Genomic DNA, 63,408 nt, shown 5'->3' with positions numbered 1-63,408 from the left:
AACTTTGAAGACGGGAACATGTGATTGAGCTCCCTCCCTTCTTCCCTACTACCTCCCTCCTTCCTTCCTTATTTCCTTCCTTCCCTCCATCATTCCTACCTCTCTCCCACCATCACTCCCTCCTTCCTCCCTCTTCATTGTCTCTTCCTGGAGTCTGATTCTGGCTGCTGCAAAACAGCCCCATCGCCGTGGTAACAGAACAATAGGTTTGTAAGTAATACCGTACACGTATGCATTTTGATTGAGAACACAATCAGGAATTTAGGCAATTTTGGGTGCAATATTGTTAAAAAAATTCAAGGATGGCAGATGAGGAGGAGGAGGAGGAGGAAAGAGAGAGAGAGAGAGAGCGAGAGAGAGAGAGACAGAGAGAGACAGACAGAGAGAGCACGGGAGAGAGAGGAAGGATAGAACGTTGGTTGGGTGGTGAGCGAGCTGGAGAGGTTGTGCACATCAAGCCGTTGATTAATCAGTGAGGATGTGAACCGATCCGTAATGGGATGGCGAGGAAACGGAGCGGGCAGGCCGCGGACCCCCTTGCCGTTCAGCGTGAGTGTGTGTGTCGCTCCGGGCACCAACCTGGTTCTTCAGAAGCCTCTGAATCTCCCCCAGGGGCATGGACCTGGGTGCTGGAGCCCACCTGCTGGGTTAGGGGGACCATGTCAGTGACAGTCGTTACAACTTATTCATACACAGTATCCGCGCGACGTAGGAACGTTCTGCGTTAAAGTCGGGCGAACGCCACTTGTTGCACAGGGAAGACAATCACAAACATGACGCGCTGACAAAAGGCATCGCGGATGAGAGGATAGTCAATGAGGTCATACACCCCGGCTTTGAGCGCTCCGCTCAACTACTTCGGCGCCCGGCAGCGCCATCGCTGAGCTTCTGGTTCTGGGGCTGCGACAACACAGACGGGCGCGGCGTACCTGGCCGTGCGGCAGGGGGTGTGGCCAGCCGGGGGGGCGTGGCCACCCTGCGGCCGGAGGAACCGCCTGGAGTCCGCCTCCTCGCCGGCCCGCCCGCACACCTGGAACCAGACGGAACCAGTCACAACCGGTTTCCCCCGTAGACCCAGTCTCTTAAACCGTCCGCTGTTAAATGCTAAATGGACTGTATTTATATTCACACAGCGCTTTTCTAACCAGTGGCCGCTCAGAGCGCTTCACGATGTTGCCTAACGTTCGCCCATTCGCCCACACATTCACACCCCGACGGCGGTGTCAGCCACACAGGGTGACAGCCAGCTCGTCGGGAGCATTCAGGGTGAGGTGTCTTGGGGTGTCTCAGGGACGCCCAGACACCAGCCGGGGATGGAACCAGCAACCCTCCGGTTACCAGCCGACCCGCTCTGCCTCCTGAGCCACGTGACTTCCAGCCCCCGGTGGCTCCTCTTCCTGCCGACAGCCGGTCTGATGGGGGCGGGTCGGCGCTCTCGCAGCGTTCGGTCGACCCTGGGGGCGGCCCCTTCTAGGAATAGATTGTTGTTGTTGATTGTTTGTGTGTTTCCGGTGTCTATCTACAGCCCGAACTCGTAGGGAGGGAATTCGAGGTCTCGTTTTTTTCAATGCAGATCTTCAACGGAGGATCAAGACTCGCACTGCAGGTGAACATTACAGCGTTTGCACCCCATAATACCCTCCCGCCCAATACTTTATTTACGGCAAAAGGTTCCATTTAAAAGTTCACTTTTCACCATTAAAACAATGAGGGGGGGGGGCTTCAGGTGAGGGGACACCCCCACCTTGTTCTGATGGTGTATCCCCCCCCGCCCGCGCAGCAAAAGACCGCAGGGGGTAGAGAACACAAAGAGAGGGACGGTGTGTGTGAGGGAAAAGGTGTGTGTGCGTGTGTGTGTGTCTGTGAGGGTAACGCTGTGTGTATGTGTGTGTGTGTGTGTGTGTGTGTGTGTGTGTGAGGGAAAAGCTGTGTGTGTGTGTGTGTGTGTCTGTGAAAGAAAGAAAGAAAGAAAGAAAGAAAGAAAGAAAGACAGACAGAAAGAAAGAAAGAAAGAAAGAAAGAAAGAAAGAAAGACAGACAGAAAGAAAGAAAGAAAGAAAGACAGAAAGAAAGAAAGAAAGACAGAAAGAAAGAAAGAAAGAAAGAAAGAAAGAAAGAAAGACAGACAGAAAGAAAGAAAGAAAGAAAGAAAGAAAGAAAGAAAGAAAGACAGATCCATTATGCATGCACTGAGACTGGCCCACACACCTTTGATCAAACACGAAAAACACACAAAAACACACACACACGCCTCATCTTAAACTGAAAATGAACAAACTCGCACACACACACCTAACCTGTCAGTCAAACTCGAAATGAACACACGCGCACACACATCCACACACACACACACCTAACCTGTCAGTCAATCAAACCTAAAATTAAAACACGCACGCACTACCATTAACACACACACACACACACACACACACACAGACACACCAACTACCACTACCTATTCCGCGGCGCCATAATCAAAGCAGCGTCCCAGCTGTCCTGCCCTACTTCCTGTTTCCTGGTGTAATCCAGCGCAGCGGGTCCCTGGCGCCGGGCGCATCTTATTATAGACACCAGCCCTGCCAATTATCACCGCTGAGAAGGGCCCGCGCCCGGGGGGCCCCTGGCCCACATACCTGGGCCTCACAACACCTGCACGGGGGAGCGGCCCCAGCTGAGGAGAGCTGCCCACCTGGGGCCCGAGAGGTGACACACCCGGCCACCTGGGGCCCTTACATGGGACCAACTGGGGCCCCTACATGGTACCAACTGGGGCCCCTAGAGGGGACACACCCGGACCTGAGGAGGCTGCCCTCCTGGGGCCCCTACATGGGACACTCCCGGCCACCTAGGGCCCTTACATGGGACCAACTGGGGACCCTAGAGGGGACACACTCGGCCACCTGAGAAGAGCTGCCCTCCTGGGGCCCCTACATGGGACACACCCGGCCACCTAGGGCCCTTACATGGGACCAACTGGGGACCCTAGAGGGGACACACCCGGACCTGAGGAGGCTGCCCTCCTGGGGCCCCTACATGGGACACACCCGGCCACCTAGGGCCCTTACAAGGGACCAACTGGGGCCCCTAGAGGGGACACACCCGGCCAGCTGAGAAGAGCTGCCCACCTGGGGCCCCTAGATGGGACACGCCTGCCCAGCCAGATGAGACCTACCTTCATTTTCAGGTACAGTGGTAGTGGTGCAATTATCAATTTTCCTATTTATTCCTGTTATATTATTTGTTTCATATATATTATATTATTAGTAGCAGTAGTTGTAGTAGTAGTTTAAATATTTTCAGTTGCTTTGTCAATACAGTTAATAGTATTATGTTGTAGTTATCATCATATTCATATCTTCATTACTGTATTGCTATCGTAATGTAAGTAATGTGAACAGCTTCACGACAGCTAATTGAGCTCAAACGTCCTGGTGGATATTTGGACGATTGCTCGTTTGGACTAATGGAGGTTTCATGAACATGTCATCATGAACATGTCGTTACATCGTTACAGCCTTGCTGTTCCTCATCCCTCAGAGTTACACTTCATGCACACATACACCTATCCTCTCTGCGTGTGTGTGTGTGTGTGTGTTTGCATGCGTGCCTGTGAGTTTGTGTGTGTTCCCCTGTGTGTGTGTGTGTGCAAGTGGTTGCCTGTGTGTGTGTGTGTGTGTGTGTGTGCGTGTGTGTGTGCGTGTTTGTGTGTGTGTGTGCGTGTGTGTGTGTGTGTGTGTGTGTACGTGTGCACGTGCACGTGTGTGTGCGTGTGTGTGATGAGGTGACATCTCGATGGTTCCACATCAGAATGTCATCACAACACCAGCTGCTGGCAAGCGGCTTTCAACTCAACTTTATACAAGGCTCCACAACATGCATGCGCACACACAGACACATGGACACAGACACAGACACAGACACAGACACACACACAGAGACAGACAGACGGACAGACAGACAGACGGACAGACGGACAGACGGACAGACGGACAGACAGACAGACAGACAGACAGACAGACAGACAGACAGACAGACAGGCACACAGGCAGACAGGCAGACACACATACACACACACACACACCTGCCTGTATCGTGCACATACACACACTTTGCGAGGGCAGGTGGGGATACAACACTAGTGTGGTTGTGTCTTTTGAGGGTGGGACACAAACACAAATACACACACCCACACAAACACATTCCGGGTATGTGAGATTTGAGATATGTTTGCATGTGAGACTGTGTGTGTGCGTGTGTACGTCTGTCCATTTGTGTGTGTGAGTGTGTGTGTTTGTGTGTGTGTGTGTGTGAGTGCGTGCGCGTGGGAACGACAGCCAGTCAAACTGTCAGCAGTGAGCGTTGAGACGGAACAAAGAGGAACACCGCGGAGACAATTACAGACACGTAGGGGAGGGACAAACACACACACACACACACACACATACACACAAACACACACACACACACACAGGCCTAAATACACACACACACAAACAGAATCACACACCACAGGATAAAAGATAATGACGGGGATTGTGTGCCATTGTGTCCTGCCGAGAGACAGAAACACACGAGACATGCACTCCGCCGCGGATCAATGCTACTGCAAGAGCTAGCTCGCTCAGAGAACACTCTCGCCTCTGCAACGCTGATTCAACACATCGCGGCCACATCCCTGCTCCTCCTCTGCTCTGAGCTCCAGCCGTGTTAGCGTAGCGTTAGCCTACGGCCGCTACGTCACATAGCAAGTAAAAGCATGTAGCATCTTAGCGGCGAGCTATCGTGCCTCGACGACGAGGATGCTAGTCACGTAGCACGCTAGCCTTAGGGGGTTTACAAATTCAATCAGAATTTAGATTCCCCCCCCGTCCCCCCCCGTCTACAGGCAGACCTTCAAGGAGAGAAGGGGAGGACAGAGGCAGGAAGAATGTAAATACAGAACGGCTAGCTAGGAGAACAGATGGGTGCTAGCTGGATGAAGAGAGGCCAATCTATTTCGACTCCCTAGGGGGGGTTGGGGGGATGGCACCCAAGGGCCGTCTCTCGACGCTGCGGGCTCATATCTGAGATATGTGGTATGAAATAAAGCACCTTCACATGCGGTCCATCACACTGCAAGGACATCTTGAGTGTATCGTCAATCAACCTGCATCCTTCACTGGACGAGAACGCACCTGTATCTCGGTATTAAACGGGATAGAGAATCACCCGTTGGCCTGTAAACAACCATCGCGCTGACCTCACTGACTGGTCTCTACATTAATATTTCACATAATCAAAAACTCTGGCTTCATTTGACCTCCCACTGAGTGTAAGCTACAAGCAAACGCTCAAACCTGGAAGGGTGGAAGATATTTGAAGTATTCTACTGCCACCTCCTGGACAGAACTAGTGATGGGTCGTTCGCGACCGAATCGGTTTGAACCGAACGAACCGAACTGATTCTTCTCTCTCGTTCGTCTCGTTCGTTCTCAGACTCGACTCCTCCCAGACCCACTAGTCGCTGACTCGCTGACTCGCTGTTCGTTCACTGACTGTGAGCGGTGAGAGGGAAGAGCCTTAGTGAGCGAGCGTACGATAATACGATTCAATATCAGTGAAATGGTAAATGCATGCTGTCTTTTTATTTTCTGGGTCATGCCAGATGAATCAAAAATTTCAATATCTCGTCAATCCGTCTAGTCTTTCATGGTTCGTTCTCCACCCGGGACCTCCACCATCATTGCTAAATCAAGTTTATTATCTTGCTGATATGTTAAACATCCAATAATCAACTACACCTCCCATCCCACTGCGTTTGGTTAAAGTTGTAATGTTGTGTTGATTGATGACCGACTCCCACGGTCGTTTGAGAATGAGAACGAGGAAGGAGCTGGGTCTGTCTGACTCAGCCGAGAACCATGCATTCCATGATTTGATTCACCGCTACCGGAAACTCGACTGAACACACAAACGAACAAACTGTTCTGAACGATTCCTCTTGGCGAACTGACCGACACAAACTGAATCAAGGAAAAGAATCATGAAATCCATCACTAGACAGAACGGGCCCCACTGAGATCAGAACGGATCACATCTGCTTGTGATGCAGGGAACCCTCACCTGCTCGATGCGGGGTGTGATCTGCCGCGGCCCATGGCCCTGGACCCGGCCCTCCAGGGCCCCCGGGGGCCCCTTATCCCCAGGACCGGGGCTGGCTGAGCGGGCTGGGGGGTGGAAGTCGGGGTGGAGGTGGTGGAGGTGGAGTTGGTGGAGGTTGAGGAGATGGGTATACAGGAAAATTATTAAGAAGATGGATTAAATGACTCTTGGTTAAGCTGTTTATAATGGTGTTATGAATCATTAGCAAATTGTGTATATTAATCAATCTAATACATTTATAAATGTCTCCATATTTTCATAGATATGTGTTCTTTACTTTGTGCTAAATAGTCTAGAGTAAACGTTGATTGGCGGAGAGATTACTGGAGATAATCCTCACACAGAATAAACCCGGCTTCAATCTCCAGGGTGAAACGTGTGCAATGGAGGGGCGCCCTCTAGTGGGAGGGCCAGCCCGGTGCAGCCTAGAAAGCTCTACTGTGTCTTCAGCTCGTATTCAGTTACACAACTTTTCTGTTGTTTAACTGTTGTTTGTTTGTTGGCAACCTATAATAAGACTTGGAGCCACGGGGAAGCCTAGAGTTAGTTAGGCCTTTTGAAGTGCTATACATTTTTAGCACTATGATACATTAGCCAGATGCCCTGCAGATTAACGAAGTCAATCATTTGGACCCAGAAGGCCTAAATCCTCTCTTGGTTACGGGTTGATTAACTTCTTATCTTAAAGCAAAAAACTATGAGGTGAGCCCTACAAGAACGGCTTTAAGGGCCGATAGATAAAGAGGCCAATGGATGAATGAATATTAAACTAATTCCCGTTTTCGGACAACAAAGATCTTAAAAGTGAATTATGAACTTGAACTTGAGTGTGATAATAGTCCCGCCTACCTCTCAGTGGGCGGAAGCGGCCGGCTGCGGGGGCTGAATGCCCTGAGGCTCTGCGGGGTTTGTGTTGGTCGTTGCGGTGTCGAGGAGCAAATACCACCCGCTGATCTCCAGCACCCAGCTTCAGAGCCACCATGTTGGCCATCTCGCATAGAAACGGAGCATTAAAGACGATCTGTAATCATTAAACACATTAACACTGGCGAATACCAGGTGGCAGTGTTTGTATGTGTGTGCGTGTGTGTGTGTGTGTGTGTGTGTGAGTGAGTGGGTGGGTGGCTGAGTGAGTGAGTGACTGCGTGCGTGTGCGTGCGTGTGGCCCAGGTAAGCGAACACGTGAGGTAAGCGAGCCTCCAGTCTCACCTTCAAAGAGGCGCGCTACGCGCTCACGTTTCTGTCATGTTTTAAGAGTCATAATAAAAGGATTCTTCATGTATTCAGAAAAGGCTAGGCCTTCTATATGTTCTCTGCCGCTAGGCCTATATGCTACTTTATCTTGTTAACAATAGTAAGTAGCGCTTCACAGGAAACATGATTAATTAATTGGAAAGTTAAATCAAGGTTAATCGTTTTGAATGAGGTTATTGATACAGCCACGTCTACTTTGAGTCCATAATGTTGTTTTCTGATGCATGCAATTTTGTGACGTTTGTTTAGTAGTATATTGTGAAGTAGACGTCTAAACTTCCAACGAGCCGAATGACATTTGAGACCTCCTATACCCTCGAGTTTGTAAATTCAGATTTAAAAAAAAAAGTCAAAATGAAGATAATGACGACGTCTAGTGGCGATTCTTTGACCTAGTCGTATTAACTGAAATGTAGCTGTGGACCTATAAGAAGCCTACAAGCTCGAAATACACAATGATGAGAACTCCTCTGCTCCTCCTTGTTGTGTCGGTGATAAACGCTCCTACCTTCCCTCGTATCCGCTTCTCAGTGTTGTGTTGCTGCTGAGAAGTTTCCCCGAGTTTATGTTGAGATGCGCACACGCGTAATCTCGTTACCATTTGTTCTCATCTCGCGATTGAACACGTGGAACGGGATGCTGCAAATGAGCGTGTTTGGGCAGTGGGCGGGACTTTTGGTCGAGTGGGATTTAGAGCAAGGCAATAGAGAGGGAGGGATTTCCGATACAGGGATACCAGTTTTCGTTACATGTGGCGGATATTGCTTTGTCAATTCGTTCGTCAAAAGTCCATATTTATTGCGTGTCTTTTTATGTTGTTGTTTTCCTTACCGTGTTCTTGTTCTTCTCGCCACGGGGACTGTTAACCGGCGTACACTGCTCATAGGGAGAAAGAGAGCGGAAATTGCGTTGTGGTAGACAGGGATAACGCTACAATGGAGGATCGTCTCTGACGCTTGGAAAAGCGCAAGAGATTGCAAAGAAAGCGTCGAGGTTGCCATGGCGATAGACTTGGCACGGGCAGCCTCCCCCGGCTATTGTTGAGTTCAATAGTGAATATTTCAGCCTTTTGTTTCCTCATGTTTCACTATCGTGTCGTTACACAAGACAGACCTTTAACTCAATCCTGATATATTAGTTACACTTTCCACACAGGTATCCTTTATGGTATTTTACATTGACACAGAAAAAAAAAAGAATATAGTTTTTACAGTCACTTTCATAAAGTTACAAAAATAGCATGTTTAATACATTTGAAAGTATCCACACTGCATTGCCTGAAGACATAACTTTATTAATAAACCAGCAAGCGAAGCATGTCAAATACATTGCAGAGAATGCCCGAGATTAAAAAATGAAATGGCTGGCGTGAGAACCCAAAACAAAATGTCCTCCGGGACAAAAGTCATACTTATGGGCAGTCGAAGCCTTGCCAACCGATGTAAACAGTGACACAATAAGAGGGAGGGATGGAGGGGAGAGAGAGCGATACAGGAGACAGTGCAATGTAGTAAAACGTGAGCTCTGTGTGGACAGGAGGTGAACACAGCATGAGGTGGGTCTGGTTCTGTTCCAAGCAGTAAACACATTCACAAGAGAAGCCCACCTCACACACTGAGGACTTTATTGGCAACAAAAGTGTGTGTCTGTGTCTGACTGTGTGTGTGTCTGTGTGTCTGTCTGTCTGTCTGACTGTCTGTGTGTGGGTGTCAGACTGAATGTGTGTGGTAGTTTGTGTGTGTGTGTGTGTGTGTGTGTGTGTGTGTGTGTGTGTGTGTCTCAGTCGGTCAGTCTGTGTCTGGTTGTGTGTGTGTATATGTGTGTGTGTGTGTGTCTCTGTCGGTCAGTCTGTGTGTGGTTGTGTGTGTGTGTGTGTGTGTGTGCGTGTGTGTGTGTGCTAGTGTGTCTGACTGACTGGGTGTCTGTCTGCCTGTCTAACTGACTGTGTGTGGTTGTGTTCGCGCCTCTGTCTATCAGCCTGTGTGTGTGTGTGTGTGTGTGTCTGTGTTTGTGTTTGGGTTATGGACCTTGAACCTGTGCAACACTAGAAGCCTCAAAGTACAACTCACTGCCATTAATGCAAGAACGACGTCGGAGCGAAGTCAGAAGCGTAGCTGGGGTTCAGTGGCGTGTGACGGACGATGCACCGCACAGCCGAGCACTGGAACCTCGCCGTGCACACACACACACCGCCGTGCACGTGCATCAACACACAGACACGGAGCCACACCGCGCAACAACAAAGGAGGAAGTCAAACTGAAGCCAACGTCATAACACGAGCGCTTAACATTTGTTAACACTGGTACCGACCCGGTTGGGCCGCACCCTGTCCTGCCATCTATTGCCCCCCTACAGCACCCCAACCTGGGGTCTATTGCCCCCCTACAGCACTCCAACCTGTCCTCTATTGCCCCCCTACAGCATCCCAACCTGCTCTTTATTGCCCCCTACAGCACCCCAACCTGGGGTCTATTGCCCCCCTACAGCACCCCAACTTGCCTTCTATTGCCCCCATACAGCCCCCAAACCTGGGCTCTATTGCTCCCCTACGGCACCCCATCCTGCTCTCTATTGCCCCCCTACAGCACCCAAACCTGCCCCCTATTGCCCCCCTACAACACCCAAACCTGCCCTCTATTACCCTCCTACAGCACCCCAACCTGCCCTCTATTGCCCCCCTACAACACCCAAACCTGCCCTCTATTGCCCCCCTACAGCACCTCTGATGAGCTCATCATTATTCATGTGTGTCTGCTCTGACACACATCTTCACTCTATCATCCTGAGCCACGGCTGCATATGCCGATTAACTCGATGTATATCCAGATAGTCTACAGACAGAGAGTCTCCGTATGCAACTCAAAATAGGCAGGGGCTGGAGAAGAAAGGCTTCAATCGCTGATTTTTAAATTGGCTGCAGATCAGTTAACACGTCGATGCACACATATTGATGCAGATTAATCTAGAAGTGCACAGTAAGAGTGAGCGTGTGTGTCGTTTTCGTGGCCAGCAAGGGGCGCTAGAGAGAGGCAGGGGGAGAGAGAGCGAGGCAGGGGGAGAGAGAGGCAGGGAGAGAGAGACACAGGAGGGAGAGGAAGGTGGGAGAGAGAGGAATGGGGGAGAGAGAGGCAGGGGGGAGAGGCGGGGGGGAGAGAGACAGGGGACAGAGGGGGGGGGAGAGCGAGGCAGGGGGAGAGAGAGGCAGGGGGAGAGAGAGGCAGAGGGAGAGAGAGAGAGAGGTAGAGGGGGAGGCAGGGGGGGAAAGAGAGAGGCAGGGGAGAGAGGGGGAGAGTGAGGCAGAGGGAGAGAGAGGCAGGGGGGAGAGAGAAGAAAGCGATGGGAGAGGTTGAACAGGAGAAAAGTCTGAGTTGTGATTAACGATCAGGGAGGCGGGTCTAGACCGTCTGACTGACAGACTGACCGACCAATCACTGAGGGTTGTTGAAGGTTGACGACCAAAGAGAGAATGACAGTGGAGGTGATGTTTTGTTGTTGTTGTTGTCGTTGTTGTCGGACTTGATATTTCCTTTCCTATGTTTGGCAGGTCGGCCGGTCGGCCACTCAGAGGCCAAAGTCAAAAGTCAGGTCTGACTTGCCCATCTTCTGCCGGTAGATTCCGTCAAACTTTTCGTTCATGGACACCGTGAACACGTCCTTCCAGAGCCCCACCCGACCTGTCGCCACGGAGACAGAGAGGAGCCGTCACTACACCGTGACATCACATCCTGCTCATGACATCACCGTATGCTAAGTAAAAAAAAAATAATAATACATATCTGAAAAAAAAGGTGAAAATAAACAAATACAAAATAAATAAATAATATAAATATTTTGTATTAATAATTGTATTATTCGTTTTCTCTTGCTTCTTTTTTTATTGTGTTTTATAATTCTGTATATCTATGTATCCAGGGTAGCCACGAGGCGTACCAACTGCACTTGGTGTTAAACATGAATACACCGCCCATGATATACTACTGCTAGAGCCTGCTCAGAGTCAGCTCAGAGTCAGCTTGGAACTCACACAACGGGAGACTGTGGTGTGAGCCTGTTTGTGAGCCTGTCTGTGAGCCTCTACAACAGACTCAAGCTAGGTTTCATGTTGGGACTCACCTGAGACGTGTGCTGTGAGCCACTTTGTGAGCCTGTTTGTGAGCATGTTCTGAGCCTGTTCTGAGCCTCTACAACAGGCCAGAATCAAGCTAGGCTTCCATGCACTAAAAAGAACAAGTTGGGACACAAACATGGGAAAACAAAAGCAAACTGAAAGAATAAGTTAAACAATCAACACTGAAATGATCACTTAAAGTCAAAACTCAAAGTCACCCATAAGACAAATAAACATGAAGTATAAACAGAACAAGGTAAACAAAAAAACCGCAAGGTAATACAAATGTTGGTGTACTTTGACTCCCTGCCACACGGTGGTGCCAACATCACAGACTGTGACGACTGAAACTGATTTTTCGTAGCTGTTCTGCGATTATTAAATTAGTGCAATTTAAGTGCAATTACTGCAACGGGATCTTAACTTCAGACATTATGGTCCTAAATAACTCCTACTAGGCACTACTCGTTAAATCTGTATTCATAGGTATTCTGGCACACTTATATATAGACAGAAAGTTAACAATCATATATATATATATATAATATATATAATATATATATATGCTATTTATTCAGACAAACGAGTGTCTGTGTGTGTGTGCGTGTTTGTGTGCATTTGTGTGTGTGTGTGTGGTTGTGTGTTTGTGTGCGTGTTTGTTTTTGTGGCTGTATGTGTACATAATTTTGTACAACTATTTAAAGAAGTGATTATATGTGAGTATATGTGATTCGTGGTGACCTATATCTCCTGACTGCTCTTTCAGAGTTCAGTTACTCATCGTGACGACGTGTTACAATACATGCTGTTAAGATATGCCAGCGTGTCTATCTTCAAGCACCTCCACCCTCTAAAATCAAACTATACAGTAAACGTGCTCCTGTGTTAAGCAGAACTGGAACAAAACGTCTCTGAACTCTGAGACCTGACTGGGGAATCCTCTGTATTATGTGGTTTAATAATGTTATGTAATGCTCCTTGTGTTTGTCCTTGGTAACATAGTCCCTGTCTTTGTTGTATACAGGGAATGGGTTAACCTAGCAACTGTATGTTCTATGAACATCCCGACTGTACCGACAGCGATATATTGTTGTTTCTCTTTCTTCTGACAAATGTACTTACTTTAAGTAATGCTTTACGCTTTACTGAATGCCCTGAATGTAAATGTCCCTCACTCCCTCAAATATGTTAGAAGACTACGCTGGATGATGTTATAGAATCAGGCCTAATCTCTCTCTCTCTCTCTCTCTCTCTCTCTCTCTCTCTCTCTCTGTACATGTAGGTAGATGAAGGAAATTGGTTTAATCTTGGACAGAAACATGGATTTGTTTGTGGATTTCTCAGTTCATTCACTGGATTGTATACAGAAAAAGGCAGGGCCTGAAAATAATTTCTTTGTAGTGATGCAGAGTGTATTAGTTTAGTTTAACGTGCTGCCGTTTGGACACGACTCAATGGGAAAGTTTGTACAGAAATGTAGCAACGATTTGGTTATAAATAACTACTGATAAATCTAGATCCAGGATCTCCTGGGAGTTAACAAAGTGTAATGAATACTGAATGTGAAGATGTTGAAAAAGGGACATTATCGTTTTCAGGCTAAAATTGAGGTCTGAGGTCGACAATGAGTTAATCTGAAGCACAGCCTGCCAGTCAGCCTGTACTCTGATCCCAGACACTTCTGACATGGGGTTGTACATTATGTACATTGTGTACATTGTGTTTATGACTACATGTGTAGCAGCGCACCTGACAAGGCTGAGGACATCATGTCCCCCTCTCAGTTCCATCGACCCCTCTGCTGCTGTTTCTACATATACTGCACATTTCTCTCTCTCTCTCTCTCTCTCTCTCTCTCTCTCTCTCTCTCTCTCTCTCTCTCTCTCTCTCTCTCTCTCTCTCTCTCTCTCTAAAAATGCACATGACACATGTATCTAGATGAGGGGGAAGATGAAGGATATTTGCTTCCACTTGGACAGAAACGTGGATTGCTTAGTGGATTTGGAGCTGTGTTTAGATCATCACAGCGTACTCTGCTCTCAGTACAGAATAAGGCGTGCTTCAAAACAATTAAATAATTCAAAGTATGTTTCTTTGTAGGGATATAGAGAGTATTTTAGATTAACGTGCTGGCGTTGGGACACTACTCAATGGGACGGTTTGTAGAGAAATGTAGCAACGATTTGGTGATAAATAACTACTGATAAATCTAGACCCAAGATCTTCTGGGAGTTAACACAGTGTAATGAATACTGAATGGTAATATGCTAAAAGTTGGGACATTATCGTTTTCAGGCTAAGATGGAGGTCTGAGGTCATAGGAGCAATGTGTTCATCTAAAGCACAGAGTCACCTAGTCAGCCTGTACTCTGATCCAAGTCACTTCTGACTGGGTTCAAACATGGGTTTGTTCTTTACATTATGTACAATATGTACATTGTGTTTATGACTAGATATGTAGCAGCACACCTGATTAGGCTTAGGACATCATGTCCCCCTCTCAGTTCCATCAACCCCTCTGCTGCTGTTCTACATATACTGCACAGTATATGTAGAAACACAGAGAGTGCAGAGATTTATGAATCCTAAAAATGCACAGGAAACATGTACCTAGATCAGGGGTAGATGATCTCTCTCTCTCTCTCTGTCTCTCTCTCCCTCCCTCTCTCTCTCTCTCTCTCTCCCTCCCCAGTCTCTCTCTCTCTCTCTCTCTCTCTCTCTCTCTCTCTCCCTCCCTCTCTCTCTCTCTCTCTCTCCCTCCCCAGTCTTTCTCTCTCTCTCTCTCTCTCTCTCTCTCTCTCCCTTTCCCTCTCTGTCTCTCTCCCCCCTCCCTCCCTCTCTCTCTCCCTCCCTCCCTCTCTCTCCCTCCCTCTCTCTCTCTCTCTCTCTCTCTCTCTCTCCCTCCCCAGTCTCTCTCTCTCTCTCTCTCTCTCCCTTTCCCTCTCTGTCTCTCTCCCCCGTCTCTCTCTCTCTCTCTCTCTCTGTCTCTCTCTCTCTCTCTCTCTCTCTCTCTCTCTCTCTCTCTCCCCCGTCTCTCTCACCCCTGCAGACGGTGAGGGCCTCGGAGGTGGAGCACTGCTCGATCAGCTGGTTGCAGCTCTCCACCAGCCCCTCCAGCTGGGCCTTATCACACGCCACGCCCAGGAAACCAGCCAGCTGCTCCACCAGGGAGCCCGGGTCCTGAAGAGAGGGGGGGGAGAGGATGAGAGACAGAGAGATAGGAGGGGAGAGGAGAGAGGAGGAGAGGAGAGAGGAGGAGAGAGAGGAGGTGATAGGAGGGGAGGAGAGGAGAGAGAGGAGGACAGGGGAGGGGAGGGGAGGAGAGGAGGGGAGAGGAGGGAGGAGAGAGGGGGAAGTGGAGAGGGGATGAAAGGAGGGGAGATGGGAGTAAAGGAGAGGAGAGGGGGGGAGGGAGGAGAGAGCAGAGAAGAGGAGGGAAGGAGGAGTGGAGGTGACAAGGAGAAGGGTGACAGAGTTAATGGGGAGAAAACTTCAGCGGAGGTGAGTGCTGTGTGTGTGTGTGCACATTGTGTTGACTACCTTAGACCTTCACCATTGCAACGCAATTCATCTTGAAGATAAGCAGAGCCCCAGCTCATTCTGTTTCTACAAAATATTGAAAGTAATGGATTCCTCCTCATGAGCCCCGCCAAAGGTCAACACTGCCGTCGAGTCCAACGCAGACATGCCCTTCCTCTGAAGACAGGACCGGCTGATAAAGCACTAACATTATAAACCTTTGGTATAAAGCTAAACAATGTATTGATCCATAACCCCCACGACCCCCATCTCCCCCCCCACAATACACACACGCCCTTATTTTGAAAGAGCTCCGGGAGAACAAGACTCTGATTCATCAGGACACGTTGCATGACATAAAGGATGTGGCATGATATAAAGGGGTGTGGCATGATATAAAGGGGTGTGGCATGACATAAAGGGGTGTGGCATGACATAAAGGGGTGTGGCATGAAATAAAGGGGTGTGGTATGATATAAAGGGGTGTGGCATGATATAAAGGGGTGTGGCATGATATAAAGGGTGTGGCATGATATAAAGGAGTGAAGCGTGACATAAAGTGGTTTGGCGTGACGTAATGGGGTGTGGCATCAGGAGGTCAGTAAACTGCAGGTTGGCATGTAATTAGAGTTTACGATTGCATGATTGCTTCAGTTACTGAAACTCCACCTGGTATCAGAAATATAGAAGGGCCGAAAGGGTGTTGTTCAGGATTTCCTGATGGGCACCGTGAATTATGGATCACGGTAGTTCCCGTCTCCCTTCCTGTGTCGTCGTTTAAAAAGCTGAACGCTGACTAGACACACGAGACAGGAGGTCAGCCTTACCTTGTACATGTCCTCGTACTTTAAAAACAGCACGTTGGAATCCATGCGATGCTCCCAGAACTCCTGTACGTGGTCGAACCAGGAGCCATATCCCACTGTGAGGCAGGGAAACATTGGGTTACTTGGTGTGTCTCTGTGGGTTACTTTGTTCTTACTCCTTTGGGATGTGATTGAGCGACTCCAGGCCTTACGTCTCTCTGTGGAAGAGCGGGGTATCAGAACCATGGGGTGTGTGAGAGTTTGAGGCTTCTTTCTATGCGGTTGTTCTCTATCGTCTATGCTAGATTCTGTCCAAAAATTCAGAATCGGGTATCGGGTATCGGCGAGTACACAAGTCTACGCGCCGATCCGATACCGATACTAGCTCATTTACTACACAGGCAAAGAACATCACAAACACATTCAGTGTTATGCCTTGTTTGTTTACGGTTGGATGTGGAAAGAAAGAACCCTTCAATAATATCAAGTTCTATTAGTATTAATAATGCTTGATGCTGTACCGGTAAATACTCAGTATCGGCCGATACTCAAGTTCAGGAATCGGAATCGGTATCGGGAAGGAAAAAATGGTATCGGAACGTCTCTAGTCTTTGCCAGCATTTATTAAAGGATGGGGACCCAACACGGGAGATGACATACATCCACTGCATACATTCTACTCTACTCTCTTCCATTTCCTCCTATTTTATTCTACAGCTCGTGTTGTGTGTCTCCACTTAAGACACACATTGCCACACCAAATTTTCATTCCTCTAAATAATAACAATCATTAAACCAGCGACAAAAAACACAGAACTCACGCTTGTCGTTCATGAATCGTCTGCAGAACTCCTGGAAGGTTCCACGGTAGCTCATAGTGCGGAGGGAGCGGTGGAACTGGTAGTAGGACACCACCAGGTCCTTGGGGTTTCGGGCCATGTAGATGACCTGCACAGGAAACACACGCCCGTCAGCCGCAGCCTACTTCCTGTCTCCTGAACCGTCTTTCACATTAAGAGCTCTTCGCTAAGGATGTTGTTGGTCAGAATGTCTCTGCTACTGTCTTTCACATTAAGAGCTCTTCGTTAAGGATGTTCTTTGTCAGAATATCTCTGCTACCGTCTTTCACATTAAGAGCTCTTCGTTAAGGATGTTCTTTGTCAGAATATCTCTGCTACCGTCTTTCACATTAAGAGCTCTTCGTTAAGGATGTTCTTTGTCAGAATATCTCTGCTACCGTCTTTCACATTAAGAGCTCTTTGTTAAGGATGTTCTTTGTGAGAATGTCTCTGCTACCGTCTTTCACATTAAGAGCACTTCATTAAGGATGTTGTTGGTCAGAATGTCTCTGCTCAGGATGGTAACACAGAATACAGCATAGGAACATGAAAACACTATGATGACACTATGTATACAGGAAGTTGGTCCAGGACTTCCTGTTTTTTTTGGGGGGGGGGGTTGGTACCTTGGCCTCCCCACTGTGCATGGCCGCCGGCAGGAAGCGATAAGGCAGGTGGCTCTTGATCAGACGAGGGGACGTCAGCTCCTGGACACACACACACAAATTCGCAAGCGCACACACACACACGCACATACACGCACACGCACGCACGCACGCACACACACGCATGCACACGCACACACATATACACACACGCACACACACATAATCTATCAATCAAAAGTCCTTTGACTGTATATCACCATCAGTGGTGTATGAATTCTTTCATACAGCTTGTGACTAGGTTACTGTGCCGCTTCATGTAAGCCAGATTTCACAAGAGTTACTAGCTACTACCGCTAGTTACTTGCCAGTTAGCAATAGTTAGTAGCCTGTTAGACTAATCAATAGCCAGTTAGGCAATAGTTACTAGCCTGTTAGACCAGTCAATAGCCAGTTAGGCTAGAGCTACCAGTCTGTTAGACTAGTTACTAGCCTGTTAGTTTAGAGTGACATACTCAGCCAGGCTAGTAGCTATATACTCAGCCAGGCTAGTAGTAACATACTCAGCTAGGCTAGTAGTAACACACTCAGCTAGGCTAGTAATATCACACTCAGCTAGGCTAGTAGTAACATACTCAGCTAGGCTAGTGGTAACATACTCAGCCATGCTAGTAGTTACAAACTCAGCTAGGCTAGTAGTAACATACACAGCCAGGCTAGTAGTTACATACTCAGCCAGGCTAGTAGTTACATACTCAGCTAGGCTAGTAGTTACATACTCAGCCAGGCTAGTAGTTACAAACTCAGCTAGGCTAGAGGTTCCACTCTAAGCAAAGGTTCACCTCTCAGTCGGCCTTCTGCATGATGTCATCCCTAATCTCACTCCCAGCTGGAATAAGGGTGTAAGGTTCTTTGGTTTAAAGGTTACACACGTGTTGTGGATTTGTGTTTCAGTTTGTGTGGTGGCATATCAGCCACTGGTCTGTTTACGAGAGAGCAACAGCTGAAAGCTGAGTCCAGGACCACGCCCCTAACCTGACTTACCGGAGCCGCCCTATTGGTCGGTGAGTCCAGGATCTCTGGGAACCATGACGACTCAATGGAAGCCATTCTAAATGCAACCTGGACGGGAAAAGGGATTGCATTGAGTTGTCACTGTTTCCAATGAACATTCTACCCGCCCAACTAACCAATCTTGCCGCTGGGTGAACGCAGCCTTTATCCCACACCCAGTCGGGGGGTTGCTGGTTGAATCCCGGTCACTTCTTTCAATGGGAGAACGCTTCATAGAGAGCATTCATGGTGGATTGATTGCCGGTTTCAGTTGGAGGGAAGCGTGATATATATAATTGAATAACACGCCACAGGATTGGCTGACGTTATTAAAAGTCCCTTTGTTCCCTTTGCAAACATAAATTTGCGCCGCCTCATAAAGTCTTCACAACAACAAGCTTTCAGCAGAAACCTTTCTGTACCAAAGTTGAGCCATTGATGGGATAGGTTGCAGAGTACGATGGGAGATAAGAGGTTTCCTAAATACATCGCTATGATGCAGAACTCTTATCTGTTACAGCAGTGTGACGTTCCCCCTTCAAGCTGACCTTTTGGGGAATAATACCGCTTATGACACTTATAAACCAGCCCTGTCTCAGAATCACTGCATGTCCCGCTCTCTCCATTTTTCATAGAGAGTAATCTGTTATTTAGTAGAGAGAACATTAACACATTAAACACTTAGATCCAGTACACATCTCGGCTCTGCAGGCCATAAGCTACCTAAAACAGTCTGTTCTAAAACAGTTTAATCGACCTGAAACCGTTTGTTTAATCGACCTAAAACAGTTTGTTTAATCGACCTAAAAACATTTGTTTAATCTACCTAAAACAGTTTGTTTAATCTACCTAAAACAGTTTGTTTAATTGACCCCTAAAACAGTATGTTTAATCTACCTAAAACAGTTTGTTTAATCTACCTAAAACAGTTTGTTTAATCTACCTAAAACAGTATGTTTAATCTACCTAAAACAGTTTGTTTAATCTACCTAAAACAGTTTGTTTAATCTACCTAAAACAGTATGTTTAATCTACCTAAAACAGTTTGTTTAAACTACCTAAAACAGTTTGTTTAATCTACCTAAAACAGTATGTTTAATCTACCTAAAACAGTTTGTTTAATCTACCAAAAACAGTTTGTTTAAACTACCTAAAACAGTTTGTTTAATCTACCTAAAACAGTTAGTTTAATCTACCTAAAACAGCTTGTTTAAACTACCTAAAACAGTTTGTTTAAACTACCTAAAACAGTTTGTTTAATCTACCTAAAACAGTTTGTTTAATCTACCTAAAACAGCTTGTTTAAACTACCTAAAACAGTTTGTTTAATCTACCTAAAACAGTTTGTTTAATCTACCTAAAACAGTTTGTTTAAACTACCTAAAACAGTTAGTTTAAACTACCTAAAACAGTTAGTTTAAACTACCTAAAACAGTTTGTTTAAACTACCTAAAACAGTGTGTTTAAACTACCCTCACCCATACTGCTCCTGAGGAGCTGGCTGTCACCCTGCGTGGTTGACTCCGTCATCAGTGTGTAAACGTGTGTGTGAACTGTCGCTTTGGATAAAAGTGTCTGCTAAACGCCCTGAATGTAAATGTCAACCACTTAACGTTTCATAACAGGTAATAGTCCCAGGCTAAGCCCCCCCTGGCCCTGTGAGTACCTGTATGTTGTCCAACCCCCCCCCCCCCCCCCCCGGCTTCCTGTATGGTGTCCAACCCCCCCCATAGGTACCTGTATGATGTCCAACCCCCCCCCCATAGGTACCTGTATGATGTCCAGCCCGGGCTGGGGGTACTCCAGAACAGGCAGCTGCTCGTCAATGTTCATGAGGCCGATCTCGTCCGGGTCCGCCCCCTGGCTCACCAGGTACACCACCTCCTGCAGCAGGCTGGTACCTGAGGGGGCAGACAGCCAATCAGAGGGCTCCCAGGGCATCCATCGACCTATCAGCAACATGTTTGGTCTACAAGGCGGGTGTTCAGCGAGAGGGGTCGGGGCTTGTGTAATCGTACAACAGCTGCGGTCGCTGTGGGCTCTTTGAGATGGACATGGGATAATTTAGCTTTGCCCGGCCATGCCAATGTCCTCCCTGTTGATGCCTGGAAGATAAGGCTCCAAGTACGAGAGGGAACTCCCGTCAAGTCACAGGGTACCCTAAGGATGGTTATAACCTTTAAAGAAATTACTGTTACTATCAAGTCATTCGGCAGACCCGTTATTGCAAGGTGATGACAAAAAAGAATACACTTAACATGTTGAGTGTATTATCATCAAGGAGCAAGAAGGTTTTCAAGTGTGTGTGTGTGTGTGTGTGCATGTGTGTGTGTGTGTGTGGGGGGGGGGTGTGTTTGTGTGCGTGTGTGCCTGCGTGCCTATGTGTGTGTGTGTGTGTGTGTGTGTGTGTGAGCACATTGACTTCTTTGTAGGTTTACAAAACAAACGTTCAGTATATAGAGCGAAGAAGTTCATGGAAAAGGATTTCCTCAAAATAGGGGAGCCGTCAGAAGCCACGCTGTGTTTCTTCAGAGGAGCGGGTTTACAAATGGAAGATGAATGTTCTTTCATGGGATAATAAGATCAGATCCATATGTGGATCTGAACTATCATGTGTTACCAAGGCCTCAATGGCTGCTTGTGTTTGGGTTTGTGGTACTCTACGTACTATAAAGATACTTCAAGCTGGGAGGGTTTGTAGTGAAAACTTTCTAATATAACTATGATACTTGCTGTGAAGGTTTGGATCAAAATGTCATTTACATTTTTTTATGTAAATCGTTGGATCTATCGTTCATAATTAGAGAACTAATTCTACTTTGCTCATGCAAAAACTCTTACAATAAAGTTAGGTCACCTTTAAGGTCTGTGGTGACAGGGAGGGAAAATCTCTTCTCAAAACTGGATTTATTCATTCTATTATTTTCAAGGAAGGGTTTATCTGCATATAGAATACTATATACTTATAGTATAATAATTGGCCAAACAATGTAATTAATTCTGTTTTTGTGGGTCGGCCCTGATTAGAAGGCCTTTGTCACTTCCTCTGGTCAACACCAGATGGAGACAATTCTCATTCCTTTAAATGAGTCAACCAAATAAAGTAAAATGGCTCCAACACTATCGATTATATATATATATATATATATGTCTATCTGTTATTGAAATTACATAATTTATCATATGAAATGACAGCTGATTAGGAGATTAAAACAATGTATATGCATGGTGAAATAAAAGGCGTATAGACGGTTATTCTGACACAATATGAGAACCGGGCTAAGTTAGCGAGTGAGTGAGTGAGTTAGTCAGTTAGTCAGTTGGTTAGTTAGTTGGTGTTCATCATGTTGTTCAGTGTCTCCCACGGACCAGGGGCCCAGAGGAGCAGGGACCAGGGGCCATAGTCCCCCTCAGACCAGGAGCCCCCCATAACACCTGGTTCATCTCTTCACTCCTCCAGGGGAGAAGATAAGGCAGGAGACAGAGGGCTCCTCTCCCCCACCCCGTCACCCCACGTCACCGGTCACCCCCACCCAGCACCTTGATCTGCGTGGGACAGCAGCGGTGCTGGGGTGTCGTTGTGTGACGTCCACGGTCTGTCTGGCTGGGCTAACGATGATCATAATAATCTTTGAATCTTTGTGTTGTGCCAGGGCCGAGTGACGGTGGACACATGTCACATGCACTGTTAGATAACTGGAATGCTCCTATATGCTGTTGTTTGGAGGACTGTGGCTGGTGGACTTATATTATATATTATATTAGATGCTTAGCATGTGACCGCTATTATAAGCATCTGATTTGTAGCATCTCAGCGTGCAGGCTGCGTATTTACCGGATTTGGGATAGGTGACGATCCATATGTCGCTACTTCTGAGCGAGAAGTTGGCGATGTCGTCCATCTTGCCCCTGCAGAAGGGTGGCAGCCGCACTCCATCAAACTCGAAGTATTTGCTTTCGAACTCGATCGGCGTGCTCGGCGTCTCCGCCTCGCTCTCGGCCATCATAGCCCAAGACCAGACCAAAACCAAAACAACGCAGGTTTGGGGGAAATCTAATCCGGGAAGTAAAAAAAAAAAGAAAAGGCAGTATTAACGTGCATCCGCCTCTCGCCCAGGGATGTTTGGCACTGTGTGAACGCAGAGGGATCCTGCGAATGACTTGACCTTCAGCCAATCATGCGGGAGAGAAGTGATGTAATGGGGCTCCGCGCGCGCACACGCAGCATCAGCACCACTCTCTCCTTCACCGGAGCAGGATGTGTTCGCAGGTCTCCACACGGAGAATGGGATGTGCAATGGTGTCACTCAAAGGGAATAGCGTCACGGGTCGTTTTAAATTACATGGAAATTATAATTCGTTAGATTTGTGAAATATAATTTCGACAGGCTTCTCAGGTGGGCGTGTATGTTGTGATATGACACTCACGTGTCCTCGTGTTATTGAGGAATCAAGGAAGCCTTCAGTGGGCGTGTTCTTGGTTGTGTGGGCGTGGTTCACTCCGTGTAACCCAGCCCCCGTGTGCTGATTGGCTGTCTTCTGAAAGTGGGCGCGGCCTCCCTGCCTGTGTTTCAGTATTTGTCAGTCGGGAACGTCCTGTTCTCTACATTTAATGGAAGTTACAGAGTGCTGATCTGCACTAGATTCCGCAGGCTGACTTTAAGTTCGCTTTTCTAGTGAAACGAACAAAAAAAAACTCACGGAAACCCTCGGAACCTTCCGCTAACACTGCGAGAGTTGAGTCCGGTACCGGGACGTCCCCGCAGCGCCACCGGCCGGGCCATGCCTCGCAGTCTGATGTTCGACCTGTCCGAGGGATGGAATCTGTCCTTCGCCGGCTGCGGCTTTCTGGGGATCTACCACATCGGCGTGGCCAGCTGTCTGCTAGAGAAGGCCCCTCACCTGGTCCAGGGAGCCTCCAACATCTACGGGGCCTCGGCGGGGGCTCTCACCGCCGCGGTGCTCGCCAGCCAGGCCTCCCTCAGTAAGATCCGCGTCTTGTGTTTCCTCACACTGCCGAGCCGGCTGTTAGTGTGCAACAGATCGCTCTGGTCTTCCGTCAGTTCCGTGTGCACGTTTTATTCATTAGCGTGTCGTTGCGCATTGGGAATTGTGTTCATATCCAAGTTATAAGTCGAGGGAATCTGATGTTGTATCGCATGTCAGCTTTATTTAGATTGGAAACAATCATGAGTTACTAGAATGAAGTCGGGTCAACTAGTTACTATGCGATACAGCTGTCACTCAGCCCCACTTGTTCATGGTCTCTAGTGCCGAGGAGAGATCTTTCACTTTCTGCCTCTGGTGTGTAGTATCGACTTACGGTCCGCCCGCCTACCGGCTGACGGCTGACAAGTCTTGTGATCCCCAGCAGAGAGGCCGACCTATGGACGGCCTCTCTGCGGAGGATCGGACGATCAGAATATATCGATTTAGTAATGAAGTCAATCAGGGTTATCTGTGAGGAGCGTGTAGTTCTTAAAGTTGACATTGTCAAAGCAGCTGAAAAATTAGGCCAAGATATGAAAATGAATTGGGTCAAAATATAAAAAGTTGAATATTGAATACCAAATATATGATAAGTCTAATATGGAATGCTCAGAGTGTGTAAGAAGTCCAGTATAAATATCTCCTTAAAACAGATAAAGTAAAGATACACACATTCCCTCACTCACCCTCACGCTGTCTCTTCCTCTGTGTGTGTGTGTGTGTGTGTGTGTGTCTCTTTCTAGCTATATATTTGTTTTTCTTTTCTTGTCTCACACTTAGCTTCATCCAACAGTCACATTATCACATAAAATCCTGTCACTTACTTTAATCCTTTTATTGAGAAGCATCACATTGGATTTAAGTATTAAAGTCCATCGCTCATAACACAAATAACAGAAAACCCTACTAGAAACGTAACGCATGAAAACAAACGAAATAAGCAGACATAAAAAACGACTGTAAATGGACTGCATTTATGCCACACTTTTCTAACCAGTGGCCACTCAAAGTGCTGTACAACATTGCCTAACATTCACCCATTCATGCACACATTCACACACCGACGGCGGTGTCAGCCACGCAAGGCGACAGCCAGCGCGTCGCGAGCAGTCAGGGTGAGGCGTCTCGCTCAGGGACACCTCGGCACTCAGCTAGGAGGAGCGGGGGATCTAACTAGCAACCCTCCGGTTACCAACGTGCTCTACCTCCTGAACAAAATGCCAGATACCGCCCCTAAGTAGATACTTTATTCATTCCCCTTAGGGAAATTCAGGTCTCCAGTAGCTCACGAAGTCAAAGGACAACAATACATTAAATTAGGCCTATATGTTCTTGTAAACAGTATTCCTTAGTTTTTACCTTGACAAGGGCGGAATGGAATAACGAATACCAGTCTGTTTACAGGAACATTTAAGTGAATATTTCGAGTTAGACTAAATGAACCTTTTCAAGTTAGACAACAATGCAATTGACAAACGACATTTGTATTGGGAGGTCGGACGACCAAAGCTCGACCTCCTGAGCCACATGCCGCCCAACTGTCTATAACCCTGTCGTGATAACACCTCCACTCCCCTTCCTGCAGTCAAATGCTGTGAGGACGTGATCAGCGTGGCCAAGGAGGCCCGCAAGAGGAACCTGGGACCCCTGCACCCCTCCTTCAACCTGGTGAAGGTGCTGAAGGCGGGCCTTGAGCGGGACCTCCCGGACGACGCCCACCTGCGGGTGGCGGGCCGCCTCAGCGTCTCCCTGACCCGCGTGGCCGACGGCGAGAACGTCCTGGTGTCAGACTTCAACTCCAAGGAGGAGCTTATCCAGGTGGGTCACATGGGAGGTTAGAGGTTAACAACGGGTACTGCAGGCATGGGGACCTCTGATTGGCTTTCCCGCCCCCTAGTGTCCTCCCTTAGTGAACTGAATTAGATTAGATTTGTTTACTCAGTATCAATCTGTTCCATTTTGTATAACTATTTAATAAGAGTGAAGATATACTGTATATTTCAAACCTGGGGGGGTAGGCGAGTGTGTGTGTTTGTGTCAGGACGTGTGTCCTTTGGTTTTGTTCTCTGTTTATGTGTATACCTGAAAATAACTGACACTCTACTGGTGAAAAACTTGTTGAGTCCTCTCTGACAGGGTGAAATGGTTGTCTGTCTGTCTTTGTGTCTGTTTGGCTGGCTGCCTGTTCTCCCTGTCTGCCTGCCTTTCTGTGTGTCTGTCTGTGTGTCTGTCTGTCTGTGTGTCTGTCTGTCTGTCTGTCTGTCTGTCTGTCTGTCTGCCTGCCTGCCTGTCCTCTCAGTGTCTGTCTGCCTGTCCTCTCTGACTCTGTCAGGCTGTATGTCTCTGTCTGTCTGTCTGTCTCTCTGTCTGTCTGTCTGTCTCTCTGTCTGTCTGTGTCTTCTTGTCTTACACCGGTTCCTCTGTTCCTTGCAGGCGTTGGTGTGCAGCTGTTTCATCCCCATCTACTGCGGCCTCATCCCCCCCTTCTTCAGAGGAGTGGTACGTCCCTCTTTCTCTTTTCTCATCCCCCCCTTCTTCAGAGGAGTGGTACGTCCCTCTTTCTCTTATCTCATCCCCCCCTTCTTCAGAGAAGTGGTACTTCTCTCTTCTCTTATCTCATCCCCCCTTCTTCAGAGGAGTGGTATGTCCCTCTTTCTCTTATCTCGTCCCCCCTCAACAGAGGAGTGGTATGTCCCTCTTTCTTCTCTCCCTCCCCCCTACTTCAGAGGGGTGGTATATCCCGCTCTGCTGGTCAGGGCGTGGTCACTGGAGGTGTGATTGTACACACTACTAAAGTCAGGGTGGGCGTCGCCTAACCACGCCTACCCATAGATCGGCAACGCTGTCCAAAGAGCCTTACTGTTCTGAGGTCTGTTGTGTTCTCAAAGTGCCGGGCTAAACAGGCCCCGCCCTAGCAGGTGAACACACCTTCACTTCAGTGTTTATCCTGCGCTATCGGCTGCTCCTGGACTTTGGCGCCGATCGGGGTGGGGACAGCGAGTGCTAATGAGAGTAATTACTCTGCTGTGTGACTGTGTGTGTGTGTGTGTGTGTGTGTGTGTGTGTGTGTGTGTGTGTGTGTGTGTGTGTGTGTGTGTGTGTGTGTGTGTGTGTGTGTGTGTGTGTGTGTGTGTGTGTGTGTGTGTCTGTCTGTGTACACAAGACTCTCTGTCTCTGTGTATGCCCGGCCCTTCCACTAGCCGGTATTAAACCTAATCCCGGATTTCCTGTGTCGGATTAATAAAGTCCCGACTCATCTGTAAACATCTGTCGAGACCGCCGGACAGAACCTACTGCACACAGGGGGGCGGAGCTAGAAGAGACCCAGGCAGAGGGGCGGAGCTAGAAGAGACCCACGCAGGGGGGCGGAGCTAGAAGAGACCCAGGCAGAGGGGCGGAGCTAGAAGAGACCCACGCAGGGGGCGGAGCTTGAAGAGACCCAGGCAGAGAGGCGGAGCTAGAAGAGACGTCTGAAGTGACCCAATCAGAGGGGCGGAGCTAGAAGAGACGTCCGAAGGGACCCAATCAGAGGGTGGGAGTTATAGGAGACCAAGGCAGTGGGGCGGAGCTAGAAGAGACCCAGGCAGAGGGGCGGAGCTACAAGAGACCCACACAAAGGGGCGGAACTTGAAAAGACATCTGAAGGGACCCAATCAAAGGGGTCCAAAACCATCTCCCTGGTGGAGCCCAGAAGAGCGGGCGTTTGCACCGTCACTCCGGGTGTAGGATCTTGTGTTTACTCCATCACTCACGTGGAGCTCAGAGGATTACTCCGTCTTGATGGGCATATCGGCAGATAGAGGTTCCAGCTAGGGATGGGCGATATGGCCTAAAATCCATATTGCGATATACATTGCATCATCTTGCGATAACGATATACATCACGATATAAAATCATAAATGAACCGTTTCAGAACAGGTTACATAGACTCTAAGGAAAGCCAAACTGCTAAATGTATTTTAAAAAAAGAGAAATATAGCATGTCATTTCGAGAACATTTATTGTGAAACACTGTAATCATTCAACATAATGTTGCAGATAAAAAAAAATAGTATTGGGTTTCTTTCCTCAAGTGCAAACCATTCTAAAAGGCACTACACTTAGTTTAAGTCCTTGGTTCTTAAATGCCACCCAAGATGCAGAGAACAGGAAAAACTGGTGACACTGGCAATTAGGGATGGGCATGATTAATTGATGATCGATCATTGATTGTTAAGATTTTTGTCGATTACGTGATATTTTTTATCGATCAAAAGGAGGTTGACCCAGCCGGGGAGGTGGTCTCGGAGACGTTGCTCAACATGGAGCAACGAGGAGACAGAACGTCTATTGGATATTTGGGTCCGATATCCAAAAGACATTCCGTCTCCTCTTTGCTCCATGTTGGGCCACCACCCGACGGTCCGACAAAAGAAAGTAAAAAGTATGCTGGAAAACATAACTTAAAAATGCGATGCATTTAACACATTCCGAGTCAGGATGAGGGAGAAGGAGTTGGATCGCTCCGCAGATCAATGTTTATCACGCTGGATATCCATGATTGTTTACTTTCACCGGTGCTCACACAGACAGAGGTTGTTTGTGTGTGAAACAGGATGCTGCACACGCTGTCTCTCCCAGCCTTCTGGGAACTGGGTGCAGAATGTAGGCCAGCTCATCCTCTCTGACGTCAGACTGATGGTCCGAGGTTTGGTTTTCGGTTTGGTTTTCCCAGAGGACAGAACGTGTCCCTGAGTTAATAATCTGTTTGTTTCAGTAATGTGTAAACAAGCGTTCTGGTGGTTCATCGTTATAATCCCTTTATCTGGCTAGCTATAGCTACCTATTTGTCATAGATATGAAGATGGATAATGTGTGTGTGTGTGTGTGAGTCTGTGTGTGTTTACATACAGACATAGGTATGTACACAAGTGTGCTTTGTATCGTCCGCAAAGAACTCACTAAACTTATTTTAGAATAAATCTTGCCCCCCTTTTTGTCTGTATCTCCTAACTCCCTCCCTCTCTCCCTCTCCTCCCTCTTCCCTCCCTTCCTCCCTCCCTCTCTTCTCCCTCCCTCCCCCAGCGCTACGTGGACGGGGGCATCAGCGACAACCTGCCCCAGTCGGAGCTGAAGAACACCATCAGCATCTCCCCGTTCTCGGGCGAGAGCGATATCTGCCCGCGGGACAAGTCCAGCAGCTTCCACGAGCTGCGCTTCACCAACACCAGCATCCAGATGAACCTGGGCAACGCCTACCGGCTCAGCCGCGCTCTCTTCCCCCCAGAACCCAAGGTAGGCCCGCCCACCTGCCTTAGTCACGCCCTCATCCCCCCTGAACCCAAGATAGAGGAGTGGGCGGGGGGGGGGCGGTCACACCACAGCCCTACCGAGTCTTTGAGATGGATCTTGATACCCTCATCATCAGTCTGTTTCTAGTGGGTCATGCCTGGAGTTTTTTTTCTAGCTATGTCAAGCGGTTCCGGTTGTCCATCACTTTAGAACAGGACTCGGGGCCAAAGTACCGTACAGTGTGATGGAGGGCCCGCTGGCTCCGTCAAAGGCACGCCCCCAAAGGGATTAGCATGCGGACATCAGAGGACAGAGGGCCCTTGTTGGAGCTCTGCTTCCTTCATCATAGCACTGTGAGATGTTATGTGATCAGATCCCTGGTTCTAGACGTTATATGATCGGATCCCTGTGGTTCTAGATGTAGAACTTTATATGATCAGATCCCTGTGGTTCTAGATGTAGAACTTTATATGATCGGATCCCTGTGGTTCTAGATGTAGAACGTTATACAGTATGATCAGATCCTTGTGGTTCTAGATGTAGAACTTCATATGATCAGATCCCTGTGGTTCTAGATGTGGAACTTCATATGATCAGATCCCTGTGGTTCTAGATGTTGAACTTTATATGATCAGATCCCTGTGGTTCTAGATGTGGAACTTTATATGATCAGATCCCTGTGGTTCTAGATGTAGAACTTTATATGATAAGATCCCTGTGGTTCTAGATGTGGAACTTTATATGATCAGATCCCTGTGGTTCTAGATGTAGAACTTTATATGATCAGATCCCTGTGGTTCTAGATGTAGAACATGTTATGTGATCAGATCCCTGGTTCTAGATGTACAACTTGTTATAGGATCAGATCCCTGTGGTTCTAGATGCAGAACATGATACTATATGTTCCGATCTGTAGGGTTGTGACTTTGACCTTGTATGAAGCTATTATTGGAGCAGGCCACCTTGTGACATGTGACAGATAAAGGCAAATGGAAATTATGCAAACCAGGGCTCCACTCCATAACAAAACACCACTAGAGAAACACACAACTCCACACTACAACATACACAAAACTATAGAAACACTTGTTTATACACTACAACATACACAACAAGGAACAACACACACCTCCCCATTACAACACACACGTAAACATGCCTCTACACTACAACATACACAACACAATAAAAACACATGCCTCTACAATACAATGTACACAACTCAGGCCTCCACACTACAGCCTACATCGTAAACACATTACATCATAATCACACTAAGCTAATCCTGTGTAAAAAACAATTGCAAACACTCGTAAATTCGTGCAATTCAGAGAATACATTGTTTGTGTCTGTGTGTGTGTGTGTATGTGTGTTGACCTATGACCGCCTTAAGAGATAATTCCGGCCAATGGGAAGGCTGTTTAGAATTGGAAAACCACTCGTTTGACACAAGGTTCCTCCTGAACGGGACAAACTGGCTGTGTTGATTAAGAGGAACAATAACAGATAGGAAACGTTTCTCAGAGATCACATCTCTTTAAACATCTCTTTTAAAGTGTTGGATGACTTTTAATATGACCAGGACATAGTTTATCCCTCTTATAGTCGGTCAACATGTCATGATATAATAATAGTTACATTTTCAAAACCTTTTTAATGAAAGACTCGGTGGACTGGGACATAAAATCATACAATTGAGTTTCTTTATTTTATAAATACTCAATGGTCTTATAGTAATAGTAATATTTTTAATGGGAGCCATGCCACTCTTTATATGTTGCATTGTCTGACATTTACGCTGTCTCTGTTACTGTGTGTATCTCTCTGTCTGTCTATCTGTCTGTCTTTCTTTGTTTCTTTATCTGTCTGTGTGTCTGTCTGTCTGTCTGTCTGTCTGTCTGTCTGTCTGTCTGTCTGTTTTGATTGAACAGGTCTTGGCTGAAACGTGTCAGAGTGGGTACCAAGACGCCCTGCGTTTTCTAGAGAACCACAGTGAGCATCCCACCATCACCACAACACCCCCCTTCAGATCAACCACACTATCACGCATCTATTCATAAACACACACACACAGCTCAATGCTGCACGCCGCTACCACCAACCAACCGACTTTAACAATTTGGCTGTTATTTCTAAACAACTTTACTTCAGCACAGTAATGGAACCTTGCACTTGGATTTCCACATCCATATACAACCACCACAAGAATCAATGACATTTCAATCTCATGGGACAGTCAACCCAGGAGTTGTGTTGTTTGTGAGCGCCTCACAGCCAATGATTCACCTTGACACATCTCATCCCCCCCCACGTGGCAGCCCAGGTCGCAGGGTTCGTTGACACTTTTGAACGTCAGAGTTTATTAGCTTCCATTCTGTATTTTAGTGACTCATTAAAAATGACACACACACAGGCACTTTCGCACACACAAACGCACAAACGAACACACACGCACGCACACACACACACACACTCCCCTACCCATTACAGGTTAAATTCTTCCCTTGTGATAACTAAAAGGAATACGAAAAAAATAAATAAGAAAAAGTTGTCGTTTCCCCACACAGACCTGCTCACTGTGGAGCGGCCGAGCGCAGGCCCCGCCCCCTCCGAGACCACGCCCCCCTGCTGCTGTGACAACGCTGAGACCAGGAGTGAGTGGGTGCTGCGCAGGCTCCGCCTCCTTCAGAAGCAGCACTGGTGGTTGGACAAAAAGATGATCCTGCCCACGCCAATCAAGAAAGGTACGGATGTGGGAGGGGCTAGAATATAAATGCTTTTATTATGTTTCATAAACAAAATTTCAGAATGTGACTGTGTGAACGGATTAAGGGGCGGAAGTGGATGTTGAAGTTTATTTGCTGTAGCTCCAATTTGAGATTTGTAAAGAGAGCGAGAGAGAGCAGAAGAGGAACACTATTTTGGAAATAAACAACTCCAAAAAATTATGTTCTGTCCACCGTATCTCCACATCTCCACAAATATTCCAACAGAGCATTTCAGTCACATACAGCTGACGTATGGCTATGGCCTTTCTAACCGATATCAACTCAAATATCAAACCAAATATCTATCTTACCTACAGAACCTTTAAAATGCACTCAACTAACTTATCTCTGCTTTAAATATGAAGCCACTAAGGATACACGGCAGCATATGATGTCACGAGTCAAAAGGTCATAATTTGATGCAGGTTTGGGTTGGTTTTGAGGGGTCTTAAAGCAGGCTGGAGTACAATCTTTCCCTAAGACCCCATGGCTTAAGTCTAGTAGTGATAACCCACTCCATTTGTTTCCGTATTCTGTGAGGCCTCCAGTCCAGTATTATAACCCACTCCGCTCCGTCTTTCAGTGTTCTGTGAGGCCTCCAGTCCAGTATTACAACCCGCTCCGCTCCGTGTGTTTCAGTGTTCTGTGAAGCCTGCTTGTCCAGTCCAGTATTAAAACCTGCTCCGCTCCGTGTGTTTCAGTGTTCTGTGAAGCCTGCCTGTCCAGTCCAGTATTAAAACCTGCTCCGCTCCGTGTGTTTCAGTGTTCTGTGAAGCCTGCCAGTCCAACCCAGGGATCTACGCCCAGGTGTCAGAGATGCTCCCGGTCCGAGTGGCGTCCTTCATGCTGCTTCCCTACACCCTCCCGGTTCACTCTGCCCTGTCCGTTGCCCAGCGGTGAGTCCCTTCACACACTTCAGCAGGATGTACCCACAACGTATTGTATTGAACTCCAGGGCTTATACATCACAATAGCAGCAGTGATAATCAACTAACAAATAACTAACATCCCAATGCTCCATTGCTCCCAAAGCAGCAGCGATCGTTGTGATGTCGTGAGGTAATAATCCTGTTTGCAGATCATCTCTGAGTGTACATATCTGTATGTAGATCATATCTGAGTGTTTGTATCTGTATCAGATCAATCAAATCCATGTTACTGTGAACAGGACAGAACTAGAAAACGTGATCAGGTTCAAAGCTAATGAGTTTCTACGACTCAAAATCTGTACGGGTATGGGGGAAACACTGAGCTGGCATGCCGGGCGCCTGGTGTGTATGTGTGTGTGTGTGTGTGTGTGTGTGTGTGTGTGTGTGGTTGTGTGCATTTGTGCGTGCTTGCTTGCATGTGTGTGTTTGCGTGTGTGCGTGAAACAATTACAATGACGTCACTAGAATACAGAAGGGAATCAAACGTGAACTCTGATGTTCAAACATGTCAACAAACCCTGCGACCTCGTCGGTTACGCGGGTCAGGATCAGAGACCGAGTCTTGGTGAATCATTTGCTCCGCGTCGCTCACAAACACTGAGACCCCTGGGTTGAAATGTGACATGCCTGTGGGTCTGGTTGTGAGTGTGGATCCTCGAGGGTTGACCCTTGACCCCTCCTCGCCATGCAGGTTCGTGGAATGGATCCCTGAGGTTCCCACAGACATGCGCTGGCTCTATGGCGTGGCAGAAGACGTTTACCGCCAGGCCTGGAAAGGGATGCCCGCCACCTCCGTGAGGTACACACACACACACACACACACACACACACACACACACACACACACACACACACACACACACACACACACACACACACACACACACACACACACACACACACAAATTGTATTCCACGCTAAGGAAACTCGGGTTCTTGTCAATATCTGATGCTTTTAAATTGGTACGATGATCAGACGTAAGCTCAATAGAATAACGGAACAAACACGTCCGTCACATCCCTTCATGTGTATCAATGATTGGTTCTAAGCTGACACCTGAAGAGTAACGGAGCGTGTGATTGGTCCCCTGCAGCGCGCCAACTCTGAGGCAGTGTCAGCCCGACGACCTGCCCCCCCCTCTGGACATCGGGGCCCCGCCCCCCGCCCTCTCCACCCAGGACCTCCACAGTACCTACTGGGACGCCCAGAACGACCCCCTGCTCTGCCCCAACGCCCCCGACACCACCCCCGACACCACCTCCGGCACCGCCCCCCAGGAGGTCTGCTTCTTCCTCGGCTCCCAGGAGGTCCCACAGGTTGAACCTTGACCCCTGGGGGGTGGCCCTGTTTGGGCCTCATGTTTCTACTGCCCGTTGACGGGACACTGGTTCGATAGGAAATTTTACTGACATGAATCCGTCTCCCCCGAGCACGCCGAACGCGGCTCTGAACTGCGGAGCGGTTTGAGGACTCACCCCTGCCGTGTCCTCCCCCTGTCCCCCTCGGTCGTGTCTCCCATCACTGCCGCTGCGTGTTGCTGCCATGTTTGTAGCGCCCCCTGCAGGGGGGCTGAGATGCAGCACGTGTGCTGTGTGTGTGTAGTGTGATGCAACGACATGTGTGACCCCCTCCCCGGACCAGCGACGGCCCCACAGAGACCCCCGTCCTCTCGCTAGACCGGCCCTCCCCACAGCACTCTGTTTCCTCACCGTAGAGGTGGCCGTCTCCTTCGCCAAAGTGTAATTATTATAATTGTTGTTTTTTGAGATTGAATCCTTTTTATTGTACAGTGAGTAAGGCAGGAAGGTATGGGAGAGAGAGGGGAGGACATGCAGCAAAGGACCACGGGCAGGAATGGAACCCGGGTCGCTACGATCAGGACTGGGTCTTAATGGTACGTGCTCTACGCGGTGAGCCAGCAACCCCCTGAAAGTGTAATTGTTAAAGTGCAATAAAGTGCTCCGACGCACGCGTACGAGGCGGAGTTGAACTCTGACCCCGAGCGTGTGTCCCTTCTGAGTTCTCTGGATTGAATCACATTTTGTGACGCCTCTCCTGAGTGCCTTAATCTGCCTCCCGTGTGGCGTGGGCCACTTTTATGGTGTTTGTTTGAGGTGTCGTGTTTTTTTTTACGAACGCAGTCCAACGCTGTCTAAATAAATAATAATAATGACACTTGAACTTGAAGCTGGGGATGGCGCTGCCATGGCAGCCGTCCCTATAGCGAAGGTGTGTTGCATCACACGGTTGTTGTGTTGTCGTGGGTGTTGCGTTATCTGAGTGCGTGGAGGTTTTACATCACTATCTTACGGTTTTATTGAACGTAGTCTGGGTTCATTCTGTTTACAAAACAAATACTGAACCAAACCCTTCAAAAACCATGTGTCCTGTGTCTTCTGTGATGTGATGCTCTGTGATACTATGACAGGATGTGCAGCTGTTATATTGTTATTATAGTTCCATAAGACTTAACATCCAGCAGAGAAAGGTACTGCGGTTTAAATAAAGCAACAGCATTATCATGCCTCCACAATATCAGTGTGGAAGTAGCACAGTCTGAAGGACCACAATCGGAGGGAAACGCTTGTGTCCCTCATCACACCTCCTGACAGCCCTTTGAGATGGACCTTGATTAATTAGCCGATTCTAAGTGCACTTCTGACCGCTAGCGTGGCGGTCAGAAGTGCATACATGCATAGAAGGGCCTAGTACAAACAGGCCATACTTTTTTGTCACTTATTTTGGTGTTTGTCCTAGAAAGTATTGCTAATGTAACAGTTGCTATCTGCCTTTTGTTGAATAACAGACGACGACGGCAGTTGTCCATTCAATCACACGTTTATTTTACACTCGGGAGATGATGGATGGACACACAATGCAGGCATGCAGTGACAGCAGTTAGTGGCCGCTGCACACGCTTATCAATACATGGTTAACAGTCAGTCACAAATGTAAATCAACCAATATAGCCATACACGTATTAACACTGTGCATTAAACATACGCTACACATTAATAAAAGATTAGAAGTATGCATTTTCTACATCAATGTAGTACGGATACAAACATATATTCATTAAGCACTTAAATTTGCACTTAAGCACTTAATCATAGGTAGAGTCTCAAAGGGCTTAACAGGCCACATATATTTTTATTTATATAATTTATTTATGATATAATATATGACATTTAACGGAGGCTTGCTTAAGAGAACCTACCCGTAGTGTGTCGTTTACAGACCAGGATGATGGTGGCGCATGATGCGCCGTTCTGAGACAGCCAGCACACCATAGCCAACCACTAAGTTTCACTCTCTCCCTACCACAGCCAACCACTAGGTGTCGTTTTTTGCTTACTTAACTTGCCGTCAACAACAATGCAAGAACCACCAAACAGGCTTGCAAGGGCAATTATCCATTCCCACTCCGTTACACATACAACTGACCTGACACTCGGATTGTCTATAGGAACATGTCGAAGGTTCAGGCGGGCGAGTGAAGAAGCTGGTGAAGGCCTCCGGGGGCGGGGCTTACCTGCCCCCGCCAGCCCCACCCCCCCGCCCGCAGAGCACCTGTTTGAACTTGGCCCTGTAGAACATGGGCCCGATGCAGACGCCGAAATACGGAAAGAAGAAGATCGCCTCCAGCACGTTGCACCAGACCTGGTCTGTCCTGCCGTACCCCAGCAAGGGTGCCAGGAAGAAGGTGGGCAGGTAGGCGAAGACGGCCGGCACAATGACCAGCAGGACGTTCTTCAGGGCCCGCCTCTTCTGCGGCAGGGCACTTGAGTGGGCGGGGCCCTGTTGCCCCAGCGACCAGGCCAGACCCACCAGGCAGGAGAGCATGACCACGAAGAGGACGCAGACAAGCACGGAAATGGGCACGACGATGTTTTCTAACCCCGTAAAGACTGTGGAAACCGCGAGTGGAAGGGCAGTGAGAACAACAACAGAAATCTTCCCAAATGTCACAATTAGCTAAAGCTTCAACAAACTGCATGTCCAAATATGGGGGGTGGCCAAATATAGGCGTGACCACCAGGGCCGTTTCTTGCTATATGCAGAGTGTGCTGTTGCATAGGCCCCCCAAAGACACGATGGCCCCCCCAAGCAATTATTATCAATTATTATTCAAAAATAAAAACGTTACATTAATGCATTTTTGCACGTATGGAAGATGTAAAAATGCAAAAGAGGACATAATTGACGTTTCACTCGATCTCGGATCCCACCGCGTCACGTGTGTGTGAACCGTAAATATCCTCACCTGTCGTCATGACAAAGATGAGCGTGACGCTCCAGACAGCGGCCGAAATGGAGATCTTGTACACCCACTTGCGGGCCCTCAGGTACACCAGGGGCCGGGCCACGGCCGAGTAGCGCTCAAAACACATGATGGCCAGCAGCATGGGGCAGCCTGTCATCACCAGGATGTACGCCCCCTCCGAGACCACCGCAGAAGTGACATTTTCTACGGAGCGTCAAGGTGGAGGTTTAGAAAGTAAGTTAGTGCTGAATGGACTGCATTTATACAGCACATTTTTAACCATTAGCCACCCAAAGCACTTTAGAGAACTGTCTAACATTCATTCATTCATGCACACGTACACATACCGACTGCGGTGTCAGTCACGAAGGCGACAGCTAGCCCGTCTGGAGCAGTTAGGGTGAGGTTTCTTGCTCAGGGACAACTTGACACTCTGCTAGGAGGAGCCGGGGATCAAACTAGCGACCCTCTTGTTACCATCCAACCTGCTCTACCTCCTGAGCCACATGCCAGATGCCGTCCCTAACTAGATACCGGTACTTTATTCATCCCCCTTGGGGAAATTCAGGTCTCCAGTAGGTAACAAAGTCAACATACAACAGTACAATTGACAAACAACAAAATGGACAAACAGTAAAAATTAAACCGAATATGTAAATAAAAGTCGATAAAAAGTGAGCAATATAGGACATAATTAAAATTGCATCTAAAAAAGATCTAAAAACTAATAATTTCTTCCTTACGTTATGAAGCAAGCATAATCATTTTCTACCTTAAAGCCGTTTTCACACATTTTTGCTGCATTTGTATATCAGGAGATTCTACTCTGAGGGTGATTCACACTTAATGCTTTATATGCGGACATCGATGTCGTTTAGACATCAGTATAATCAACGGGGGTTTAGGGGGGTGGGCTTGCAAGGGGCGGGATATGACGTAGGGTCTAATTTCGCAAGAGGCGGGATAAGTGTGACCGCTGTAACTTGTCAAGGCAATTCCTTTACCAGATATTGCATCTAAGGCAGATGAGATTTCCAACCGCAAAAATCACACAATACTTGTGGACAATTATGGTCATATATATATTTGTATTAATAGTATAAACAACGATACATCACAACATGCATCAACAAACAATAGAACAGGCATGCAATACAATAATCTGAGGCCTCAGATGGGAGTTCGCCCTGCGTCTCTCTAAAGGTTCGCAATGAGAAGTCCACTGCATGGCTAAAGTCAGGAGTTCTTATACACTTCTGTCGGGTTCCTGAGGGCAGCTGTCCCCCAATAAACCAAAAGCCTTTGATAGCCAGATGGTTATCTATTGATTGAAGCTCCTCAGGATGCCATAAAGAGGTCGCGGCTGTGCTTTATGGAGCCCTTCGCTTCTCGATGCTCCTCAGGAGGTCAAGAAAACAGGCCCAAACCAACAAGAGGCAGCGAGCTTAATCGAATTTGAAAACAGATATACATCACACGAAACACAAAGGTTTATATTTTAGACCCTAAAGAAGAGCAGGGTGGCAAGACCATACACAGAATAGTAAACAAAGCCTAAGTTCATAAAGAAAAATGTAACAACATGTGGATTTTCCATCACACACTAGTTTGTTTTGATTTGACCAAAGACAAAATGGAGGCAGAACGGGAAGAACTCGTCGCGATCATCTTAAATGTTGCTAAAATGGTGCATCATATATTCCGTTGCATCCAAAAAATCTGAAGCATCGATCGATGAAAGAACGATCGAGAAAATACTATCTCAGGGGTAGTATTATTCAGGAGATTTTCAGGGTACAAATGTCTGGATATGTTGTTCACAGATACAGGCCATCAGGAGAATATCAGGACTTTCTCGTGTGTCTGAAAGCAGCTTGTGTGTGAGCATTTGATAACATTATAGAGTCAATTTATGGGTAACAGGGGTCATTGTTTAATGGAAAGTGTAGTACACTATGGATGCAAATCAATTATTAACTAGCTTTTACTGTTATTAAGGGCTGAAAAGTGCGTTGACATTTTAAAATATATGGCAACTACTATTGGTTAGGTGAAAATAATAATCATCATTGAGACTAAACATCTCTTCAGGTATCCTAGCCAAGACAGGCAGCAGTAGCCTACAGTCACACATAGCATACACACAAAACATAAGAAAAATAAAACAACTAAAACAGTCCACAGGGGGAGGGGGTTATCAACATTTCAGGAGGCTCAAGGAGGGGAGTAATATTACATTTGAGCAACAAAGTGTAGTCTTGTGGTGGACTCTACAGGCATAATTCACCATACTGTGTTATTGACATTTTTTCGTTCAGCGTTATAGGGACGCTGTCTCTTTAATATCACGTGACTTGTGTGTTGATATGCCGGTCGGCATGATGTTTGAATTAAAGGTTTTTGTATGTTGCTTATCGAGGTGAGAAATTGTCTCTTCACTTATTTTATCGCAATGTCTACAGTCTATAGATAGAACGTCTTACCTTTGTCGACGGCGACGCTGTTAAAACAGACGGAAGGGGGGAGGGGGGATATATGTATGTGTATGCGGTGTCCTGCGCTGCCTTTGTCTTGAAACGTCTGCGTCAGCGCTCGCTTGTGTGTTCGTGCGCGTGTTCGTGTGTGCGGTGTTTGTGTGCGTTTGCGTGTGCTGTGTGTGTGTGTGTGTGTGAGTTGCAGGCCGCTTGGCGTGCATGTGTGTGCGGTGTGTGTGTATGCGTTGTCCTGCGCTGCCTTTGTCTTGAAACGTCTGCGTCAGCACGCGCGTGTGTGTGAGTGTATGCGGTGTGTATGTGCGTGCGTGCGTGCAGTGTATGTGTGCGTTCGCGCGTGTTGTGTGTGTATGTGAGCTTCAGGCTGCTTGGCACATGCGCACTGAGTGTCACGATAGGCGTTTTGTGTTTGTGTTTGTGTGTACGCGTGTACGCATGTGTGCCTACCGTTCACCAGCGTGTCGTTCTTCTGCACCACGTAAAAAACGCGAAAGGCGATGCCCACGGGCGCCACAACGATGTGGAGGAGCTGCATCACCACCAGGTTCACACCTACAACCTGTAGCACCATGCACACGCATACACACGCACGTGCGCAGGCACACACACACGCACACACACACACACACACACACACACACGTGGACGTCAGGGATCATGAACGCACTTATTGTATGTCGTACGTCCTTGCACTTAAAAATAGTACTTAGCCTTGTGTAGCATCTTATCCTAGTTATCTTTGTTGTGTACGGGGAATGGGTTGACCTAGCGACTAAGTGCTCGGCTTTTGTTTCTATAAACATCCATTCCGTACCGACAACGATATATTGTTGTTTCTCTTTCTTCTGACAAATGTACTTATTGTAAGTCATTTTGGATAAAAGCGTCTGCTAAATGCCCTAAATGTAAATGTAAATGGGTCAAACCCAGAGCCTTTGTGCTGGAGAGTCCTGCAGCATGTCCCCTAGTGTACCACGGTGGACCACACTCCAAAAACAAACGGCTAAACACAGTTTGGACCTGTGATGAATCAGTGATGGAGTGAACGCTCGCTACTCGTAGAAATGTTCGGGTAACAATATTCCTTCTCGATACCGATTCCGTTTCCTGAACTTGAGTATCGGCCGGTACTGAGTATATTTCGTTACAGCATCTAGGATTGTAACTACTAATAGCACGTCTTCTTATTGAAGGGTTCTCTTACGATGACAGCAATGTACAGTGGGTTCACTAACTGTAAAACGCTGCTATTGATGTTCTTTGCCTGTGTAGTAAATAAGCTAGTCATGGGATGGTATCGGATCGACCCATAGACTTGCGTACCCAATAACTCATTTTAGGCAGTATCGGAGGTATTTCCGATACTGGGATCAGTATCGGAACAACTCTAGCTGCGTGGGACCCACCTTAGCTGGAGACAGATTTTTGCGCTCCTTAATAAAGAGCCAAGCTAACGGCAGGTTAGCCACTAGTCCCAGGAACAGCATCAGGACCAGAATGATGCTCCAAAGATCTTTGTAGATGAGTTCATCACATTTTTCAACCATCTTAGTAGGGGACAGGAACAGAAGTGGACTGGAACCTGCCAAAGCAAAACAGAAGCAGGTGGAATGGACTGTAATCAAGTCGGGCGCATCTTTACTGATCTGAAGCTGGGTCCTGTCAAGCTCATCTGGTAGCTTGTGGTCACATGATCACTGCCAGGGTCACAGGTTCGATTCAAACCAAGGCCAATGTATTCTCTGTATTGTAAGATGTGTTGGATGACGGGATCAGTCCAAAGGCATGTATGTCATAAATAATAATGTGATTATGTTAAATTATGTTAAAGTAGACTTTTTTCAGTTTAAATACTCTTCCTCATCTTTGTCTCGGTCATCTCTTTCATCTTAGTTTAATGACTTCTGCTTTGTAATCCGAATAGGGAATCCAAACCCATTGTGTTGTCTCCTAACTTCTTCAGATGCATCTCCTTTCTCCTCACATCCACCTCTGTTTCTGTCTTCTCCTCCTCCCATCCATCCGTCACTCTTTCTCTCTGTAATATTCAGATCACGCCAGTAGACTGAATCAGTGTTAATGATGACCATAAGCTTGCACGTACTAATTACATCATTACGTTACTATAAGCGCAAAACAGATGTGATGGGTTGGGCGCAGTTGGTTGGTATGTTCCCCAGCAATAAAGCAACATAGTGCAAAGCTCCGCTTGATCATTTATAAAACGATACACATAAATATCACATTGGCGACGAGGATCTAAGAACGAGTACACCGACGTTTCCCCAGAGGGCGGAAAGAAATTGCGTGCGGAAGGAAGTTCGGAGCGACGGAGTTTAGGCATTTAGTGAGTGTGCTAGTTTGTTAGCATCCGGACTCGCAGCATGATGCTGGCGCACGGCCCGTCCATAGGCCTACCACCGTTTGATACGGAAAGTGAACCCAGCTCTAGCGAAAGAGTGCACGACATATATGACACAGTGAAAACGAAACATAAACGGATACTTCTTGCCCAAAAGGAATGTCCAGTACGAGGTATACGTCTTCAGGAAAGCTGCACAAATGCCCGGTGAGCATTTAGATGCATATAATACCAGACTTCGCATTCTGGCAAAACACTGCGAGTTTAGTGATGTGGACAATGAAATAAAGTCGCAAATCATCCAAAGCTGCACATCCTCCAGGGTGCGCAAATACGCTTTGAGGGAGGCAAATAAAACATTAAAAGAACTCTTTAAATACAACAGGACTGTTGAACTGTCGGAACTACAGTCAGAGGGAATCGAAGAGGGTTCCAATCTCATCGCCGCAGTGAATCGAGTGCATAGACAACCCGTGAAGAAGGCATGCCAAAACGTCCAGTAGGTGGTAGCGACGCACAATGCAGTAACTGCTGGGGTGAGTGGTCACACGAAAATGAATGCCCTGCAAGAGGCAAACAATGTATAGCATGTGGGAAGCAAAATCACTTTGCAAGACAGTGTAGGTCAAAACCACAACACACAGAGCAGCAAACAGAAACACGGCCACAAAAGAAAGGCTATAGGAAAAAACCGGGTAGAAACACAAAGTGAACCTGCTCAGCGTGAGTCGTCCTCAAGCAGTGATGAATCCTATGTGTACACCGTTAAAAGCAATAGTGACTCTAAGCGGCCACTGACAAAGAACAAGCTGAATAGAGACACGGTACCAGCTCTGATCGACTCCGGCGCTGCAGTAAACATTATCAGTGAAAAGACATATAATAATCTGAGTCTCCAGCCCCACCTCCTGCACACAGATCTCAGAATACTAGCCAATGGATCCAAAGACGCGCTGCCTATCCTAGGGAAGTTCACAGGCAGTGTGGAGGCGCGGAGCAAGAATAAAACCGATGGAACGTTCTACGTGATCAAAGGCGATGGCTGCTCCCTACTCAGCTACCAGACAGCTGATGAACTGGGTTTGATCAAATTTGTACACTCTATCAGCCCTCCCCCAATGAGCCTCACAGTGGCAGATGAGCTTGTGAACAGCCACCCTGAGCTGTTTGATGGCATTGGTAAGCTCAAGGACGTTCAAGTGACATTACATATCAACCCAGACATACAGCCAACGTGCCAGCCGCACCGCAGAGTTCCTTTTCATGTACGTGAGAAAGTTGAAGCCTAGCTACGGAAACTCGAAGCCGAGGACATCATCGAGAAAGTGACAGGCCCAACACCCTGGGTCTCGCCCATCGTAATGCCACCAAAGCCCAAAGATCCAGAGAAGGTGCGCATATGTGTTGACATGCGCCAGGCAAACAGCTATCCAAAGAGAGCGTCATCTGACTCCTACCATAGATGACGTCATTCACAAACTGAATGGAGCGACTGTATTCTCAAAGCTGGATCTAACATCAGGATACCACCAGCTGGAATTGCATCCCAGCAGCAGGTACATTACCACATTCACAACGCACCTGGGTCTGAGGAGGTACAAGCGCCTGAACTTTGGCTTCTCCTCAGCGGCAGAGGCATTTCAAATGCCATCTATCAGACACTACAGGGCATCGCCGGGGTGAAGAACCTCAGCGATGACATCATCGTCTACGGGGTGACACAGGCTGATCACGACAAGAGCCTGAGAGCTGTATTCAAGAGACTCAAAGAACGCGGCCTCACACTGAACCGGAAGAAGTGTGAGTTCAACAAGACTCGATTAGAGTTCTTCGGGTTCATATTCTGGTGATGGTGGCGTCTCAGCTGATCCAAAAAAGTTTGACGGCATACGCCAAGCCGACAAGCCCAAGGATACAGCAGAAGTAAGAAGCCTCTTGGGCATGGCGAACTACTGCTCACGCTTCATCCCGGACTTCGCTACAGCCACAGAGCACCTAAGAAATCTCCCTGGCTGTGGGGTGCGGAACAGGAAGCAGCGCTGAGCACGCTGAGAGAGAGTCTCAACAGCGAGACCACAATGGCGTACTTCGGCCCAAACAGAGAAACAGAGCTCATCGTCGACGCTAGTCCGGTAGGGCTAGGGGCGATACTGCTGCAAAAGGACAAAGAAAACATCATCACATGTGCAAGCCGAGCGTTCAGCGATGTGGAGAGGCGCTACTCTCAAACAGAGTGTGAGGCGCTCGCAATCGTATGGAGCTGCGAACATTTTCATCTCTACATCTACGGCAAAGAGTTCACAATGGTGACGGATCATAAGCCACTCGAACTCATCTGGAACAACCCGAGGTCCAAGCCGCCTGCCCGCATCGAGCGATGGGGACTTCGACTGCAGCCATACAACCTCAAGGTAGAATACAGAAAAGGGGCTCACAACCCGTCACCCAATCCAAGCACAGGCACCTACCAAAAACACCAGTGCAACAAAGGTAGCTAAAGAATACGTGAACTTAATCATGCAGAACAACACACCAAAAGTGATGACTCTGGATGAAATCAAGTGTGAGACAAAGATGCTAGACTACAAAAGGTCAGTGCTCTCATACGTAGCAACACCTGGCACACAGTCACAAAGGACGCTGTGCTGAGACTATATGAACATGTGAAAAGCGAGCTCACAGTGTAACATGAAAATGACATCATACTAAAGGGCTCCAGGATCATCATTCCTTCCTCACTCGAGCACAGGGTACTCAAGCTCGCACACGAGGCACATCAGGGAATCACATAAACAAAGGCCCTCCTGAGAGAGAAGGTGTGGTTTCCAAACATCGACCGACAAGCTGAGGCGATGGTTAGGAACGGTTTGGCATGTCAAACCACTACACCAGAAACACACAGCCTACCTCTGCGGATGTCGGACCTCCCCGACACAGTTTGGCAAGACGTCAGTGCAGACTTCTACGGCCCACTGCCGACAGGTAAACACTTGCAAGTCATCATAGATGAGTACTCCCGATACCCTGTGGTGGAAGTCATGCAATCAACCTCTGCAAACTCTGTTATCCCTGTCATGGACAAGATCTTCTCGATTCATGGCATCCCCAGAATGGTGAAGACAGACAACAGCCCCCCCTTCAACGGTGAGCAGTTCGGCAGGTTTGCCTACATGGGGTTTCACCATCTAAAGATCACACCACTATGGCCTCAGATTACAAAAAAAAATAAAAAAGGGACTGAAATGGGCTGAAGTTGCTAGAGTTTGAAAAGAGTGCTCAGCGACAAAAAAGAGAGACTTATCTGTAGAGAAGTTTGCCTGTTCGGAATCTGAAAATGCTTATAAAGGCGATTATATGTTCCATGTTTGAAATGGCATTTGAGAAAGCACTTAATTGATTTATTACGCTGAAGCAGTATAATTGTTTACTTCATAGTGGTTATTGTTGTTTGCAGACCAATTGGATGTTTAGTTATTGATTATTCAAAGTAACCATAATTGGAAGTAACAGACAACCTTGAGCTCAAGTTAAGCAGTATAATTGTTTACTTCATAGTGTTTATTGTCGTTTACAGACCAAGTGGATGTTTAGTTATTAATTATTCAAAGTAACCAGAATTGGAAGTAACAGACAAAAAAAGAAGTGATGTAATATTCAGATCACGCCAGTAGACTGAATCAGTGTTAATGATGACCATAAGCTTGCACGTACTAATTACATCATAACGTTACTATAAGCGCAAACCGTGTGTGATGGGTTGGGCGCGGTTGGTTGGTATGTTCCCCAGAAATAAAGCAACATAGTGCGAAGCTCCGCTTGATCATTTATAAAATGATACACTAAAATATCACAATATCCACCTTCCCTCTATTTCTTACATCAGATTGTCTCTGTCCTCCTCTCCTCAAATCTACCTTCCTCAATCCCAACTCTCTCCCCATCTCCTCCTCACATCCACCCTCCTCTCCACAACCAACTCTCTCGTCCACTTCCTCACATCCCCCTTCCTCTTTCTCCGATCCAACTCTCTGTGCTACTCTCCTCACATCCCCCTTCCTCTTTCTCCAATCCAACTCTCTGTGCTCCTCTCCTCACATCCCCCTTCCTCTGTCTCCCATCCAGCTCTCAGAATCATCTCTCTCCAGGTCCTTACTGTCTGCCATCCTTGTGGTCTCCGGAGGTCTTGGGTCTCGTGTTGCTGTGTCGTTCTGCTCTGTTCTCCTGTCACAGCTGTGCTGCTGGTTGAGATCCTGCAGGAGGAGAGACACTGAACTATCCCCCCACCCCCCTGCCCCCTCTTCCCATACGTAGCAGCATCGTCTTTCTTGGAAAAACACAAATACACATCAATCCCCCTGTAGGCAATTGATAGAAAACAAATGAGCAGGTGTCTGGTACATATTCTGTTTCCTCGGATGCAAATTGCAGTCCGAGGTGTTTTTTGGCGGCAGGTGGTTTTATCACGAAGGTGGGATATCTGTTGTTTACTTACGCTGTGGCATAGGCTGCCAAATGACATGAGTGTATATAGCCTTACACTTAGCCTGCCCCCTCAGAACTTATATTAAAAAACACTCAAGCCGTTTTTTTTCTATTTTGCGTGGCCCTCATAAGAGCTCATGTCACTCATACAGAAACAGCAGAATTAAAGAGTTTTGCACTATGCCCGGTTGTCTGTAGCACTAAATGCCCTCAGCTGAATGAAGCAGTGGCGGAATTGTCCATGGCCTTCAGCTCTTTACCATTCGTTGAGGTGAACATGACAGGGACGGCCATGTTTGATTGATCTAAACAGGTGTGATGGTGTGACTGTGGTTTGGTGGCAGTGTATACGAATGAATTCATGATTGTGTCCCCCCCCCCGCCATGTTTTTAGCGCCACCTGCAGGGGGCTGAGGGGCAGCACGTGTGTTTTGTGTGGTGTGATGCAACCACATGTGCGACCCCCTCCCCAGACCAGCGATGGCCCCACAGAGATCCCCGTCCTCTCCATGGAAATAAAAAGAATGGACCGCGGACTGAAAAATGGCCGCCCATTCATTCCTATGGAAACTGCTCAATGGCGCAGGGGAACATCAAGGAGAGATTTGCTTCCGCATCATGGGCGCCTAGACACGCCCTAGTCCGTGACGTACCGGATGCAGAAATATTCTTGTTTTCTAGCATTGTTAGCATTGTAGCATCACGATCGAGCACACTCGCATTGTTTACCGACCATGGAAGTATAAGTTACTAACCCCCCCGATGATTCTCTATATAGGATCTTTAAATTACACTCCTCCTGCCATCTGGGCAACAATTATTATTTAATAATAATAAAAAAATAAGAATCTTTTTATTTCGATATTCAGAGGAAATCAGGTATGTAAATAAGATTAAAGATGTCTACGTAGTATAACTGATAACCCTAACCCTGTAATACAATAATCAAGAGGACATACAGGCAGTTTAAATAAAAAGAGATAGAACTTTATTTATCTTCATAAATATGTAAGATTGCTCCATATAACATATAACACCAACAACGTAGTAAACGTATGTAGGCCTAGAAAAATACAGTACTGTGGTGACCCACAACAACATATTAAAAACATTCACCAAAGGACTGTTCCTTTAAGGAAAAGGGTTTACGACAGTTCGGGTTGACGGGTGTTCTGGTTTACGGCTGTTACGTTTGAACTCATGCTGGAGTAACTTGTTTAGTTTTGAAGTGGAGAGTAAAGCTGACTCAACCCATCTCCGTCTCTTGTCTCGTTATTTACCGCACTCCACAATTGGTGACCCCCGACGCGAGTTGGATACGGCTGGATTATGTTGCACATCGGCGGTGATAACAACGCGCCCGCTGTGGCGCCGGCCGCTGCTGGCGGCGCGGCTACCGACGCGGCTAACGTTGGCGCTATCTATGCTGCCACCGTCAAGTTACCGGACTTTTGGCAGCACAGCCCACGGTCGTGGTTCCAACACATCGAAGCCCGGTTCCAGCTTAGAGGAATAACGCAGGACGTCACGAAATATTTCCACGTGGTAGCAGCCTTAGATGCCGCGACGACGGCCAGGTCTATGGCGCGGTTGGAGGCTCCTCCAGCTGTCGGCAAGTACGACGCACTCAAGACGTTCCTCCTGGGCCTTTTTGAACTGTCGGAGCTGGAGAAGGCGGACCGCCTGCTTTCCCTGACCGGCCTGGGTGACGGCAAGCCGTCCGAGTTGATGGAGAGGATGCTGGCTGTGCTGGGCTCGGCGGATCCCTCCTTCCTTTTCGCCCACATATTCCTGCGGCAGCTTCCAGAACCCGTGCGCACCGCTCTGGCCAGCTCCCCCCTCTTTGCCTCCAAGGACTACCGGGCGGTGGCTGTGGAGGCCGACAGGATTTTCCTCGCCAGCAGGCAGCAGTTTGTCCATGCGCTGCTGCCCCCCCAGCACACGTCGGCCCCGCTTCCGCCCCCGGGGTACGACCCGGACACCGCAGCCGCTGTGACAGCCCGCCGACAGCGTGACGACGGGTGTTGTTACTACCATGCCAGGTTTCGGGCCAAGGCCAAGCAGTGTCGCCAGCCTTGCAGTTTTGGGGCCCCGGGAAACGTCCGGGCCAGCGCTCGTTAACAGCTGTGAGCGCTGGTCGGGACTGCAAGCTGTTGTTCGTCACTGACGCCTTGTCCGGCCGGCGGCTGCTGGTCGATTCTGGGGCTCAGCGCAGCATCCTGCCGGCGACGCCTGTAGACACTGTGGCTGGCGGCCATGGCCCCCCGATGGACACCTCCAACGGCACACCCATTCGTACCTATGGCACGAGGTATGTGGAGGTGTGTTTCGGCGGCCGGCGTTTCGGCTGGGATTTCGTCATGGCTGCCGTGTCTACGCCACTCCTGGGAGCGGATTTCCTCTGCGCCTACAGGCTGCTGGTGGATGTAACAAACTGCCGCCTGATCGACGCCCTCTCTTTTTCTTCGTACCCCTGCACGCTGGGCGGAGTGGGGGGGCTTTGTCTTGCGAACACGTTCGCCACCGGGGACCTGTATCAACGCCTGCTGGCTGAGTTTCCCGACATCACCACGGCCACGTTTTCATCGGCTGTGGCTAAGCATGGTGTGGAGCACTACATCACCACGGTTTGCCCCCCGGTCTATGCATTGGCCCGGCGCCTCGACTCTGCCAAGCTCGGGATCGCCAGGGAGGAGTTCTCCACCATGGAGCGCCTCGGCATCGTACGCCGTTCCAACAGTCCGTGGGCCTCCCCCCTGCACATGGTGACCAAGGCTGATGGCGGTTGGCGGCCCTGTGGTGATTTCCGTCGCCTGAACAACGCCACCACCCCCGACCGGTACCCGGTACCGCACATTCAGGACTTCTCCGCACACCTGACCGGCGCCGCCATATTTTCAAAGGTGGACCTGGTACGCGGTTACATAGGTGCCCGTCCGCCCGCAGGATGTCCCAAAGACGGCGGTCATCACGCCCTTTGGACTTTTTGAGTTTCTGAGGATGCCTTTCGGCCTCAAGGGCGCAGCACAGACGTTTCAGCGCCTCATGGACTCTGTGCTGCGGGACATGCCGTTCCTGTTCGTCTACTTGGACGACATTCTCGTTGCCAGTGCGTCTGCAGACGACCATCTGACCGTCTACGGCAGCTGTTCGGTCGGCTCAGTGAGCATGGTCTCATTGTCATCCCGGCCAAGTGTGAGTTTGGCCGGTCCTCCATCACTTTCCTCGGCCACCACGTCATCCCGCAGGGGGCGGTTCCCCTCCCGGCCAAGGTGGACGCCATCGCCAGTTTCCCACGCCCGCGCACTGTGAAGTCCCTGCAGGAGTTCCTGGGCATGGTGAACTTCTACAACCGTTTCCTCCCCCATGCGGCCCAGCTCATGCGACCCTTGTACAACGCCTTGCGGGGCAGGAAGCCGGCAGACGTGTTGGATTGGTCCACAGAGATGACGGCTGCTTTCGATGCTGCCAAGACCGCGTTGGCCAACGCTGCTCTGCTGGCGCACCCGTCTCCGACCGCCCCTGTTGCTCTTACTACGGACGCCTCTGATTACGCCGTAGGGGCTGTGTGTGAGCAGTGGGTGGGCGGAGCCTGGCAGTCGCTGGCCTTTTTCAGCAGCAAGCTCCGTGACACCGAGAGGAAATACAGCGCCTTCGACAGGGAGCTCCTGGCTTTTTTCCTCGCCTCCCGTCATTTCCGTTTCCTGTTGGAGGGCCGTCGGTTCACGGCTTTCGTTGACCACAAGCCGCTGACGTTCGCCATGGCCAAGTCTTCGGAGCCATGGTCTGGTCGGCAGCAGCGTCAGCTCTCCGCCATCTCTGAGTACACCACGGACATTCAGCATGTGGCCGGCAAGGACAATTTTGTAGGCAACTGCCTCTCTCGGGTGGTTATTGGTTCCGTCCACTTGGGCCTTGACTACGCAGCTATGGCTGGGGATCAGGCTACGGACTCTGAGGTACAGGCCTACAGGGCGGCCCCCATGACGCTCCTCATGGAGGATGTGGTATTTGGCACGGCCAACACTACGCTCCTCTGCGACGTCTCCACTGGCCAACCGCGCCCCATGGTGCCTGCTGGCTGGTGGCGTAGGGTCTTTGAAACGATCCACGGCCTTTCCCACCCGGGGGTGAAGGCCTCTGCCAAGCTGGTGGGGGCCAAGTTCGTCTGGCCGGGCCTGCGGAAGGACGTCAGGGCCTGGGCCGCTGTCTGTGTGGTGTGCCAGCGTGCAAAGGTGACTCGGCATACCAAAGCCCCCTTAGCTCGCTTCAAAGTGCCGGAGAGGCGTTTCGACCATGTGAATGTGGACCTGGTGGGCCCGCTTTCACCCTCCTGTGGTTACACCTACCTCCTCACCATGGTGGACAGGACCACCAGGTGACCAGAGGTGGTTCCCCTGTCTTCCACTACAGCAGCTGAGGTGGCCCGGGCGTTCGTTATGGCTTGGGTGGCCCGTTTCGGCACACCGTCCGACCTTTCCTCAGACCGGGGGCCGCAGTTCACGTCGGAGCTTTGGACTGCGGTCGCCGAGGTCCTGGGGGTGAAGGTCCACCGTACCACGGCCTATAACCCACAGAGCAATGGGCTTTGCGAGCGGTTTCATCGAGACATGAAGGCCGCGCTCAGGGCCAGCCTTACGGGCAGCGACTGGGCTGACCGCCTCCCATGGGTAATGCTTGGCCTTCGCTCCGCCCCCAAAGACGATCTTCAGGCCTCGTCGGCAGAGCTGGTGTACGGCCAGCCCCTGCGCGTCCCTGGGGAGTTTCCTCCGGACGCCACGGCCCCGTGGTCGGCTGCCTCCCATCGTGCTGTGTCCCGGGACATTGCGGATGCTTTCGTTCCCATTCCAACGTCTCCCCCGGTCCTATGTTCCCAGGGATTTACCGTCAGCCAAGTACGATTTCGTCCGCCACGACGGCCACCGTACCCCGCAGCGGCCCCCCTACGATGGCCCCTTCCGCGTCTTGGAGGGTGGGCCTAAGAACTTGTTGTGGATATGGGGGGCAGGCCTGAGCGGGTGGCTATTGACCGGCTGAAGCCTGCTCATGTGGATGTTGGCGAACCGCTCCAGCTGGCTCAGCCCCCGCGGCGGGGGCGCCCGCCTGCGGCACCCTCGACACCTGGCCCTGCGGCGGCCTTGGCACCTGCTCCTGCCTTTTGCCCTTCTCCTGTTAAGCGCAGCCGTTCAGGCCGCCTGGTCCGCCCCCCTAGGCGTTGATTTTTCTGGGGACTGTTATATGCTAGCATGTTCTGTTTAACACTAGTGGGTGTCCATTGTTCTCTGTAGGTTCCCTGTTGGGTCTGGACCTGTTGGTTTGGGTGAATTATGGGGGGGCCTGTGTGGTGACCCACAACAACATAATAAAGACATTCACCAAGGGACGCTTCCTTTAAGGAAAAGGGTTTACGACAGTTCGGGTTGACGGGTGTTCTGGTTTACGGCTGTTACGTTTGAACTCACGCTGGAGTAACTTGTTTAGTTTTGAAGTGGAGAGTAAAGCTGACTCGACCCATCTCCGTCTCTTGTCTCGTCATTTACCGCACTCCACAGTACAATGTTATTGCTTAAGAAACAGATTCCTTCCAACTAACTATTTACGAAAAATGCAATCAATAATTTATATAAAAGTAAATGGTTACACATCGACCAGCAACGAAGTTGGAGTAGCCTACCCAAATAATGAATCGCAATAATGAATTGTAACACACCAACATCGTTAACTGTCAATTTTATTTTAATTTTCTTGTTTAGCTATGTATGAGTTAACAATGTTGGTGTATTACAATTCATTATTTGGGTAGGCTACTCCAACTTCGTTGCTGGTCGATATGTAACCATTTACTTTTATATAAATTATTGATTTCATTTTTCATGAATAGTTAGTTGGAAGGAATCGTTTTCTTAAGCAATAACATTGAACTGTATTTTTCTAGGCCTACATACATTTACTACGTTGTTGGCGTTATATGGAGCAATCTTACATATTGTGGCGAGCAGCACGTGAAGGACCAGACGGGAGCCTAGGTTGAACCAATTATGCAGTTCCGTGCCCCATACACCGCACGACTACGGAATGCCTTTATTCCCGCCAACAAACGCACGACAAAACAGCACACCCAATGAACAAACGCGACAACAATAAACACACATGTAAACATTGTACAACACACAACTAAACACCCCGAATCCATCAACCCCACTCAACCCAGCAACAAACAAAGACCCCAAAAAAAACCTACATCAACCGAAAACACTTAACTCCCAGGATCCCCTGTGCGACCCCGGAGGAGTCGCCACAATATTTATGAAGATAAATAAAGATCTATCTCTTTTTATTTGAACTGCCTGTATGTCCTCTTGATTATAGTATTACAGTATGTACCTTGGTTATCAGCTATCATCGAATGTCGTCCAAATGGCTGCATGTGTAAGAAATAGGATTTGAACCAAAAGTGTTACAACTAAAAAAGCTTTTATCACAAAGAACCCCAACCCCCAATTATTATTATTAATTTAACATTATGACTCCATCAAAAGCAATATACACCTGCCATTTACAGTTATCAGTTATACTTCCTAGACATCTTTAATCTTATTTACATACAGTAGGCCTGATTTCCTCTGAATATTGAATGAAAAAGATTCCCACAATTGTATTTCTGTCATTCCGATCTGATGGGTCTATGTATATATTTGGTCATTTGATTCTCGTTTTCAGAAATAGAAAAACAGAAAAATAAATTAAAAAATGAGTTTTAATTACGATTTTTGTTTTAAAATACAAAAATGAAAATTTATATACAAGGTGTTTTTCTTTATAAGGTCAAAAATTGACAAACTAATCTAAAATAATATAAATTATATATAATTTGAATCATTGTTAAATAATAATTGTTGCCCAGATGGCAGGAGGAGTGTAATTTAAAGATCACATATAGACAATGATCAGGGGGGTTAGTAACTTATACTTCCATGGTCGGTAAACAATGCGACTGCTCATTTGTGATAATACAATGCTAACAATGCTAGAAAACGAGAATATTTCTGCATCCGGTACGTCACGGATTAGGGCGTGTCTAGGCGCCCGTGATGCGGAAGCAAATCTCTCGACGTTCCCCTGCGCCATTGAGCAGTTTCCATAGGAATGAATGGGCGGCCATTTTTCAGTCCATTGTCCATTCTTTTTATGTCCATGTCTGGTACCCACACCGGCCCTCCGGACAGCACTCTGTTTCCTCACCGTAGAGGTGGCCGTCTCCTTCGCCAAAGTGTAATTGATAAAAAAAAATAAGATTGAATCCTTTTTATTGTACAGTGAGTAAGGCATGAAGGTATGGGAGAGAGAGGGGAGGACATGCAGCAAAGGACCACGGGCAGGAATGGAACCCGGGTCGTTACGATCAGGACTGGGTCTTAATGGTACGTGCTCTACCCGGTGAACCAGCAACCCCCTGAAAGTGTAATTATTAAAGTGCAATAAAGTGCTCCGACCGTCCCTTCTGAGTTCTCTGGACTGAATCCCGTTTTTGTGACGCCTCTCCTTTTTTGGTGTTTGTTTGAGATGTTGTGTTCTTTTTAACAACCGCGGTCCAACGCTGTCTAAATAAATAATAATAATGACACTTGAACTTGAAGCTGGGGATGGCGCTGCCATGGCAGCCGCCCCTATAGCGAAGTGTGTTGCGTCGCGCGGTGAAACCTTTTTAAAGACGCATGTTGTGTTGTCGTGGGTGTTGCGTGATGTGAGTACGTGGGGGATCTACGTCACTATCTTACGGTTTTATTGAACGTAGTCTGGGATCATTCTGTTTACAAAACAAACACTGAACTTAACCCTTCAAAAACCATGGGTCCTGTGTCTTCTGTGATGTGATGCTCTGTGATATTGTGACAGGATGTACAGCTGTTTTATTATTATTATCATTATTATAGTTCCATAAGACTTAATATCCAGCAGTCCAGACACACCTGTTATGCTGGGAGAAATGTACTGGGGTTTAAAGAAAGCAACAGCATTATCCTGCCGACATGACTGAAAATCAGTGATTAAAGCAGAGTCAGTGAAGGACCACAAACCAAGGGATACCCTTGTGTCACTCATCACACCTCCTGAAAGCCCTTTGAGATGGACCTTGATTAATTAGCCAAATCAAAGTGGACTTTGGAGCAGTAGCGTGGGGGGCCTTTATGTCTGAAAGTCTTAAAGTGTGACCCCAAGTGTTTAGCCACAACATTGTGAGCCAAACAGGCCATACTTATTCGTCACTTGTTTTGGTATTTGTCCTAGAAAGTATTGCTGATGTAACAGTTGCTGCCTTTTGTTGAATAACAGACGACGATGGCAGTTGTCCATCCAATCACACGTTTATTTTACACTCGGGAGATGATGGATGGACACACAATGCAGGCATGCAGTGACAGCAGTTAGTGGCCGCTGCACACGCTTATCAATACATGGTTAACAGTCAGTCACAAATGTAAATCAACCAATATAGCCATACACGTATTAACACTGTGCATTAAACATACGCTACACATTAATAAAAGATTAGAAGTATGCATTTTCTACATCAATGTAGTAGGGATACAAGCATATATTCATTTGTATAGCAATAATCACAGGTAGTCTCAAAGGGCTTAACATGCCACATATTTTTTATTTATATAATTTATTTATGATATAATATATGACATTTAACGGAGGCTTGCTTAAGAGAACCTACCCGTGGCGTGGGGTTTACAGACCAGGACGATGGTGGCGCATGCGCCGTCCCGAGACAGCCAGCACACCATAGCCAACCACTAGGTGTCTCTCTCTCTCTCCCTACCGCAGCCAACCACTAGATGTCGCTCTTTGCTTACTTAACTTGCTGACGACAACAATGCAAGAACCACCAAACAGGGAATTATCCATTCCCACTCCGTTACACATACAACTGACCTGACAATCGGATTGTCTGTAGAAAAATGTCGCAGGTTCAGGCAGGCGAGTAAAGAAGCTGGTGAAGGCCTCCGGGAGCGGGGCCTACCCGCCCCCGCCAGCCACACCCCCCCGCCCGCAGAGCACCTGTTTGAACTTGGCCCTGTAGAACATGGGCCCGATGCAGACGCCAATGGACGGGCAGAAGAGGAACACCTCCACCATGTTGCACCAGACCTGGTCTACCCTGCTGGACGTCAAGATGGGTACCAGGAAGAAGACGGGCAGGTAGGCAACAACGGCCGGCACGATGACCAGCAGGACGTTCCTCAGGGCCCGCCTCTTCAGTGGAAGGGCGCTTGAGTGGGCGGGGCCCTGTTGCCCCAGCGACCAGGCCAGACCCACCAGGCAGGAGAGCATGACCACGAAGAGGACCCAGACGAGCACGGACACGGGCACGGCCATGTTTCTTAACCCCATAAAGACTGAAAACCGCAAGTGGAAGGGCAGTGAGAACAACGACAGAAATCTTCCCAAATGTCACTGGTGTGCTAAAAGCTAAAGCTTCAACAAACTGCATTTCCAAATATTGGCTTGGACAAATATATGCGTGACCACCAGGGCCGTTTCTTGCTATATGCGGAGAGTGCTGTTGCATAGGCCCCCCAAAGACACAATGGCCCCCCAAGCTTCCATTTCAGCCTTTTATTGTATTATTATCAATTATTATTAAAAAATAAACATTTTGCCTCATTTATGCACATATGGAAGACGTAAAAATGCAAAAGAGGACATAATTGACATTTCACTCGATGTCGGATCCCACCTTGTAACGTGTGTGTGAACCGTAAACATCCTCACCTGTCGTCATGACAAAGATGAGCGTGACGCTCCAGACAGTGGCCGAGATGGCGATCTTGTACCCCCACTTGCGGGCCCTTAGGTACACAAGGGGCCGGGCCACAGCCGAGTAGCGCTCCAAGCACATGATGGCCAGCAGCATGGGGCAGCCTGTCATCAACAGGTTGTAAGCCCCCTCCTCCACGACCTTTGTCCACCGCGGGTTCACAGAAGTGACATTTTCTATGGAGAATGAAGGTGGAGGTTTAGTAAGTAAGTAAGTAACTGGTGAATGGACTGCATTTGTACAGCGCATTTTGAACCAGTGGCCACGCAAAGCACATTACAAAACTGTCTAACATTCACCCATTCATGCACACATTCACACACCTATGGTGGGGTCAACCAATGCAAGGCGCAGCCAACTGGTCTGGGGCCGTCAGGGTGAGGCGCCTTGCTAAGGGTCACCTCGACACTCGGCTAGGAGGACCCGGGGATCAAACTAGCGACCCTCCGGTTACCATCCAACATGCTCTACCTCCTGAGCCACAAGCCACAAGAGAGTCACGATAGGCGTTTTGTGTTTGTGTGTACGCGTGTACACATGTGTGCTTACCTTTTACCAGCGTGTCGTTCTTCTGCGCCACGTAAGAAAGGCGAATGGCGATGCCCACGGGCGCCACAACGATGTGGAGGAGCTGCATCACCAGCAGGTTCACACCTACAACCTGTAGCACCATGCACACACACACACACATGCACATGCGCAGGCACACACACACACACACCCCTTTACTGGACTCACAACCGGGACGTTTGTACCGTGCACAGCTTGAGTCACACCCACACTGAATTCGTTAACACTTAACAATATGGGTACATTGATTAACATGAGTTAATGCAGTGATAAGCATTAAATAGGATTATTGTAGGTGTAAGTGTTATACACTAATGATTTAAATGAACATGACCTTAGTACAGTTCAAATTTAAAACAACTTAATTAATTCCATTTAGTGAAATTAAAGTCTCCTAATTTGTCCTCAGGGAACCCCAGTGACATACACCATCAACCAACATGAGCACCATTAGTAAATGATGACTAGACCATCGGTTAACTGTTATTTGAAGTGCCATTCAGGATCAGGCAAGGCTGCGGACGTCAGGGATCATGAACGCACTTATTGTATGTCGTACGTCCTGGCACTTAAAAATAGTACTTAGCATTGTGTAGCATCTTATCCTAGTTATCTTTGTTGTGTACGGGGAATGGGTTGACCTAGCGACTAAGTGCTTGGCTTTTGTTTCTATGAACATCCTTTCCGTACCGACAGCGATATATTGTTGTTTCTCTTTCTTCTGACAAATGTACTTATTGTAAGTCATTTTGGATGAAAGCATCTGCTAAATGCCCTAAATGTAAATGTAAATTGGTCAAACCCAGAGCTTTTGTGCTGGAGAGTCCTGCAGCATGTTCCCTAGTGTACCACGGTGGACCACACTCCAAAAACAAACGGCTAAACACAGTTTGGACCTGTGATGAATCAGTAATGGAGGGAACGCTCGCCTCTCGTAGAAATGTTTGGTTAACAATTTTCCTTCCCGATACCGATTCCGATTCCTGAACTTGAGTATTTGCCGATACCGAGTATATATCGTTACAGCATCTAGCTTTGTAACTACTAATAGCACGTCTTCTCATTGAAGGGTTCTCTTACGATGACAGCAATGTATAGTGGGTTCACAAACTGTCAAACGCTGCTATTGATGTTCTTTGCCTGTGTAGTAAATAAGCTAGTCATGGGATAGTATCGGATCGGCGCATAGACTTGCGTACCCAATAACTAATTTTAGGCAGTATATCGGTATCGGAACAACTGTAGCTGCGTGGGACCCACCTTAGCGGGAGACAGATTTTTGCGCTCCTTAATGAAGAGCCAAGCTAACGGCAGGTTAGTTGCTAGTCCCACGAACAGCAACAGGATCTGAATGAAGGTCCAAAATTTGACGTAGATGAGTTCATCACATTTTACCACCATCTCACTAGGGGACTGGAACCGAAGTGGACTGGAACCTGCCAAAGCAAAACAGAAGCAGGTGGAATGGACTGTAATCAAGTCGGGCGCATCTTTACTGATCTGAAGCTGGGTCCTGTCAAGCTCATCTGGTAGCTTGTGGTCACATGATCACTGCCAGGGTCACGGGTTCGATTCCAACCAAGGCCAATGTATTCTCTGTATTGTAAGATGTGTTGGATGACGGGATCAGTCCAAAGGCATGTATGACATAAATAATAATTATGTTAAAGTAGACTATTTTCAGTTTAAATCAAACTCCTCTTCTTTGTCTCGGTCATCTCTTTGATCTTAGTTTAATGAATTCTGCTTTGTAAGTCGAATAGGGAATCCAAACCAACTCAGCCCCATTGTGTTGTCTTCTAACTTCTTCAGATGCACCTCCTTTCCCCTCACATCCACCTCTCTGTTTCTGTCTTCTCCTCCTCCCATCCATCCGTCACTCTTTCTCTCATATCCGCCTTCCTCTATATCAGATTGTCTCTGTCCTCCTCTCCTCAAATCGACCTTCCTAAATCCCAACTCTCTCCCCATCTCCTCCTCACATCCACCCTCCTCTCCACAACCAACTCTCTCGTCCACCTCCTCACATCCCCCTTCCTCTTTCTCCGATCTAGCTCTCTGTGCTCCTCTCCTCACATCCCCCTTCCTCTTTCTCCGATCTAGCTCTCTGTGCTCCTCTCCTCACATCCCCCTTCCTCTGTCTCCCATCCAGCTCTCAGAATCATCTCTCTCCAGGTCCTTACTGTCTGCCATCCTTGTGGTCTCCGGAGGTCTTGGGTCTCGTGTTGCTGTGTCGTTCTGCTCTGTTCTCCTGTCACAGCTGTGCTGCTGGTTGAGACCCTGCAGGAGGAGAGACACTGAACTATCCCCCCACCCCCCTGCCCCCTCTTCCCATACGTAGCAGCATCGTCTTTCTTGGAAAAACACAAATACACATCAATCCCCCTGTATGCAATTGATAGAAAACAAATGAGCAGGTGTCTGGTACATATTCTGTTTCCTCGGATGCAAATTGCAGTCCGAGGTGTTTTTTGGCGCCAGGGGGTTTTATAACGAACGTGGGATATCTGGTGTTTACTTACGTTGTGGTATACGCTGCCAAATGACATGAGTGGCGACTCCTACGGGTTCGCGCAGGGGATCCTGGGAATCCGTGTTGCCTGTTTAACAAAAGGCCTTTGTCGTCCTTTGTAATTGTTTGGATAAGCAGGGTTAATGGGTTGGGGTAGTAAGTTGGTTGCGTGTTGTTGAGTGTTAACATGTGTGCATCGATGCCGGCACCGTCCCCGAGAAGGACATGTTCGTTTGTTGGGTGTGCTATTTGCCGTGTATGACGTCGGACATGAAGAAAGGTTCTGCAGTCGTGCAGTGTATGGGAAGCAGAACTACGGTTTACTGAAGGTTGTCTCTGTGTGCTTCTTGGCCAGTATAGTATTTTACAGTATACTAAAAAAAAGTATATTTTTTTAGTATATTACAGTATAGTATATAGCCATACCATTAGCCTGCCTCCTCAGAATTTAAATTTTTTCGAAATTTATCTCAAACCACTCGGGCCGTTTTTTTCTGTTTTGCGTGGCCCTCATTAGAGCTCATGTCACTCATACAGAAACATCAAAATTAAAGAGTTTTGCACTATGCCCGGTCGTCTGTAGCATTAAATCCCATATGCTGAATGAAGCAGTGGCAGAGTTGTATGTGGCCCTCAGCTCTTTTTTTCGATTCGCTGAGGTGAACATGACGGACGGCCATGTTTGATTGATCTAAACAGGTGCGATGGTGTGACTGTGGTTTGGCGGCAGTGCATACAAATGAATTCATGTGTGATGCCGTCTTATGGAAAAACCTACTCATGACGAAAACCGCCTGTTTTCCATGATATCATTCTTCACCATAAATTCCCCCAAAAAAATCAGAAGTATCCTCCGCCAATGAGCTTAATAAACAGGTCTTTATTTTTTTTATCTTTATTATATTTTTTACAATTGATATTTGACAACAGAAGAGTTTTATCTGCAGTCAACAACTTTTGTTAAAAACACAAATAAACATCTTTAGACTCTTCTATCGATCCGATCTGTCCTAATGTTCACACAGATAAATGTTTGAGTTAATCTTCAAAAACACAATGCACAAAGATTATTGCAATGGTAGATCATTTGTGAAAAACCAAGTACAGTTTAATTGATTAATATAAGTATCAAAAGTAAAGGTAACTCTTGTCAGTCTATTTACACACCAGTGGTCAAACACGCGATGCCTCATCAGCAGAAGAAGCTGAATCAAAGATCTTAACGATTATCCACCAACAATCCTAACTGCCCTCCTCCCATAGAAATATAAACTCAATGTTTATCAACCTCCAGAATCCACAGAAAACATAAAACTATATTCACATCTCCATAAAAACCTAAATCAAACCAATGCAGACAGTAGGTAGGCCAGTATTGTTAAACGACAAACCAACTTTAATATCTTGACAACCTACAACCCAAAGAAATAAACAGGTCTCTTGATGTTTAGTTATTGTTAATAAAGTCCGTTCCAGAGGGTCTGAAGGGTCTATGCTAGTGGGACAGTTGTGTCCAAACACCTCCAGGAAATGACATAAAGAATGTTATCTGGTACGGGAGCAGCCATCTTAGAAGTCCTGGTTCTGTCTCCCGCTGCATCGAGGGGCTGCCATTTTGAAATCCTCTCACCACCCGACAGTTTGACTGCAGGAATGTTTAAACCAATCAGGAGGCTCCTAATCACTCTTTTGTAATCACATGTCCCTGGTTAAGCTACGACTAATTTCACACACACTGCGGGACCTGGCTGGTTGGTCCGTTTTGAAAAGAAGTTCTCAGATGTCACTGGTGGGTAAAAAATATGTTCCTTTTCGTCCTTCCCTCCAGATCTTCTGAGAGTGTTTAGAACCCAGAATGAAGACCCCAGGGGGATGGTCTTCACCCCAGAAGTGTGTAATCTAGACCCAGGAACCCCAAGACCCTGCAGGAGCTGGGTGGAGAGGGAAGGTTCACACCACAGACCTGATCATGAAGGAGATCGCCATCCTGCCTGGATAACCACAGGAAGTTCCTTTGGAATACGCCCCTCAATTTGTATGGGGAGACCTCAGTCACAGACACCACCTCAACGGGGTCCACGTCCTCCACCCGGCTGCACCAAGAGGTCCTTCAACATCTGAGGGCTCAGCTTGGTAACCATAGCAACCCCAGACCAGTGTTGGTCAAATCCAGCATCTCTTAAGAGCCGTTGTTTCGTATCACATCCTGGATCGATGGAGGGATGGGGCCGATGCCACACCGGTGCTGGGTTACTGCCAGGGCCTTTGGGCAGCCGGGTTGGGGTTGGGGTAGACGGAGGCCGGGTAGGCGGGTCCGACCGCCCCGGGGTTGTGTGGGTAGGGGCCCGATGTGGGGTAGGGGCCCGAAGAGGGGTAGGGGCCCGAAGTGGGATAAGGGCCCGAGTTGGGGTAGGGGCCCGGGTTCGCATAGGGGCCCGAGCTGGGGTAGGGGCCCGAGGTTGGGTAGTGGCCCCGGAGGTGTGCCTGAAGGTGGTGGATGGCGCTTGAGGTGGAGCTGGTGGTGGAGGACGGGTGGTGGTGGGTGCTGGGGGGCGAGGGGCCGGCGGGCGGGGCTGAGGGGGCGCTGGGGACGGTAGGGGTGAGGACCCTCTGAAGAACCACGTGGGGGTAGAGCTGGGACTCTGAGCGGTAGAGGCTGGGGAGGGGAGCCTTCAGGAGGCTCTCCTGGCTCCTGAGAGAGGGGGAGGGGGGGGAGAGAGGGGGAGGGGGGAGGGGGGAGGGGGGAGAGAGAGGGACGGGGGAGGAGGGAGAGAGAGAGGGGGGAGAGAGAGAGAGACGGGGGGAGAGAGAGGGACGGGGGGAGGGGGGAGAGAGAGAGGGGGGAGAGAGAGAGGGACGGGGGGAGAAAGAGAGAGGGAGAGAGGGGAGGGGGGAGAGAGGGACCGGGGAGGGGGGAGAGAGAGAGGGGGGAGAGAGAGAGGGAGGAGAGAGAGGGACGGGGGGAGGGGGGAGAGAGAGAGGGGGGGAGAAAGAGGGGGGGAGGGGGAGAGAGAGGGGAGGGGGGAGAGAGAGGGACGGGGGAGAGAGAGAGGGGGCGAGGGGGGAGAGAGGGACGGGGGAGAGAGAGAGAGGGGAGGGACGGGGGGAGGGGGGAGAAGAGAGGGGGGACAGAGAGAGAGAGGGAGGGGAGAGAGAGAGGGTGGAGAGAGGGGGGGGAGAGAGAGACAGAGAGGGGGAGATAGGAGAGAGGGAGGGGGGAGAGAGAGGGGGTGAGAAAGAAAGATATTTTCACTACCCTTTCCACAGAAATGTGATCAATTAAATTGGATATAAATCATGAAGCCACATCAAATTCACACCGTGTGAACTTGGTGCCACGACTTGCCTATTGCTAATGAAAAACCATAACGTATGAACACATGAATGTATGAATGAAGCCACGAAACAATGAGACCAACACTGGATCCGGTTGTGTGTACTCTGCCTGCAGTACCTGTGGTAGCCTCTGTTCTCGTAGCCCGTGAGGCCCCCGGTCAGGTAGAGGGCGCTGTCGGGGGCCAGCCGGGGGTCCGCCCGCTGGGACAGGTGGAAGATCTTGGGGGGGGCGAAGGAGTCCCATTCCCCCTCCTGCCGCTCCAGCCAGCACTCCCCACGCCGCGACCCCGACCGCTTCTCCCTCCGCCTGCTGGACACAGGGGGCCGTGTTAGTCTGAGGGGCCAAGGGGGCCCCTAGATCATCAGTAGACGGACCAGGACCCAGGAGGGGATTTGGGGGGCCCACCGTGAGTGAGTTCTGTGGACGTTTTGTTGAATTTAAACCATGACTGCATTCACGAGTTTCAACTGTTGCAGGCGTGCGGATTTGCTTGTGTGTGTGTGTGTGTGTGTGTGTGTGCGGGTGTCGGTGTGTGTGTGTCGGTGTGTGTCGGCGTGTAGCTATGAGTTTTTGATAGTGTGGCTATGTGTCTGTGTGTGTGTATATGTTAGTCATGACTATCTTGTGTACAATCCCACTTGTGTCCTTTCTTGCATGCGTGCTCGTGTGTGCGTGCACATCTATATGTGTATGCATGTGTGTGTGTGCGTACGGGTGCGCATCTAGTTGTGCACGCATGTGCGTGTGAGTTTCCGTGTGTGTACCTGCCAGGGTGCGTGCATGTGCACATCCGCACGTCTGCGCATGTGTGTTTCTGTGTGCGTGCGTGTGCACATAAACGAGTGTACACGTGTGTGTGTGTGTGTGCGGTTTTATATGTGTGTGCATGTGTGTATCTGCATGAGTTCACATGTATACCAGTGTGTGTGTGTGTGTGTGTGTGTGTGCGTGTGTGTGTGTGTTTGCGTGTGTGAGCTTGTGTGTGTGCCTCCCACCTGCTGGGGGCCCCCTCCCTGCTGGGGGCCCCCTCCCTGCGGGGCCCCCCCTGTTCCCCGTGACGCTCCTGCAGGCAGCAGATGAGGAAGGAGAGGGACATGGCCAGGATGACCACCCCACTGACCACCGAGGCCAGCACCGCCACGCGCAGACCCCGGTCCTCAGGCCGCGGGATGGCTGGGGGGGGGGGGGGGGAGAGACGGGGGAGAGACGGGGGGTAGGGGAAAGATGGTGGGGGGAAATATGGGGGCGGGGGGGACAGGGGGAAAGAGGGGGCGG

At 48.4% G+C, this 63,408-nt stretch overlaps 3 protein-coding genes across 3 annotated transcripts in view; 1 reads left to right on the top strand and 2 right to left on the bottom strand.

Moving 5' to 3' along the window:
• Positions 1–10,648: 10,648 nt before the first annotated feature.
• sult4a1 (sulfotransferase family 4A, member 1) lies at positions 10,649–22,333 on the bottom strand (the record flags this gene model as incomplete). Its single annotated transcript, XM_079735791.1, has 7 exons — positions 10,649–11,070; positions 14,546–14,684; positions 15,851–15,945; positions 16,651–16,777; positions 17,295–17,375; positions 20,097–20,227; positions 22,162–22,333. 7 exons carry the CDS (start codon positions 22,331–22,333, stop codon positions 10,958–10,960), a joined length of 858 nt encoding a protein of 285 aa, XP_079591917.1. The 3' UTR covers positions 10,649–10,957.
• Positions 22,334–22,956: 623 nt separating this feature from the next.
• pnpla3 (patatin-like phospholipase domain containing 3) lies at positions 22,957–34,566 on the top strand. The gene is made up of 9 exons (XM_079735881.1): positions 22,957–23,310; positions 24,901–25,133; positions 25,749–25,814; positions 28,381–28,590; positions 30,519–30,579; positions 31,155–31,331; positions 32,119–32,251; positions 32,976–33,083; positions 33,379–34,566. The coding sequence occupies exons 1-9, from the start codon at positions 23,109–23,111 to the stop codon at positions 33,611–33,613; spliced, it is 1,425 nt and encodes a 474-aa protein (XP_079592007.1). The 5' UTR covers positions 22,957–23,108; the 3' UTR covers positions 33,614–34,566.
• Positions 34,567–61,046: 26,480 nt separating this feature from the next.
• The window catches only part of LOC307075130 (uncharacterized protein), a gene marked incomplete at both ends in the record, with an annotated part of 12,861 nt that continues 10,499 nt past the window's right edge, over positions 61,047–63,408 (bottom strand). The window contains 3 exons of the mRNA XM_079735634.1: positions 61,047–61,488; positions 62,251–62,442; positions 63,129–63,306. Coding sequence (XP_079591760.1) covers positions 61,047–61,488; positions 62,251–62,442; positions 63,129–63,306 — 812 coding nt within the window. The remainder of the gene's footprint in view (positions 61,489–62,250; positions 62,443–63,128; positions 63,307–63,408) is intronic.

This window comes from Pollachius pollachius (genome assembly GCF_949987615.1).
Source record: "Pollachius pollachius genome assembly, chromosome: 4".
Lineage (NCBI taxonomy): Eukaryota > Metazoa > Chordata > Actinopteri > Gadiformes > Gadidae > Pollachius > Pollachius pollachius.
The sequence above is the reverse complement of the archived record's forward strand: the minus strand, read 5'-3'. Positions and strand labels throughout refer to the sequence as shown.

What these genes read in the sequence shown, in the direction of transcription:
- pnpla3 (XM_079735881.1), top strand. Translation starts at nt 23,109, where the DNA reads ATGCCTCGCAGTCTGATGTTCGACCTGTCCGAGGGATGGAATCTGTCC. An exon ending in CCCCCTTCTTCAGAGGAGTG is followed by an intron (nt 25,815 to 28,380) that starts GTACGTCCCTCT and finishes TCCCTCCCCCAG; the next exon opens with CGCTACGTGGACGGGGGCAT. An exon ending in GCCCACGCCAATCAAGAAAG is followed by an intron (nt 31,332 to 32,118) that starts GTACGGATGTGG and finishes CGTGTGTTTCAG; the next exon opens with TGTTCTGTGAAGCCTGCCAG.